We start from the raw sequence: 72,089 nt of genomic DNA on the forward strand, positions 1-72,089 counted from the left end.
AAGCACAGAGACCAAACACCAAAGTACAACACACTGTCAAGAAGCTAAAATAAAAATATAGGGGTTTTATTGAAAGAAAACTGTATCTTTTAATGCTAATTATTGTTGATGTCTAATACCTGCTAATTCTGAAGAATATTTTTGATATATTAACTGGAAGATAGAATCTAGACTATGCACTAATGCACACACCTACAAGAATATATGACATCAGATTGATTTTATTAATTTTAGATTTCTATATCAAATATACTTTTAAAAAATAACATTTAAGCACAGAAGTACATTAGTTTTATTTACCTATGTTCCACCAAAATTGTGCTAACAATTTTATGGACAAGTCAAAATATATATTTCCTGATCTTTAGAATCTGTAATGTTTGGAATCTAAATTGTTTATGACAAGCAGTCTGATTTGTATCTGATGAGCAAACCTGGAATGGACTATGGTGAGCAAAACTGTAATGTACAAAAGTTGAGCAAAGTGATGATGTACCTTTTAAAATTGATTTACTGCTTTACGCATTTCTTATGTAAAAGTTATGTGATGGAAAGTACTCAAAGCTCTTCCATAAAGATGGAGTAGCACTTTCTGGATGAATGCATGAACACATGTAATTATAGTGGCTTGAACTCAATTGACCTAACGGTTTACAGTTGGCTTGCTGGATAAAATGAATCTGAAACACAGAAGCCAGATCATACTGGTGAGGAGCTGATGCTCCTCTTATAGCCCTTTGCAGCCAAGAAAAAGCAATTGCAGGGATTACTGTATATCTATTTAAAAAAAATAAAAATAAAAGCAATTAAGGTAGAATTGGAATCCTCAGCTTTGGTCTAAATGACTCTAGTGAACTGTATATCTGGAAGGGTCCGGGTCTTTTTAGGCTCAGGCAGCTGGGGGTACAGAAGGGTCTATGTTCAAAAGTGAAGATACCTATCATTGTTATAAGCATGCACATGAAATTTCAAGCCCCATGTAATTTTATGCAATTGTTCTGCTAAAGTGGACCAGACATAAAGTCATTCTTCTTCTCACTACTTCATATCCATAAAAGGCCATTTTCTCCAAAGATAGATCTTCTATCTCTTTAAAAATATTAATACCAAATAATTTAAACATATTTTTTAAAATTATTATTCTGTTTCTCATTAAATGCTTTATAATCTGAGCAGCGTTTAGTCCTTGTTTTCAGTATTCTCATGTAGTACACTTCTGGCAGTAGGACTGTGAGTGCACATGGAGGAAAGGCTCAGAATTTCCCAACAGAAAGTTTTTCCCAAACCGAGCATATAAGAGAGTAAGATGACCATCAGCCAGAGTAAACAGTAAATGAGGATTAACAAAGAGGATTTAGCTTGCAAAGAAGTATGAAAGAACAGGAAAACTTGTTCCAACAGAGGCAAAATTCTTGTAGCTGCACTTGGTGTAATGCTTCCAGGGTGGATGGGGTAGTTGTGGTAGGGAGAGGTGGATTTGAGCAGGGAGAGAGCCCCCTTGATCAATTAGTATGTGAACACATATGTGCAATTAGACTGTTTTAGAATTAGTTACAAAGATGTGCAGAAATTTTTACCTTTTGTCACAGTCTAGTATTGTATAATACCTGCTGTACTATTGATAGTGATCCTGAATGCACAGTTTAGTGATTGCCACTTAATTGCATGTCGTTAATGAATCAATACCTGGTTCAAACTACATGTACTGAGCAGTTTTTCCCTGTGATAGCTGTAGGAGATAGGAAACTGGACTAAAGAGCGCTGTCTTAAAATAACAATGGCTGAATGTCCACCTAGCCAAAATAGCCAAAGCTCAATCACAATAGGAAAAAAAAGTTTAAAAATTCAGGTTTTAAATTAGCTTCCTGTGTATAATAACAACTATGTATTCCCAGTCCTTTCTTAAGGTTTATGATTCCCAGGTCTTTCTTCAAGTATGACTGGAACAAAACTCCTCTTTTTTTTCTCCCTGCATCGGTGTAAGAGCTGTGCCTTGATTAAATGAGCCTTGCCACCAGATCTTAAGAACACTCAGGGATTTTGCTTATGTTCCCTTGTGGTGGTTTGAAAAATCTTTTCTCTGAAGTAGTAATGGTTTGCCCACTGATAATACTGGACCAATCAAGAGTCCATGTGCGCCCTATGAAAATTACATACCCACAGAAACAGAAGTGAAGGTAGGGAAGGTAGTTTTAGAAGGTAGGTAGCAGTGATCTGAGCCAGGAGGAAGCAGGGGGCCAAGTGAGTTCCACTGGGGGTCAAGGGCCCCCAGCCCCCAGCTGAGGCTACAGGAGACCCGGTATAATGTAAAAGCTGGACCAGGTCCCCTAATCAAGAGCTGGAAAAGTTTCCTTACTGTCAACAGCAGCAGAAGACACTGAAAGCGGCAGCGGAGCAGTCCTGAGCAGAGACAACAATGGCTAAAAGCCAAAAGACAGCCAGTAGCAGCAAGATAACGTGAAGCCGGCTGAAAGATGCAGAGATGTTCCTGCTGGAGGGAGAGCTGGCAACAAAACAGAGGAAAACTCTGTTTTGGGGTAAGACTGTATTACTTTCTCAAAACTCGGAGACTCCTTGAAGAGGAAGGGTGGACTTCCAAACCCTTAGGAAGTCTCGAAATGCAGCAACAGCTAGAGAGAGAGAGGAAGGAGCTGAAAACCCAAAGTCATCCTGAGAGCTGAGCCAGGACGGAATGCAGAGGAGGTGGCCGTGCCCTCTGCTGCTGCTGCTGCTGCTGCTGCTGCTGTTTCTATCACGCTGACGAGCTGAGACAGAGCAGAAGAGCTTTGGTAAGACTGAACTGAAAGCTACCTTCAATGTTCTAAACCAAGAGGAGTGAAGATCTACAAGGAAATCCCCTGAAGGCTTGGGCTTGGGGTTGAAATTTCCACAAAGTAAGAACAAAAATCCTGACTGCCACCCTCAAATCTGCTGCCTTGGGAAAAATGAAGGACACTAACCAGTGCCACAAGAAAACTCAAATGAAGGAACTGTGGCCTGAGGAGTGACAGAAAGACTTTTCTCTTTTCTTCTTGGACTTTTATTGAAGAAAAGGAGAAATTTAATTTAATGTAAATATATATGTGGGTGTAAATAAACCTTTGTAAATATTTTCCCCTTCCCCCCAATAATGAATGGTTGTGTTTTGTCTGAAAACTCTCCACATGAGGTGAAAAAGATATCAAGTCCATACCATCACTAAACCCTCTCACAGAGGCAAACTGTGGGAGGGGGGGCTTGAACTTAAAAATTAGATTCTTGGGAGTTTCAAGCCACCACATTTCCTCTAAGAGGAAATTAATTTTATTTGCTTGTCCAACTAGCCAAGGCAAACTAACCTCTTTTTCTGTAAGTCACACCAGTTGGATAATGTAGATAACATCAAGGGAATTTGATAGAAAAAAGTGTTTCTTTGACCCCACCTGATTAAGAAGCAGATGTGATTGTGGCAGTAATCAGGCAGAAATTACAAGAAACAAACAAGCAAACACAAAAAGTCAAAAGGAAAGAACTGATTTCTGCAATGATTCTGATGAGTTAATCTCAGAAACCATCACGAGGAGAAAACCTCACTGCCCTCCACTTTTCCAGTTGTTATGACTACTACTGAAAGTGCTGCTTCCAATAACTTTCACTTTATGTTTATTTACATGTACATTTTGGAAGTATAAAAATTAGTTAGATGTAATGCCTCCAGCTGTGATTGTGAAAGCTAATATTATTGTTCTTTCACAGCTTCTCATGTGCTAAAGCAAATGACATTTTAGAATGCTTAGTATTTGAAATGAATTTTAGACAAAAAGAATTCCACAGCTAACAACAAACATTTAAGATAAACACATTTTCCATTCTTTGTTACCCTGGAAATTGCCTCAGCACCCTGACTCTCACCACTTTCTCTTACAAGCGTTTGCATGCAAATTACTTTTCTTCAGTTTCTGAGATATCTTTTTTATGTATCTTTACCAAAATTTCTTTTTTAATAACAGAGTTATAAAGGTGACAGAATGTAATCCTTAACTTACAAATGCATTTAACAATGCATCATTCCATTTAAGGGTCACCGAGCAGAAAATGCCAAATATATTTATGGAAAAAAAAATCTTATTATGCTACTTTTACTTCTTCATTATCTGCTTATTTGCATGCTAGTGATGCAATTTTAAAAGTGTGATTAAAAATATCTTCCAAGGTATTTCGCATTAAATTGTTATGCTGTTTAATTTTTTTATCAATGTAGATAGAAAGTGTTCACATTGTTGATTTAACAGGTAATTAGAGGATATGTCATATGGTAATGTACAATATTAAAAAGAAAATCTTTTTTTAATGTAAATACATTGACATCTTCACATAGCTCAAAAAAACTTGATTGCAATTAGCATATAATAATAGCATGGCGGATGAGACCCATTGCTGTATAATAGCTAGTGAAGAAAAGCAAAGTAAGAAACAGAAAACATTTTGTGGGCAAAGCAATTGTGTTTTATCACGATGAGTTTAAATAGAACTTCACAGTCTAACCATATGTCCTATACCGAATTTCTTACATACATTTAAATAACATGAACTATTAACCCTGACACAGTTAATCAGCTCTTTGAAGATTAATTTTCCAATTCAGGAAGAAACAAAAGTAATTGCTTTATTTTAAGTGGATTAGTAATGCCACAATTTTTAGTGGAGTTGTTCACAGGTTTACATCATGGCTGGTACATGAGAATAGGTTTATGGAAAAGTGGTGCAGCTTGTGTGAATACTTTTCTGAAAAAGGTATGCAGTGCTCTGTGACATAAAAGTAATCTACAGTTTCTATACAGTTTAAATAGAAAAATTAGGCCAACATTTATTTGGCTTCTGAGTTAAATTAATGTATGTTAAAGGGGGAAAATCTCAAGCTTTGAGTAATCCCTAGGCCTCTTAAATTCTACGTTTTTTTACCCTGAGTTCCTACATCTTCTGTTCTGAACTGTCACAAATAATTTCAGAAAAAAACTAGTTAAAAATAATATTTTATACATGCTAAATATATTGCTGATTATTTTATAAAACAATATCTAGTTACATTTTATATTTCAAATATAGGGGGAATAACTACACTGCACAGTTACACTGAAAAGGAAAAAAAACCAAACAGCCTAAAACCAGAAGGGAACCACACATAAAGAAATCGATTGACTCTTTAGAAAGATATGTTTTACAGCTTGGCATCAGCATCAACAAATCTTGCTTATGGTTTATTTAAAAAAAAAAAAAAGATATTACACCATAGAAAATGGAGTTATAGGTTAGAAATCCAAGTGGGGGAATTTTTTCTTCCCCCTGCCCCCTACTGTAAGGGCATTCCAGTCTCTTCAAACTGAGACAAGGAGAATATTATCTAAAGAGATTTTTTATTCTTTAACTGAGTCATTAGAAGGAAAAGTCAGTGATAAGCTATTAATTAAAAAGAATGACATTCCATCTCCCCCTCAAAATCAATGGCAAAACCCTTTGGTGTTTTCAGTAAACTCAATTCAACCTAACCTCTGGGCTTAAATGGGTTGCCTCTTTATTCAGGACCAATTCCATAGCACAGAAAGATTTTCAATAGACTTAAAGAGGGTAAAAATCAATTAATCAGATGTGGATGGAACACCAACTGCTGTAGTTTAACCCTGGTAGGCAGCTAAGGCCCACAAAGCCACTTGCTTGCTTTCTCCAAGAGGAATGGGTGAGAGGCCCAGAAGCATATAAGTGAGAAAATTTGTGGGTTAAGACAAAAATTTAATAAGTAAACCAAAAACTGTGTGTGCAAGCAAACAAAACAAGACATTTTTTCACTCCTCTGATCAGCAGGCAGGTGTTCAATCATCTCCATAAAAGCAGGGCTCCATGACAAATCAGGGAATCACATATTGGGTAAAGTTGGAAGGAACCACAGTGGGGTCATCTGATCCAGCCTCCCTGCTCAAGCAAGGTCATGCTAGAGCATATGGCACAGGATTTCATCCGTACAATTCTTGAATAGTGAGAGACTCCACCGAGGGAGACTACACATCCTCTCTGGGCAATCTGTTCCAGTGCAGAGTCAGCTGCACAGTGAAGTTCATCCTCATATTCAGGTGAGACTTCCTGTGCATCTGTTTCTGCCATTGCCTCTTGTCCTATTGCTTGGCACCACCAAGCAGCACCTGGTCCATTCTCTTGACACCCTCCCTTCATATACTCACATACATTTATGAGATGCCTTCTCAGTCATCCCTTCTTGAGACTTTACAGGCCCAACTCCCTCAGGCTTTCCTCACAAGAGAGATGCTCTAGTTCCTTAATCATCTTCATGGCCAGAAGGGCACTGCTGGCTCAGGGGCAGCTTGTTGTTCAACAGGTCCCCCAGGTCCTCCTCCACAGATCTGCTTTCCAGCAGGTTGGCCCCCAGCCTGTCCTGCTGCCCCAGGGTTATTCCTTCCCAGGTGCAGGCCCCCGCACTTGCTCATGTTGAAGTTTAAAGAGTTCTTTGCCTATCTCTCCAACCTGTCAAGGTCCTTCTGAAGGACTGCACCGCATTCTGGGGTATTGGCCACTCCTCTCAGCTGTATGTCATCCGCAAACTTGATAAGGAGACATCCGTCCCTTCATTCAAGTTATTCATCGGTAAGTTAAACAATACTGGGCCCACTATTCACCATTGGGGGACATCACTAGTAACAGGCCTGCAACTAGACCTTGTGCCTCTTATTACAACTCTCTGGGATCTGCCACTCAGCCAGTTCTCAATCCACTTCACTGTCCACTTTCCCAGTTCACACTTCCTGAGCTTGCCTATGAGAATGTTTGCGGCGAAAAATTCCTCACTCTGCACCATTTGCAGCGAATGAATTCAAGCAGGACAGACTTTTGTCCAGGAAGAACTCTCTTTTAACTTTATTACTCTATATCTTTATACAGACTCTCTACCAACCCTGGGTCTGAGCTCTCCAGCCAGGCAGATGTTTCTTTATCTCCCCACATATGACACACACCCCTGTGTCTGCTTCCAGCCACAGAGAACAACCACGCTTCAAGAGGCTTTCCAGCTTGACCCTGTGATTCTTTTCACACACACACACTAATCATAGCTCTGGATCACCCAGGACCACAGTATTTTTGCTTTAGTATTTTCTTCTTCTTTTATCATCCAGGTGGTTGGTGTGGTCAGTCCAGCCTACAGATGTTGTGACAGTGTTGAAAGCCATGCTGCAGTCGAAGCAGACAACATCCACTGCTCTTCCCTCATCCATCCAGGTTGTCTCATCGTATAAGGTAATCAGGTTGATCAAGCATGATTTACTTTTAGTGAATCCATGCCGACTACTTCTGATCACCTTCTTGTCATCCACACGGATAGAGATGGCCTGCAGAATGAGGTGCTCCATCACCTTTCCAGGGATTGAGATGAGGTTGACTGGCTGGTCCTCCTTCTTGCCCTTTTTGAAGAAAGGGGTGATAGTTGCTTTCTTCCCATCCTCAGGTACCTCTCCTGATGGCCATGGCCTTTCAAAGACCATCGTGAGCAGCCTCACTATGGTACCACCAACTCATTCAGCACTTTTAGGTGCTGAGAGTCAGGGCCCATGGACTTGTGGATGTCAAGTTCGCTTAGGTGTTCTCTAACCCAGTCCTCCTTGACCAAGGGAAAATCTTCCTTCCACGATTCCTTTTCCCTGGTTAGAAATTCCTGAGGGCTGGTCTTGTCAGTGAAGACCAATGCAAAGAAGGCATTCAGTAAACCTATGGTCTCTGAATCCTCTGTTACCAAGGTGCCCCCTCCATTTAGTAATGGGGCCACATTGTCCTTTGTTTTCTTTTCATGACTGATGTATTTAAAGAAGGCCTTCTTCTTATCCTTCACATCCTTGATCAGGTTTAATTCCAGGTGGGTCTTGGCCTTTCTTATCTCATTTCTACTTATTTTAGGACAACCAGCCTAACTGTGAATTTTCATGTTCCTCACTCTTTCCTTCAGCTTTTATAACTGATCCTGATGCCATATGGTACGGGATATGTCTTTGGACACCTGGGGTCATTCATCCGAGTTGTCTTGGGTTTTTTTGATTGGCTGTTTTTTGGTTTGTTTTGTTTCTCCCCCACCCCACCTACCCAGTTATTATTCTGCTCTTTTAGGTAATTTCAGCTCAATTTCTTTGCTTCCATGTAATCAAGGACTTTAGAGTGTACTTCAGCTGATCTTTTTCTTGCTTGCCATGTGAATATCTTCTGAATTGGATTTCTTCATATCTCACTATTTTCATCCATTTTCTCTCTTTTTACTGCATAGACTAACTCTCACTTTGCAACATCCTTCTAGACTGTCGTCACCTGACTGGTCTGATATCCTGACAGTAGTGCACTGACTTGACTTTGATATGAAAAGCGTATGTTCTATTTTTGGGATAGTTAAAATCAGATGTTTCATAGATTCTCCCTTTAAATGATTTTTATCTACATTGGCTCCAAAGCCTCCTGCATGTCTTTTATGATATAATTTAGAATGAAAAAGAAACATGATTTATACCTATATCTGGAGGATAACATCATTAGTAGAAAGATTATGGGTTAATGTCCAAATTACTTTAAAAAGTAATTTGTTTATGCTGTCCTTATAGATGGTTCTATTTGTTTATTCACATTAACAGTAGTATTTTTCACTTTATTCCTATGTATTCCCCTTAGATGAGGGGATTGAGTCCATCATCAGCAAATTTGCAGATGACACCAAGTTGGGAGGGAGTGTCAACCTGGTGGAAGGCAGGAGGGCTCTGCAGAGGGATCTGGATAGACTGGAGAGATGGGCTGACTCCAATGGAATGAAGTTCAACAAGGCCAAGTGCCGGGTCCTGCACTTTGGCCACAACAGCCCCCTGCAGTGCTACAGGCTGGGGACAGAGTGGCTGGAGAGCAGCCAGGCGGAAAGGGACATGGGAGTTTGGATTGACAAGAAGCTGAACATGAGCCAGCAGTGTGCCCAGGTGGCCAAGAAGGCCAATGGCATCCTGGCCTGCATCAGGAACAGTGTGGCCAGCAGGAGCAGGGAAGTGATCCTTCCCCTGTACTCTGCGTTGGTGAGGCCACACCTTGAGTATTGTGTTCAGCTCTGGGCCCCTCAGTTCAGGAAGGATATTGAGGTGCTGGAGCAGGTCCAGAGAAGAGCAACGAGGCTGGTGAAGGGACTTGAGCACAGGTCCTATGAGGAGAGGCTGAGGGAGCTGGGGTTGTTTAGTCTGGAGAAGAGAAGGCTTAGAGGCGACCTCATCACTCTCTTCAACTACCTGAAGGGAGGTTATAGCCAGGCGGGGGTTGGTCTCTTCTCCCAGGCAACCAACAATAGGACAAGGGGACATGGGCTCAAGCTCTGCCAGGGGAGGTTTAGGTTAGATGTTAGGAAGAAATTCTTTACAGAGAGGGTTATCAGGCATTGGAATGGGCTGCCCAGAGAGGTGGTGGATTCACCATCCCTGGAGGTTTTTAAAAAGAGATTGGACATGGCCCTTAGTGCCATGATATAGTAATTGGAGTTGGATCAGGGGTTGGACTTGATGATCTTGGAGGTCTTTTTCAACCCAATCTATTCTATGATTCTATGATTCATTTAAAGGAATGCGTAGTTCATTTAGTTCATATAAGTTGTGGAATGCTAGAAAATTCTATTACTTATGCTGTGCCTCTTAAGAGAATAATGCTGCACTTGCAAAATAATTGAAGTAGTTTATTATTAAGATAAAATTAATAGAGCAGGTTTTTTCTCTTGAGTATTTTTTTAATCCATACTTTAAAAAAAATTGTTGAGAAATATATATACTGGAGGTCAAGACTCAGATTCCATCAAGATTCAGCATTTAACCTGTGTTAAATCCATCCTTGATGGTTACAGCAATTATACAAACTTACAGTTTCAGTTGCAGGGGAAAATCTCTGCCAAATCACTACAGACAATCTCTTATTCTAATCCCATTTCTAACTAATAAAAGGTGCAGCTATTTTTTATGCAAGAACGAATCCAAAAAAGGGCGGTTTTTACTAAAAAATTGTAAACTGCAAATGATTTTGAGATAATTTTTTTCTGAAAATAGAGGACAGCAGACCACATTTGACCTTTCACATGAGTTTCCAATGCTATTTATCCAATAGGATAAATTTTAGAGCACAAATCAATCAGTGTTCAAAACACATACTTTAAGTGTAGTCTTTATAAACTACTTCTTCTCTTCTTAGAATTTGGTTTGCTATGAGTTTTGGTGGTGGTCATTTTAAGTTATTTTGATGCTTGTTATGCTGCTTGTTACAGTAAAATAAACCAGCTCTGATATGGGGTATCAAAGTATTATGTCCGTGAAGCTATACAGAGCATTAAGAGCCATGAAAAGCATTCTGAGCAGAGATCTTTAGAAATTACAAAAGTCTGTGACAATAAACTCTGTTGCTAGGAAACCAGAGCCACAGAAATTGTGTCTCCATTTAAAAAAAGAATGCTGATTAAAAAGCATTCTCAACAGATAATGAATAAAGGTGTCAGAGGTATCTGTTGTGCCAAAGATCAGAGAGAACATTTAATTTGTAAGCCAGAGCAACATACCCAATTCTTTAGCAGCAGGCAATTCGCCATAAGAATTTCAGGACAAGGAGGGAAGGTAATAAAACTTTAGACCCTACTTAAATCAAGAGTTGTAGTACATCATATTGCAGCTACAGGAATTCTATATCCGTATATTTATTTTATATCTCTAAATTAAATTGAGAATGTTGTGAAGTAAGAGCTGTGAGGTTTCCTAGTTACGTGGTTTAAAGAGCAAAGACACGCTCTGAAGAACAGAGATAGCCTCCACTGTAAAAATATTGCTATGAAAGTTAAAAATGCAGGCAACATATTCAATTGTTTTAGTGCTGAAGAGAATGATGTAAGTGGTTCTTTTTCATCATATTTTTTTTTGGTGTAACATAGTAGAGTCTGTCAACATAAAATTTTCTTTGAGTTAATAATAATATGAATCCTAGACTAGCCTAAATTGAAAGCATGTGAGGCTATTTATTTATCAAAATAGAATCTTGTCAGAATATTTCAGTCTTTGTCATTAATGTTGTGAAGTCCCATTCTGTCACCAAATACTTCAGAAACTCTTGTTTATCTTTTTTTTCATTTTACCATAATTTTTATATGCTAAGGTGATTCCAAGAGTTTATTGTAAATCTGCAGAGTACTTCAGATAATTGAATTGGTACCTTAGAAATTAATATATAGACCATATTCTTAATTGTTTTCCTACTCTATCCCCTGTCATTAATTTTTTCTTTGGACTGGTTTCAGAATTAGGAGACATGAAAAAAAATTTCTTCATCTGACTGTCTCAAAAGGTATAAAGTATTTCACCTTTTCTTTATTTTTTTTCTTTTTTTTTTCCTATGAAGAAAAATCATTTATAAAGTCTGTAAGAAATATAGAAATATTTAAAATTTCATTTAAAATTTCCCTAATTAAAAATTTTCATTTTGCATACAGAAATCTTTCAGAGTTAATATACTATTTTAAAACTTGTTTATAACTTAAGTGTGGTTTGCAGACTTGCATATTAATTGAAGACGTTGATCTCTTGTTTAATACAATTCAGTAGGAAACTTAGTTTGGTAAAAAAATGTTAATATAAACATTTTTCTTGCAAGGATGAATTTGACCCTTAGAATAATGGTATTTTTTTTGTACCTAAGAATGGAGTTTTCATTTAAACTTTGTTCCGGTTGCCTTTATAAAAAAAGAAGGAAAAACAAGCACCTCAAAGTCAAAGCACAGACTTTGAGTTAATAATATATCTTGGCTTACATGGCAAACTTTTTGTAGTGTGGGGTCTGCAGGAATGGCTTCTGTGAGAAAACATCAGAAACTGTTTTCATGTCAGACAGAGCCAGTTTCAGTGAGCTCCAAAATGGACCTGCCACTACCCCAAGCTAAGCCAGTGAGCCATGTTGGTGGCATCTCTGGAATGATGTATTTAATAAAGGATAAAAAAAGAGTGCGCACCAGCAGAGAGAAGGATGAGGAAAATCTGAAGGAAACAACATTAAGGTTGGTGAATTATGGGAGGAGGGAGTTTCTCCAGTCTGCAAAGCATAAATTTCCCTGCAGTTCATGGAGGACCATGTTGAAGCAGATATCCACAGTGCAGTCCATGGAGAGTTAATCCCAGAGCAGGCTCCTGGCAGGAATTGTAGCTGATGGGAGTCCCACAGTGTAGAAGTCTTTTTCTGAAGGACTGTAGACCATGGAAAGGACCCACACTAGAGCAGTTCTTGAGGGATTTTGCCCCGTGGAGGGACCTCACACTGGAGCATTCTGGAGCATGTGCAGAGCAAGAAGTGGCAGAGAGGACCTGCTATGGACTGACCACAACTCCTATTCCCCATCCTCCTCCACTTTCAGGGTGTGGAGGAGGTAAAAGTGTCAAGAATGAAGTTGAGCATGGGAAGAAGAAATGTTGAAGTAAAGAAGTTTTCAGGTTTTTTTTTTATTTCCTACTACTCTCCTCTTTCTATCCTACTCTATTATTAATTGGCAATAAATTCTATTAAACTTTCCCAGTACGAGTTGGTTTTTTTTGCTCATGTTGGTAATTGGCGAGTCATTTTCCTATCCTTATCTTACCCATGATCTTTCTACCATATTTTTCCTCCTGTCTTGCTGAGAAGGGGGTGTGAGAGACTATCTTGGTTCATGTCTCTTGGTCAGCAAAGGTCAACCAAAAGCACCAAACCATATTGCTGCAAGTCAGTAAAGAGTGGGAAATAGGTTTGATGTTCTCTTAGGACACTTATGTCTGGGGTCTGAACCACACATGTATCTCCATAAAAAAGTTTAAATGACAAACTATTAAGAACATCAACTTTAAAACACAGCAACACCACTTTATAAACCAGCTGCATAAATGTCTCTGTACAGCACTTATGAAACAGTTACAAAGTATATTTACTTAGTTGCAGCATCTGAAATACAAATAAACAAGGTTATTGCTTGTATTATAAACACCTAATCCTACAGGCAGTTGTGAATAAACAGTACTCCAATGTCATGTAAAATTATAAACTAGGACAAGAATGTTTAGTAATAACCTACTTAAAAAGAGTGAGAACCAAAAGTAATTAACTGCCAGCAGGCTTAGCACAGAGAGAAAAATAGGAAAAATCTTAAACCATTTCTTGAGGACTTTCAAAAGTAACAGAGGAAACTGCAAATCAAATTTTTTCACAAAGCAAACATTCTCTATTTGGGAGAAAAATATATTCCAGTGTCATAGGTTTACTAGCCCTTCCCTAGAACTGAAGATGTTTAGTTCTAGATGGATTTCCCGGTGCTGAGCCAATGAGAAGCTGTAGTACCACCTCTGCGAATGACATATTTAAGTAGCCAGAAGAGAAGGCTTGTGGTGCAGAAGAAATTAGAGATATGAAGGTGGTAGAGGGGCCACCAGGCCCCACGGGGGCCAGGCCCACCCCCCCATCCCCGCCCTGGCCCAGGGGCAGACGCAACACCGGAGCTGAGCCAGGCCCCTGGATGAGGTGTGCAGCAGAGCTCAGAAGAAATTCCAGACAGTGAGAGAGAAACTGCCCTGGAGTTCTCCGGCTGGCCTCGCTGCCTCCCCCCACCGCAGGGGAGGGGTGGTAGCAGGATGGAGTGGCAGCAACGCACGACCCGGAGTGGAGCGGGCCCGGAGCAGGCCTGGAGTGGCAACAGCAGATGGCATGAAGCGTGCCAGGAGCAGAGTAGAGCGAAGAAGAGAAACACAGCCAGGACAGCTACCACTGCCTCTCGAATTTGCAACAGAGAGAGAGAGAAGGCACGCTGAAGCAGGTCGATTCTGGGTGGGAATCTGGTGAAAATTATCAGGGTATAAAGAGGCTGACCTGAACCCCAGAACCTGCGTCCAGGGGGGAGGGGTAGACCCGACTTGGAGGGGTCCCTTCAGAGCTTGCTCCCCTGGGAGGGACACCAAGGAACAAGGAAAAGACTCAGAGCTTTAACTCCCTGAAACCCATGGTGAAAGTCATGACATAGCGAGTTGTCCCCTCGCAGCCCATGAAAGGACATCGGGGGGTGCAGATACCCCCTCTCGCCCCGATTGGAAGGAAGACTTGAGCTATTGCCCTGAGAGTTTCTCCTCCTGCATTGGCCAGGGGGCTGAGGGGTGGTAAAAGTGTGTTTAATACTGTGTATTTTATTACTTTTTAGTTTCTATTCTGTTAGCAATAAATTTTAATATTATTCCTCACATCGAGTCTGTCTTGCCTGTTGTGAAACCTCTCTCAATTTGTAACAATTTTGTGGAAGTTTGAAAATACAGCCAGAGTAAACCCATGACATCCAGCACTGTTTAACTGACACTTTCAACAGAATGTAGTCAAGTTCATTTGTTTCTTTTGCTACTGGATAAGACTGTACACCCCAAAAGTTTCTAAGGTGAGTGGAGGTATATAAATTTTACAATTTCAGCCTCTCTCGATATACTAATATTTTAACATTTGCAAGGAAAAATATTTAAAATATTCCTCTTGGCTTAATGAACTATTCTGAAATACTTAATTTAAAACCCGTGCAATATTCAGCTAACATTTCTCCATAACTAGGAGTTGACTCATTCACTTAACGGGAAAGGACGTCCTTCTTATGGGATTGTTCTTGTTCTCTATGTCTCTTTCAATGGTGAGGGTTCTGGGAGCTGCAGTTCTTAAATATCCCAGCCAATGTAAGGAAAATGAGACAAAATACAATTCCTACAAAAAATGTAATACAAGGAAAATTGAATAACTCCTTGGGTTGATAACTTATGAAATTAAACATTGCAAATCTGTTGGAGCTGTATTTTTTAGATTTTTAGAAATTGAGTTCTATATCTGTTGAATTGTGATAGAAAGCAGAAGATAGATCAGAAAATGGTTTCTAAAGAGCAAAGAATTAATATTATAACATTGGAATCTTTCCTAACCATTAAAACTAGCTAACAATCTAATCTGTGCAATTGTTAAAATGAATAAAAAAAATGACTGTTCTCTGTCCTGCATATTTCTTATGAGACTGTGCATTCATGAGGTAAAATATTACCAGAGGAATACCAGAAATATTAAAAGACCATTAACTGAAATATTATCAAAAGAGCAGGTCACTGAGATGACCAGACAGGGAAAAAATTATACAAAGTGTGAGGTTTGGTTTGCTTTTTTATTTTTTTTTTAATTTTGACAAGCTTTTCCTCAAGAAAGATAATAAGAAAAAAAAAGAACAATTATCTGAACTGAGTAACAAAGAACTATCTGAACAATGTAACAACATGTCACTTCCATCCCTCACTTTGATAGCATTTCCCACAAATTATTCTGTTCATCTCTGTAAGCAAACAGATAACTAAAAACAGAACACTAAACAGAAGTGTGTGACAGCATCAGGGAGAAGCAATCTCCCAGTTCAGTACAGTTTATTCAGTCTTTTGTTCAAGATAGTCTGTAAAACAGGGAATGATTTTTTAATTCGTCTTTCTTTTAGTTTCCTTCCTCCCCTTGTCCCCCTTGAATATAGAAATATTATTTTGATTTAAACCTATCTTTCTAAAACTGAAATATTTAGCCTAATAAAAGGAAATGGGCAAGTAGTACCTTGGTTAGCAGACAAAAACTATCAAACTTCATTGTATATAAAGTTCTTAATATTAATTATATTTCTGATCTCCAGTCCCTCAGCAATTTTGGAGTGGCTTTTCTTGCCTAACAAGTGAAAACACACTAGGCTAAAAGGCTTTTGTTGAGCTTAGTCATAATTGCCACTTACACTGTAAACAAAAGATTACAAAATAATCTTTAAATAATCAAAAAATAATTTAATTTGAGAAATAAGATCAACAATAAAATAAGACTTTCTGATGCTTCAAGAAATATGTTTAGTATAAGAGCTAGTGAGCTTTCCACTGAAAGACGTGTAGAATAAATTGGAAATGAAGTAATTATAAGATTGATGGTGGCTAGGGTTTATTTCATATTTTTCTATATTAAAAGGAATACAATTAATGATTACATTTGTAAGGATTGCTCTCAATGCTGGTGTCCTTTAAACCACAATTAATAGCCCCAAATAACTACAGAAGAAAGAGTCAATTCACCAAAATGACATTAAGATATCAGTAAGAAGTCAGAGCATCCAATTCCTTCAAGCTGCTTATCTATCACTTAAATGCATGTTTAAAACAGCAGTGTCCCATTCTGATGCTGTTATCATATTATTCATTTGACTGTTGAATGACAGTAATTCAAATCAGCGGAAAAATGCCAAAAAAATACCTTTATTTTAAGTAACAAATGTAACAGGAAAACAACCTTTCATTGGTATCTCCTAAACCAAAGGAAAAAAAATTAAGAAAAATTATTAAAGTGACAGAAAATTCCTAATAAAATAGGCACAGAAAAAAGTAAGAACTAACAGTACTCTAAATAGAACTCTTATTGATTATTCATAGCAGCTCTTATACCACTCTTATTTTCACCTACTTACCACAATAAGTGATGGAAACATCCTAGATAAAAAGTATATTAATCTTAATTTGTGTTAAAATGTTCTAAATGGTTTCAATATTATTCCTGTAAGTGTATACTCAATTTACGTTATTCTGAAAAAATAACACCAACTGCAATCAAATTGAGTTTTCTGAATGAAAATTTGAAGCATAGTGAAGAATCAAATACTGGTAGCATAAGAATAGATTTTCATCATTTTTATAAACTGTATGTGGACGATAAAAGTTGAAACTAAGACTGACCAGTGGAATTAATTAAAGCTTCAAGGCACCCTATCAAAAAGGAATGAGGAGTATTATTGAGTAATAGAAGCTATACCCTGTGGCCCTTCAAGGATCAATGTATCTATTCTGGATAAAGATAAGCTTGAAAAAGGCAAAACGAACAAACAGAACAAACAAATCCTAAATCAGCAATAGACAGCGTATCTTTAGCTATATCAAAATCACTCCTGAGATTCAAGACCAGTGATAGAAACACTGTCACTAAGAAGAATAGGAAGTAAGTTTCCTCATCTGTAACCTCACTATTAATAGTTTATACTTTCGATGTTGGACATAGACAATACTGAGCCAAATGTGGTGGGCGGGGGGGGGAAGAAGAAATACAATATTTGAAACTAGTTGAGGAAATATTTCTTTGATCTATATCTGAATTACTAAAAAAGCCTTTGGTTTCTACTGGCTTTCTAAGTCAAAATCGAGAAGAATTAAGAATTTCTAGGAAAAAATTCTTCATAGATCAAAATTGATTTTAATGTGAATGATACTTTGCTCAATATTAGAAATAAATAATTGTTAATTGTTTAGTATTTTAGAAATAAGTAATTTCAGAAAGGAAAAGAAAGATTTGTAGATGAGCTCTGCTTTTGTTCAATATCAGAGTTCTGCAGAAGGCAAAGACACTGATAATTTGAAATTTCAAGATCAAAACTGTTTTCCAGGATAATATGTGCAGGGTGAATAGGATTAGAAGTGATAGGGAGCATAGCAATTCTGACAAAAATAATCAGATTCCAGAACTAGAAAGATTTTTCATTATTTTATTTTATAGTTTTATAGGGTTTTTTTCATTTTTGTGTTTTTCTCTTCTGCCCCACTATTTGCTCTTTACCAAGATTAACAGCAAAATAATGCCACTTACTGAGCCAGATGAATGGATTATAAAGTAAGTAAAGAAGAATCGCTAATTTATTTCATGAGTAACTTTTAGGGCACCATAACTTTGGGGTGAAATACTGGTGGTAACAACCTCAAAAATTCAGTTTTTTCCTGTGGTTTTTCATATAGTAGAGCATTTGAAACTGTCTTCAGTGACAACATAAAAGAACCTTAGCTTCAAAGTTGGTATTTTGCCTGATTGCTTCAATTTGGTTTTTCAGCCTTTTCAGGATTTCTCTGTTCTCTTATTTTACTAACCTAGATGAAACCTGATTTCCTAGCTTTTTTTGAGGAACAAATGTAGAAATAACAACGTGTTCAGATAGAAATCCCATATTTGTAATATAAATGTACTGCTATGTGCTTACATCAACACCTCCATTCCTTCCCTCTTTTTAGCAGATAATAGTGCTCAGGCATCAGCATCTTTCTGAGAGGAATGTGCTGTTTAGCATAGTGTTAAGAGTCTGATAAATGTTAACACAACATGAGATTCTCTTTATTCTAAATTCAGGTTAAAATGTGCAAATAATTTCAAGTGTTATTCTACTATTAGTGTATCTAAGAAAATATATTTTGCATTTATATGAGATAATTAAAGATGTTTGTGTACAAAAAAATACAGGGGCTTTTTCTTTTTTAGTTTAAGATCTAACACTATTCAAAATTTAATGTTTAACTTAACATTTTAATTGAAAATTAATAAAAAGAAGAAGGATAAATAAATATTTTAGTATGAATTTACCTGTTTTCTCCCAGCTTAGCAGATGAAAACTCCGTCTGAGTGAAGATATGAAGGAGTTTTTTATGTTCTTCAGTTTCATATATAATGCAAAGAAGAAACAGTGCTTGATTCTTCTGTTTTCCAGGACTTACCTGATGGGTCTTTTGTAAGGCTTAACGAGGTATAAAAGTTTTTGGGCAACTAAAAGAGGCAAGCCTTTTACATCTCTAAGTCATTATGTGATAGAGAATAATCAAAGAACGGTGAACATTCTCGGCGTACTGTAGTGCTCTTCTGACACTGAGAATTGTTACATCTATTTGAAGAGCACATCCCTGTTGCCCTGAATTTTACAGGAAAATGTCTTTAGGTTTTTTTGTTTGTTTGTTTACTTTTATTGGTGTTTTGTTTGGTTGATTTGTTTTAATATGGATCTCCATATAATTTTTCCTGACCTCACTATATTGTATTTTCTTTTATTTATGATGTCACTTAAGTAGTGGTTTTAATACCTTACCTGGATTCCTTCATTTTCTTTTCTTTCTTACTTTGGGGATGATTTTAATGTATGCCTTAAGCATATCGCACTAGACAAAGTTAACGTGAATCTCTCAAAGCTCACAAAGCCCCAAGGTAAATATGCCTTTTTGCGATCAGAAGATGAATGTTTTACAAAGGACAGAAGATCAGAACTAAACTGCTGTAAAGTAGTTTGCTGAAGCAATGTGATGGTTATTTTTTTTTGTGGGAAAATATGCAAATTTTCAAAAAAGTGGGTGGACATATGCGCAGGCAAAGATTTCACATATATATCAAAACTCTAGCAAACACTGAGAGTCAATTTTAACAAAAGTAATTGAATTACTAAGGAACTTTTCACCTGCACATTTTTGAAAAACAATTGTTATGATGGTGTCTGACATGAATAGGCTTATCTTTTAGATCAAAGTCACAAGGAAAGAACCCACAGGACTTTTCAGACTGACGTCTGTCCTAATTATTTGAGATATGGAAAAACTAGTCCCTGCACTGTCTCAGGCAGAGCATTGGATGCGTCTCTCTCATGAGGAAGAAGGGAGTTCCAGCTAGGGAGGAGTCACATCATCCTGCCACATTCGTTATTCCACTGCACACAACTTGCAAACAAACTAAAATAATGGTGTTGGTTTTGTTTTTCTACTCTATTTAAAAAAAAAAACAAACCAAACCAAAGTGTAAAATCACAACACTATCCCAAAAAAAAAAAAAAAAAAAAAAAGGAAAAATAAAAGACCAAAGAAGTAGGTATTCTGGTTAGTCCTAACAAACAGACAGCTTCATTTAAATGCACCCAAAGTGTGTTTTAATTTTACTTTGTTATTATAGCTTGTGATGTGATTTGATAAGCGCAGTTTCCTCCACTGTTCACTTCTTTCAATGCAGGACTCGATTAAGTGATTCTTATCAGGTACTGTAGGCACATCAACCAACAGGGGTCACATTTACATGCTCTACTGGAACAGAACTTTTAGTTGTTAAGTGCTCTAATAGTTCAGAACCTGCTGTGAAACATATGTGAAGAAACATTAGCCACCTACATGTGCTAGGAATGTAAGGAAGACTGAAAGGCTGTTGTACAAACTGGCAAAATAATTGAAACTTAATGAGGAATTTCTCCAGGCAGAAAATGACCTCTTCTTGCAATGTCACTGAATTTCCAGTCTTCATCAGATGGCTTGAAAAATGAAAGTAAAAAGTAAAAAGTAAAAGCACAAAGAGCAACTCAATTCTACTGAGCAGTATTTTTTACTGAGTATCGATTATCTTTAGATGTGGGTTATTACGCTGTTTCAGTGTAAAATAATCAAAGCAGCTTTCACTGAGCTGACTTGGAATTTTGTTTTTCCAATAAGGCAGAGACAGAAAATTCTATTTTTGCATAGAAAAATGTGCTTTTTATGAGAAGTGAGACAAGTTAAAAGAAATCCCACAGCTTTTTTTGTAAAACAAACCATTGAATTCAAGCTCATTTGGAGAGGCATGCATACATTGTAACCTCTGGTGCTCCCACTGGATGAATTTATCTTGACCATTGACTGGCAGCAAGACCTAACTTGGCTGAAGTGTATACTGTATTGGTTAAAATTTTATTACCAAAAGTGAAGTTATTGGAATGCACTGCATCAGTTTTAAGTTGCATGATTTTTTCTCAAAGTCTGGTTAACAAGTTTTATGCTGCAATCTACACGACCACATTCCTTTTTAAGACACGTCACTCATTTAAATCTATGTCACACCAATAAAGCAGGCTTAAAAAGAACTTATGGACCTTATTATTGAGTCATTTAAAATGTAAGATGAAGTATGCATTAAAGTAAGCATAATCTTGGAGCTGTCAACTTGTTTAGTTTTTCTGTATATTATAATGCATTTTATACAAGAAAACTGCAATTGATCATGCATTACATATGTACTAGGCAATTATTAGCTCAGCTAAAATTTGTGTAAGGAAGTCAGAATTTTCATTGTGTCAATATATTTCTAAGCCCATTTTTCCTTGAAATTTCACCAGTTCAGTTATTTTTTCAAAAATCCTGAAAATAAAATTTCATTTGATAGCTGGTATAGAATGTTTTATTTCTGCTAGCATGGAGTAAAAATATATGTAAACATCAGAAGTTTGATATCAGGCCTAACATGAGAATGCATGCTTTGGGCAAACAGCAATATTTCCTTCTGTCACACAACATCTGCTGAAGAAGACCAAATCCAACTCTTGTCTGGCTTTCAGCAAAACATCAAAGAGAAGAATGGAATGTTGCTCTTAGGGAGTAGGTAGAGGGTGAAAAGCATTTCCAGAAAATGGTACATGATGTATATTTTTGGGGTATTACAGAATTTATCTCAATGACTAGGACACAATGTTAACTGCCTTCCATTATTGTACTGGCCTTCCTTGTCTCATAGTAAGTGAAGGGAGAAAGAGAGAGGCAGGAAGAGTCAAAGCTGAAGGAACCCATATTCAGTTTCCTTTCTTAATCTGCCTCATCTCTGTCTTTTGCCATGTTATGAATAAGAATATTATCCATCACATGGAAACATATTGTTATAGCGTATAAAACAACAGTGTTTTTTGCACCCATTGAGTCTGCATAATCTTCGGAAACCTTCATTTGATTTTACAGTTGATATAGAAATATGTGTGAAAAACTCTGGTAAAAGAGAAGTCTTAAATAGTCTACAAGACTTCTGCAGTTTCACCCTCTGGGCTTGGGGAATTCAAACATTATTTCAGTGGGTAATCTGAACTAAATGTGCTTTTTGTACTTCATTTGTCTTTAAAAGCATAATTGGTTAAAGATTTCAAAGAGGTTATTGCTCCAGAGTGGTGAATAACTCTCCTGTCTGGTCTTAATAAGTAATTATCAGGGAAAGTACTGTTGTTGATTTGCATATTTATGTAAAGTGGTCTATGGAAAGGTTTTGCTCAGGATTGCCATAGCAGGAGAAGAAGAGTTGTACCCAGTTCTAGAGTAAAAGATTTGTTAAGATGACAGATATGAGCAGATAAACTGTCTATACATAATCGAAGATGACAGGCCTGAAACTGAAATAAACTAAATATCAACAATCTCAGAAACAAAATGAGGTTGGGAAGATTAGAATCTAAATGAAACCTGGAATAAATCACAAACAAGGCTGTGAGTATAAAGAAATACATTCTTTCCCAGCCAGATGCTCTCTTTAGTGATAACAGACTTGGTATTGAAGAGGTACAAAAAACTTACTCCAGTTATTTATCTACAGATCCTCATCTGGATAAAACAAGAGGCGAGAGGTTGTTTCGTATTTGACATTGGGGTAAACAGAGAAAATTATTTTCTCCTCTTTTATGTCATCTGTATATTTAAAAATCTTTGTAACTGGATATGGCAAGTAGTTTTAATTTGCTTTTACCTTAACCTGTCTTCTTAGAAGTAATTATAAAGTAATTGGTTAACATTAAAGCAATATATCTCTTTTAGATATCCTTCGACAGAAAGCCAGAATACAGGAGCATGCTGGAACATCATACAGCTCCAAAAAATTGTCTCAGGTAAGCTTAAGGGCAGTGGAATATACCTGCAGCTATTGTGTGGTTTGGAAGAAAGGAAGACAGTCTTCATTCTTGAAGAACTTCTGATGACTGCTGCTAACCGCCATGACACTCATTCTCTGACTGATGGCAGACAATGATGAGCATTCGACACCTGAGTTTTCCTGGGGAGCTTGTGAAGCACTGCTTTAGTAGGAGACCTCATAAAGTCTCAATTTGCTCCTTCACGGGAACATTCATGAAGCAGGAATAAAAAGTGGACCACATCTGTGAGCAGCAAGTTAAATTTTGAAACAGAGAATTATACTTCCTTTGGCAGGAATTAAGTATTCAGGATTCAGACATTTAGTGTTTCATACTAAAAAGCAATTAAAAGCATAGTATAATAAAATAAACTATTAATATTAAAAACAAATAAATTACTATCCACCAAATTACTGTTCAGAAATATATGCTTTGTGTGGCCATAATCTATCATCCTCCGTTTTTCAGGCTGTTGACTCCTGATAACTTTAATTTACTTTTAACTGGAAAAACAAAGATTGCTTCTGAACAGTTTATTAAACTAGGGAGGAAAATACAAAAAGAACACTAAATAATAGCAACTTTTATTTATGGACAACTGTCCCAGTGGGCGCAAAGTCTTGACATTCTAGCTTGGTTTCCTTCTGGCTTCATGAAACTTCAGAGACAGAAGTGCTCAGCACAGAGAGCAGTTAGTTTTACCAGAAAGAACCTCAGATAAATTCGTTGCACCTTCCTTCAAGTTGCTGTTGGAAATATATTGAGTTCAGGAAAACAGTAGGTTTTTTAAAACTTTATAGAAAATCCATATGTGTTAAAGTCACAAAGATCACATTTGCTTTCTGTGAGGACATAGCCAAAAAAGCCAAATGACAAAAAAACAATCAAACAAAAATCCCCTTAAAGAAAAGACTTGATTACAGACTTTGGTACATGTCTAGAATATTGTCATTGTACTGAATAGCTTCTTTCATAAGTCTACTAACAGTTACACTCTTAAGTCATTCATATGGGAAATGCACATCTTTTCCTTTCAAAATTACTCTGCTATTGATGTCAGTTGTAAACTGAACTAAAACAGCTGCATATCTCAGTTTCAGTATATTACAGCAGTAATATTAATAAAAATTAAGATCTATTCTCCTTTCCCAAGATTTGCTTCAGCTAATGATTTTTGCTTTCAATATTTTCTAAGGTGAAAAGCAGAATCTGATGATTGTAAGTAGAAAAGACCTTAGACACATGTCAAGGATTGCTTTCATTTCTTTCTTGTTAGTCCCATTCCATAAGCTATTGCCAATGTATATTTTTCACTTTTCATTTCAGTCTTCATCTCCACAGCATTTAACATTTATGTGGCCTCCTAGACAGACACGGGAGTATTGTACATGTATTATGCTTTTGAGTAATGTCACTGATACATTATGGAAAAGCAAAGGATAGATTTCTTATGTTATTTATCTAAGCTTACTATGCTTTTGGTATCTAAATAAGAATCGTTCAGAGGTCAACAGGTTAGTAAAACTTGTGAAGAGAAATCGTCCGCTTTTTATATGCATGCATGTATACATAGGCATACATATATTCACACATATACATATATCAATTATATTTAGGAAGGATATATAGTCACAAGTCAAGGATCCTTGGGTTTTTTGTGAAACCTTGGAAGGCAGAGACTTTCCTAGTATCCTAGTTTCAGTTAAATGCAGAGTGAAAGCCACAGAAGAAAAATGGTCTGATGCTCCTCTGCTGTGCAAAATCCCTTCCTGTCCAGAGAGCAAGGCTTTAGCCTTTCATAAAGCTAATTGACTCCCTCCCCCCACTCACTCCATTTTTTTTCCTTACAGTGGAGCAGAGGAAGAAAAATTCCCCTATGGTATTTTATAACCTATAACAATTAATAAGCTCAGCCTCTTGATCACCATGGCCAAGACTGCCAACCTACTCACACATATCCCATGAATCCTTCTCTATTCACAAATGAGTCTTGCAGTCTTCCAATGTCTCCTCCCATTAGTGGGAAGAATGAGGAAAACACTACTTGTGTTCCCTAATCATTTATTCCATTTATCTCTTTTGATTGACCTTAGATTTCTTATTGCAACATAATCTGTACCCATGTGAAAGAGCAGGAGTTTATGAGTTGTCTGGTGACACCCCTGATTCAGGCCCCAGGGAGTCTGCAAACTTCCCTGGAAGGGTGATCCAATCTGCAGGTGGAGGCCATCATTCTGTTGAAATGTCATAACTTGACATTTCTTCTCAGTGTTAGTCTTAATGCAGCTCTTAACTCAAGAGATTGATTGATCTGGCCTCAGTGAGAATGCACAGATTTCTCCTTTTCTATTTTGTCATGTCCTTCATCTACCATTCACAGAACCTGATACCTATTCTGTAAAGGTATCTGAGAGGGTAAGCAGATGTTCCTCTTACAGCTCCAGTATTAATTTGCTTCTGTCCTTATCCCTTGTAATACCATCTTAATCTTGACACAAAACAGACACTGGACTTACCCTAACCATATAGAATTGATTTGTGTGTAACAGAAATGTTAGACCATTGGTTCACCTCCTTCTCAGACTCTGAAAGGCTCATCAGTCTGCTCTCCTCTTCCCAAAGCTCAATCATCAAGCAGAACAGTTCATTTGCCTGATTACACGTCCCAGAGGTGTGCTTCATGTCATCCTTTATCTTCAGGCGTATCCTGTGCAGCCTGAAATATAAGTGGTTGCATGTCCTGACAGTGCTTTGTCTGTGTGTCTGCATTGGTTCTACTGGGTGCTAGAAGCTCTGGAGAAGCAAAGGACATGACTTTTTGCTGATGGTCACCATGCTGCCACAGTCCTGCCTACTGGCAGATACACAATATATGCATCTACCGAAGCTGACTGTGCTGATTTTTTAATCCTGTTTACATCACCTGCACTGATGGGTGCAGGCTGGGTCCCTTGCTGACTCGTACAATAAATGAGTCTGGTCTGAGCTGAGATGAAGCCTCTCCATGTCCTTATGTATCCCTCGTGTCCCTTACTGCTTCCTTCTGTCACTGACGCCACTTATGCTGCTCACACTGCTCCAGTGTCCCTTGCAATTTGGTGAAGCATTGCGTGAAAAGAACTTTAAAGTATGTGTTTTGGTCGGTAAAAAAGGCAAATGTTAAGATTGAAATGTCTGTGATAGAAGGCACTATATAAAATTTCAAAGGTGTTGATATTAATCAACATGTAACATAATGACATTAAACATATAGCCATTACTTACTGCTGAGTAACAACTTAAAATGAGCTTTATTTTCCAGAATACGGGATAAATCCTTCTCACACAAGAATTGATTCTCAGATCTCTTTTATTTTAAAAAATTTATTTTTAAAAGAGAATGAACACAAAGATATGTGAAATTTTGGCTGCCACACAGCGTGACAAAACCATTCACTATCAGAAAAGCAGAATAAACCATTAGTGGTTTTCTTGAATGGGCCTTGTCGCAAATTGTGAAGAGATGATTTGTGGACAAAATATCAGAAATACACTTTTAGGAAAAAGGCATAATAATTTTGTAAATAATTAAATTCTCTTAATTGTAATAGTTATTTTTTCATCTTTAGTGTAGAGTCTTTTTTAAATGTAGAACTAAAGAAGCTTTTCTGTTAAAAGAAAGCAACATTATCTATAGGCCAGGAAAGTCCTTCTTGACTCCTGTGGACTTTAAACAGTTTTGGTCAAAGGTCAGGGCACAACTATTCATTTTTTATTTAACACTTTGTATTGCAGTTTTTTGTTTTAAATAACTGAGTTGAATTTACAGCATGATTTGAAGACATGAAGGGGCATTTCTGACTGCTGCATAAGATAAAAGAAGTTATTGTTGGAATTTAGTAATTATACTATTGTCTTTCTTCTTCCAGACACATGTGAAACACAGTGTGTAGAAGTCTGTGAGGATGGGTACTATAATGGCAAATTAGGACATGTTTTTATTATCACTGCTGACAACTAGTATTGTTACTGCCCATGAAATAAAGGAGACAGCTTATCACAGAATGGTGAATGTTATGCAACAATTAACATGAGGCAGGACTGAAATGAGACAACATGACATACACTTTTGTATAATACAGTCAGCAAGAAAATAGAACAAGAAAATTACCCCATAATATGTCATAGCTTCCACCTTTCATAACATGTGAGTTTGCATATCTCTCTGTCATCTCCTTTTGCATCACACACTCTTTTGATCAATTATACAGGCAAAGAGATCAATTAGATATGCAAACTTGAGCTGGAAAAAAAATGCAAGCACAGGAATGAAATATTGACCTATATCTACTTGCCAGTAGACTAACAACATGTTATAACTAAATGATTTTTTTTAATTCTAAAAAGAGACTGTCGGCAAGCTTCCAAGGCCCATAGGCAGTGCAGCTTATGGCAAGATTTTTGCCAGTCAGGATGTTGCTCTTGCTGCCCATCAATCCCTGAGACACTTTCTGTTCTGTTTTATTCTCAGATTGACCAAAATTGCATTAGACAGAAGAACAGATTGCTGTGTATATAGTTTACAAATATAGCTGTAAGATAATCTCCAAAGGCATGTTAGATTGAATAAGTAATTTTTTGTGCCAATATTTTCATTATTACAGGTTATTCTAATTTCATCTTTCAGGAAGATTGAAACTGAACTCTTGAAAAAAACCCAACTATATGGAAATCCATCAAGAAGCCAATGTATAATGATAAATTCAATTTTCTTTCTGAAGGGATAAACTCTATGCTATATCAGCTGTACTTTACACACTTTATATTTCCATCAATTTACAAAGTTTTACAACTGTGAGCTGACAAAAAAAAGGAAAAAACTAAAACAACAAACCAAAAGATATGAGTGTAACTAGCAAATTACAATAATTAATATGGGGTAGATGTGATCTTACTTTTCTCTGTATTTTATCCCCGAATCTTCAGAATTTTGTGTAAAAGTAAAAAGATCCAAAAGACTGCACAGACTGTGTACTGAGGGCTCACAAATTATATTTGTGGTGCCTTCCAAACTAAACTCTCACATCATGACTCTTCATAGTTGAGGGGGTGATAATTTAGTCATAGTGAATCAAGAAAAGTTAATTGCTTTGTTCATTGTACTTGTCCTGTCCCCTAGCAATGGATGTGATCTAACCCACAATTTTCTTGGAAAAATAAAGGAATACAAGTAGATAACATTTATTATGGGAAGTCCAGCTAAAACATAGTTAGCCCTGATAATTGTTTTGTGGGAATGAAGTATCATCAGTTAACATAAGAAGAACAAGACATTTCACAAAACTGATAGTGCAGTGAACTTGCTGAAGGAATAAAAGAAGCAATCATGCTTTATCATAACTTTGTAGCATCATGACTTATATACTGATTAGTACTATATAGATCATATTCAATAAATAATGAATTTGGCTTTCTAATTGCTAAATACTTAACAACTAGCCCAATTTCATGTAGATCTATTTGTTCATGAAATAAATAATGGAAAAAAAAAAAAAAAACAGAAAAAGAAAAAAAAAGGAAAAAAAAAAAGAAAATACCAGTCTGAGTTTGTCTCAAAATTCATGGTGGTAACTGCTGGACTTGAATAATTTACCCTAAGAGTAATGAAATGACGGTTTTGGTCTTTTTGTTGGTTGGTTTTGGTGTCCCACTCTGCACTTTCCTCTTTCAGTGACTACTTATCATTCATTATTGAATACATTATTTTAATATAAATATTTCACAAGAAATTTGTATATTTGACTGAAACATGCAAACCAGTTAAAAAGACATAACTTTAAAATTGCTATTCCATTTACATATAATCAAATGAAAACAGTCTAAAAATGTCCTAACTTTTCTAAATTTGTTCTCAACTCTCATTCCTGTATAATCCCCTATGAAAAAATGTTAATACCAACCTAACCTCCTGAGATATTTCATATCTAAATGTCCAGAGGTTACTATAAGCTCATGAAGAAACATGTATTAGGAAGATTGTTGACTTTCGTTTCTCTTTTTCCTTAGGAAATGCAGTTCAAGAGGAAATACAATTCTAAATAAATTATTTTAACAAGTTTATTTGTTTATAGATGTAAAAACACTTTTACTTTATTTTACATATAATAGAATGTCACTCAAACATTCTGGGGAAATGTCACTGCTTAAAGTCCTTTTGGTGTTATCAGAAAAATGCGAAACAGGTCACATAAATCAGAAAAGAAAGGAAGGTTCTTTGGCTATATATATGAGCTCCCAGATTCTGATTTCTCTCATCTTTTCTTAACAATGTCTCTTAAATAATTTACTTTAAAGTATACTAGCTGAAAATAAATGTGTAATTTTTTTTAAAAATTGAAAGCAAATAATAAATAATCATTGTTTACCATTATCTCTGGTTCAAATATCAAACCTGCTGACTATATCACTACAACAAGAGAAGGTTGTTGAGAAAGAAAGGAGAAAGAGTAGGAAAAATATACATCGATAAAAGTCTTTGGAATAAGGATTGAACTCAGGAAACTAAAGCAGATGAACAATATGTATAATTTTATGGATCCTACTACTCATCCACCCACAAATCGCAAGAACATAAGAACAGCAGTCGTATTATTTTAAATCAAAGGAAAAGGAAATGTTCATAAGAGATATGACAGAAGGCTTCTTCTAAAGAAAGGGACAATGTTTCTCTTTAACTGTCAAGAGTATATTTGTAGAGAATGAGCCACAGAAGAAAAGCTTTGGAAAAAAAAATAGTGTATGGGAGAATTTCAGGGGAAATTTTCATACATTATTTCCTATCAGCTGACGTCCATCACCAAATGTTTTGTTTTATGTCATTCCACAAACTTTTCTCTTTAAGCCAGCAAAGACTTGGTGAAATTTTATTGCATTATGGAAGACAATTCATCTGGGAAATCTGGCCCAAAGAGAAGCTTGAGCATACAAAGTTTTTACACAATAAATCCCAGGTCTTGGACTTGGGAACTTCTACTGGAAAATATTTCTGTATTGTCATGTTTGGAAGGCTGTTTTTTAGGGAAAAAATGATGAGATTTTCCACAGGAAGCAGACATTTTTCACACAAACAAGAATTACTCTGCTGAAAACCAGTTTTCTGTCAAAACAATTTTAGCTGAAAACTTTGAGCCATCTGTTTTACATCATCACAGTGAGCAGAATTTGGAGGTAGCTTGGTACAGTGTACAGGCAATTTCAAGTGAATTTATCTCAACCAGCTGGTACAGACCAGCTAACAAATCTGAAGAGTATGATGTTCTGTAGAACTCAGTGAAATTATTAGAAGTAATTCCGTACTTTAAATAAGTTGACTCCATTATACCTACAGTAGATTACATTTTCTTAGGTTCTATCTCTTCTAGAAAGCAAATAAGGTGTCTGTTATTCATCTGGCCACTTGACAGTATTAATGGAAGAGGGAAAATGGGGGTTAGGTTATGTACAGTGGGCACATCTGTTCCAGTAACTAAATTACAGCCCACACAGTAAACAAGGTGATCTGAACAAGACATGCCATCTGTGTTTCTAACAGCTTGTTTCCTTATTATTTTATTGCACTCAAATGTGTGCCCTAATAAGTAGGGCTTTTTCTCTTTATGGAATACCTTGCTTACATATATTGTCAACATAGCAATGTTCAGTAAAAGTGGTATCAATTACATCTGTCTTCATAGTGCAAGAAAAAATGTATATGATCCATTTTGAAGAATTTAAAGGGAAATATAATTTTTTGAAAAAATTTCTTGGTAATGAAATAGAATAAAGCTACTTTTCTGTATCAGACATTAGATCTTCTACTTATAAGCATGGAATTAGAGGCCTGATAATATTTTGATTTTTTTTTAAAGTAAGATAAGTATGAATGAATAAACATTTAAAATACTTGAAGAATTTTCAGTTAGACCAGTTCCATGGACTCCATCTCTAGCCTGTTTTTTTTGTCTAACTCTTTATCAGAAAGACGTATCTAAATCTTAATGAAAACATTTATCAAATAAGTTGGCTGATACATGGACAAAGGTCTATCCTGACTACATATCTACGCTAATAAGACAAATCCTTCCTGAACTCAAAAAGAAGGTAATGCCCATTCAGATGACTAACTCTGATTTAAAACTACGAGGAATGGTCACACCTTGTAGATAAGGGAAATTAAAATAAATAAACAAACCAAACCAAAAAAAACCTCCAAAAGTGGCTTTTTAAAACAGCCATAATGTAAATTCCTAAATTTGTATATAATAACAGTGAAATTGGGACAGTGGTATAAAAGTAGTAAAAAGAAAGAATCTAAGAGAGGAAAGAAAGTGGAAAAGGACATATATAGTGACACAAATTATCTAATCAGAGCTCCCTGTTCAGCGGTCATGCACCTTAGCAACATGTTTTCAAGGACAATGTACTCTTTTTCTCTATTGTGCTCACATGAGACTTTCTTCTTGAGAACCAGGAGCATGGGATGTCTTCCTGACATAGGTGAGAGAAGCTCTTTTCATAATATACCATAGTATAGCACAACAACACTGAAGCTAAAATTCCATTTCTTCCCTGTACTGTCTAACATTTACTATAAGTGCATATACCTTTAGTGGACAGAAGGAGCAATTACTATTTACATCCTTCATGTAAAAACTTCTACGAAGTAGAAATCCTATATATTAGATAAGACTCTGCCATCCTTTACAGGCTTTCTTGTGTTCTGATTTTTTTTTGCCATCCTTTACAGGCTTTCTTGTGTTCTGATTTTTTTTTCACCTTGCTCAGTGTTTCCTCAGAGTTAATTTACAATCTTATTATACTTCTCTCATTTCTTTAGACTTTTCTGAGTGTCACTAAAATATGGTGTCCCAATGCAGTTCTGTAACTCCTGCCCTTCTATATAGAATAAGATAAACAAAAAAAGAAGTGGAAAAAAAGAAAGAAAAAGTGTCAAGGTTTTGCTTACATCCCTTTAAAAGGATAAAATGTTCTGTAAATATTGTGTCTTTTGTAATTATTGCTGTCAGTGGAGCTGATAAAACTGGTGTGCAGACAGAGCTCAACCTCCTTAAGTTATTGCCTGTCAGACTCCTCTCAACATACGTTTTCTTTGTTGTCGTGTCTGCCCTGACAATAATCACAATTTGTATGATACATCTGTTAATGAAACTTGTTTATTCTGCAACATAACTACAGTCTTTGATCTTTTATGGTTCTTGTTCCCGGCTCCTTAAACACACCTCTTCTTTAGTGCTTTTGCTACTTAGCTATTCTACTTCTTGATTTGTGAATTTGATTTCTCTTCTGAGATGGGTTTTGCCTTAAATTAACTTCACTTTTGATCTCAGTTCACTTCTTGAATGGAAAGAAAAGTGCATACTGTTGGAGTCCTTCTTTGTACCCAGCCTTTGAAAATTACTCACTGACTACATTTTTCATTAATTCCATAATTTCATCATGCTCTTTCCCTAGTCTGTATAGGCAAAAAGTGTTCTAGGTGTCTTGCTGTTTCAAGATATAACAGATCTACACTTTTTTATGTTCATAGTTCAGACGTTAAAGAAGTTAAGGGGTTTATTACAAAACTTTATGATACATGGAAAGGAATGTTTCTTCTCTGGAAAGTATGCAAAACCATCTATAAAAAGATGTTTTTCATCTTCTGAGCATATTGAATCCAGCTTGGGGCTTTTTAGTCCTTTTATTCTATTGAGATGATTATTAAAACAGTCAGGATGGATCAGTTAGAGCAAAGCTGATCCCCTAGTTAAAAAGGGGTAAAATTGCAGAAGAAGTGGTGGTTAGGATATGTCAACAGGGAGAAAGCAGAGTGTTTAGGCTAACTGTTTATCCATCAGTGTGCAGTTCATTCTACAGTTGTGCAGCCCCAAGACTAATGTATGAGGAATTGGTGATCCATATGCTTAGTTTCTTCTCACATTTACAGGAGCATCTTGAATATCCTGTGACAATTTTCCCTACTGGGGTAGCATGTCTCTAATTACTCAGGTGAATGAATATGAGGGGCAGCATGTGACTGCTCTACACAGTGGTATAAGCACTGCATAGTTGATCAATATACATTCATTTGTTGTGTACTTGACCCTAAACATATGGATGGTGTTTTTTTGTAGTTGACATGCAATGTTAAATACACTTGCTGCAGAACTGTGACTTTGTCCAAGGGTCTCCCTAAAAACCAGATGTGTCTGCTATCAGTGACTAGTGCATCTGTATTGTGAGTAAGATCCCATAAAATTACCAGAAAACTTGGAGCTGGTGAATCTAATCCTGAATGGGAACTCTGTGTAGCACATCAGGGTCTGTGAGGAGGAAATCACCTGATGTTGCAACTGTCAGTGTTCCCAGCAGTAGAAGGCATGTGAGATTGCTATTGCCTTTCCTGCAGTTTCTATCCTTTACTCAATAAACTTTGAGAATCTGTGCCTTTCTTTCTGAGAAACCAAGAGAACTGACACCTCCACAGTGAAAAACTGTCTCTGAGACTTCTGAAGGAATGTTCACTCTTCACAGATTGCTTTCCTTAAGTAAACTGCAGTAAAAACCATACGCTACAGTAGACTTTCTTAAAATCCTATTACCAAGTTGAGTTTTAAAAAAAAAATTAAATATTTTCCATACTAATAAGAAAAATAACGCAAGTATGGTCCAAATTTCAAGTCAGTTGAACAATGGATTTGTGTTATATCATGCCGATTAAAGCAGTGATTTTTCACATCAAGTTTCCAGTTCCTCGTGATCAAAGAATTCTTATGTTTCTAGGAATTTGTGACAGCACTTCCACAAAGCAGCTTGTTGCAGCTTGAGAGATATAAATAGAAGCATAGAATAAGAGCACAAGTGAGGTTTTTGTCTTAGGCATCAAAGGCTAGAACATGGAAAGTTCAGCTAAATAAAGGCAAGAATGTTGCAAATTTTATTTACAGTCAAGATTGTGGTGAAATATTTTATACAACTGAGCATTGTATGTTGGCACCTTAACTACAGCTGGTTCTTAATATGCCAACAAAAAGTACCATTATGGAGTCTAATGCTATTAGATAAAAGCTGTCAGAAGATATTCCACTCTTCCCACTCAAAAGTGTGTTTTCCTCTGTGTATTTTTTGATTAAGAAGTTACAGGTGGGAGAAAACATAACATTACAGCTAAATTCATCCCCAAAATTCTGTTTATAATAGATTTAAACACAGTCTGCAACAAATTTCCTACAACTCTTCAAAAAATAATTTTAGTCTGAACTAAGGAACATAAAAGAAACTCCAGGATTGCTTAAGCACAGTTTATGAGAAGAAAACTGTGTTTCCTGTTACAGTTTAAAGTACTTTACTTTTCCTGAGAAACTGTGTGCAAGTACAAGCTCAGGGAGGGAAGACCAGCATAATACCAGGCCTTGTGAAACAAATAGATAATAACTTGTGCACGAGAAATGAATGTCAAGCTTTCAAGGACCACATCTAAAGTGTGCTCTATGGTGTCAGTGAACATCCGAAGATTACCACAGGGATAATGTCTTTTGGTTAAACTAGGCTAGCATAATCTCTTAAGGAGTTTGAAAATATGAGAGAAATATTAATATTCACATTAATGAAATAAATACCTCCCTAAATTTTAGTTGGAGGTGGTTTTTCTGCATGTTTGATGGATTGTTTATTCACAGATGTACTAGTAGAAAGCCTCAATGAATTGTTCTTTTTCTGATAGTATTTGCCAACAAAGCTGCACACAGAACTGCAAAGCTTCTAAGCCAATGACCATCTGTCTGCTGCTGACTTGAACACTTGGGAAATCTACTGTAATTGATCTTTTTCCTTTTCCATTTCCAGGGCCCATCCCCACTCAGGCTGGTATTGTGACCTTTCCAGAACTATCTCTTTGCCCATAATTAGCCCTGTCGTGCTCCATTTGCCTCTGTTCACCACACTTTTGCAGTGCTTCATAGTCTGATCACTGCAGAATGAGTTATTTTCTTTCTTTCTTTCTTTCTTTCTTTTTCTTTCTTTCTTTCTTTCTTTCTTTCTTTCTTTCTTTCTTTCTTTCTTTCTTTCTTTCTTTCTTTCTTTCTTTCTTTCTTTCTTTCTTTTCTTTCTTTCTTTCTTTCTTTCTTTCTTTCTTTCTTTCTTTCTTTCTTTCTTTCTTTCTTTCTTTCTTTCTTTCTTTCTTTCTTTCTTTCTTTCTTTCTTTCTTTCTTTCTTTCTTTCTTTCTTTCTTTCTTTCTTTCTTTCTTTCTTTCTTTCTTTCTTTCTTTCTTTCTTTCTTTCTTTCTTTCTTTCTTTCTTTCTTTCTTTCTTTCTTTCTTTCTTTCTTTCTTTCTTTCTTTCTTTCTTTCTTTCTTTCTTTCTTTCTTTCTTTCTTTCTTTCTTTCTTTCTTTCTTTCTTTCTTTCTTTCTTTCTTTCTTTCTTTCTTTCTTTCTTTCTTTCTTTCTTTCTTTCCTTTCTTTCTTTCTTTTTCTTTTTTTCTTTCTTTCTTTACTCCCTTCCTTCCTTCTTTCTTTCTTTCTTTCTTTCTTTTCTAAAAACTCTTTCTAAAAAGAAGGAGATCCAAGGAGAATTTGGGCTAAAAATGCTGATAAGTCAATCAACAGAAAGGAACTGCAAGGCGTTGAGAGCTGCCAAAGGTGAAATGTTTTTTTCAAAATATATTTAAACTTGAGACTAGGTAGCTATTGAGAATATCTATATCAAATAAATGTTATAAGTTGGCTAGTTTTTGCTCACGCCATTTAGTAAGTTCTGAAAATAAAATAATAAAAATTATACACTCTTTCTTCTGTTCTCATTGTTCTGAAGGGTTTGGAATAGCAAACTAAACATCAAACATGGAACTGACATTGCCCCTCCTGCTAAACCCAAATACAGCTTTCAGCTTCAGCTTTTTTGCTGCAGCTGGCAGACTTTCTGGGGATTGAGATGTGCATATGGGTGACATATCAGGAGCTGTGTGACATAGCTGTAATGGCCATTAATAAAACAAAACCACCAAACATTCTCAGAGTAATCTTTAGGGTTGCTTCAATTTGCAGTGCCTCTTCTAATCCCAGTTTATCTGCCTTTAAATCAAACTTTCAGAAAATCCCATAAAATTGCAAGATGTTGAAATTATTCTGAAACACATCTTTCCTATTCTCATACAGAACTTAGAGACAGGGGATCACATAAAATTAACAATTAATGAAATTATATTGACATTTAAAACATTTCCAGCGCAAAGTAAAACAGTTTCCCATAATCTCTGATTTTCTCTTTCTTACTATTGTTTATGTCACTTTCTTGGATCTAAGATACTTATAACTAATGAAAAGAATTTTTTCTAATTTTCAGCTACATTGGCGTACTAATTTTATGGAATTTTACATAGTCTTTCAAATTTCAAGTCTTCACATTGCTTCACTTGTACATAAATCATTTCATTTTAGAGCCATTAAGAATAAGTCAAAAATGTTTCATTTTTATTAAGTAGATGAACTGAAATTTAGTTTCATGAAAAGTAGTGGACTGAGAGAATATTAAATTTTGCTAATTGGGTCAAGTCAATTCAGTCTTCCTTTTACAAGATGATACATATTATTGGAAATGTTTTAGAATGGTACAATTTTGCTAGCACAAAGTAGAGAAGTCAAAAGGATGACTTTAACATTGAGACTGAAAAATTATTACCACAATTCAGAAATTGAAAATATAAATAATTTCAGAAAAATGGTCCTTAATCTGGAGATATTTACAAAACGCTCATTTACAAAATGTGTAATACAAGCTAACTAAGCCTGGTACAGACTTTTAAAAATAGGTCTTCCTGACTTCAGTAGGCTTTAGATCTCAATAAGGTATCGTTTCAGTGGTTCTGTATCATACATTAAATGTTTCAATCATAAAATTAAATGTGCAGGTAGTTTTCATCTAGTAATCCTGGACAGCCTTTTGAAACTAGATTAAAATAATAGCAGTCTAGTGTTACAGTATACTGGGTCAGTCCTTAAGAAAATCTTATAAGAACCACCTCATTTAAATAGTAACTTGACACTATATGGCTTAATTTCTGTGGAGCCCAAATTCACATGCAGTTTTCTGGGGCAACACAAAGGTGTTGAAAAGGAAGGCACTGGTTCACCTCGTGAAGTGATGGTACCTAGAAAAATAACCGCTGATTGAAAATATTTCTTTAAGTTCAATGACTGCATAGGAGTGTATTTCACATGCCATAGATCTCAGGCAGTTCAAACACGTTGCCATAGTTAGCATGTATATTTTCAGTGGTTTTAAATGGATCTCCAACTACACTTATAATGGAAGCTTTTCATTTGTATAAATGTGTTAAATACAGAACAAAGAAATAAACAAACAGAGAAACAAGCAAGAAAGTAAAAAGTGATTGTAAATAACTTTTTTTTTTTCTCTGAACCATCTGAAGCTTTTAAACTGAGAGGTGGAACAATTAGGAAAGCAAGAGTCCAGACCAACATTTAAAGCTAAGGGACTCAGCAACAAAAATTAATCTTTAACTGTGTTCTTCCTGCTGACAGTGATGTGAAAATTCAGAGTTGACTTCTCATGAACTACTTGGAAGACCTGTATTTATTCATTTTAGTCGAGGCATTTTGAAGCTTTATCTATGAGACTATTGTAGCCTGAGTCTAAAAGCATCTTAGGATCAGAGTGCTGAAGATAAACAACTATAAAATGGTAACTTATTATTTGGAAAAAAAAAAAGAGACTAAATGAAAGGTATATTTAAATCCCTGTACCATGACTTCTTCTTCTTTTCCTTAAAATAAAGAACATATTTATAGCTGTTGTAATAAGAAACAATATCACAAAAATAAAGTTTCTCTTCTTCTAACATGTCTCTTTTTTAATTATAGTACTATGTTAGTACAGAACCTTGTTATGATTCTGGTTGTGTTAAGGACCTCATGCTACAGTCACATATAACAATCTATCAAAGCTACATGTGAAATGACTTTTAAGTCAGGCAGGTACTTGTATTAGAGAAGTGTATACATACAATGCAGAGATATGTTGGAGCTCCATTGGTTAGTGCACTGCGGCACAGCCCTTATGCTCAAGTAATACTCTTCTCTCTACTTCCTATTTCTGCAGAATTGATTTAAGAGATGAACTCTGCAGTAGTCCCTTTAATGCACTTGGACCCCTATATAGAAATTGGTAGACAGAATTTCCCATCATCTGCACGGAGATATTAAAAATGTATGTCCGATCATCATTTTGCTGAAGCAAAGTCTGATCAGGTTTGAATCCTTGAATGACAAATGACTGTATTGATTCAGTCACACTATTTAAAAACAATGTCCCTGAAAGGAAGTGCCATTATGTATTTATTTTAAAAGAATGGACATTTGTGGCTAGTTTATTCCATGAATTAATTTTGTACATAATACAAGTCAGTATTGTTTTTTTTTAAAATTTCTTTCACCCCAAACCATGTTGGATATAATAACCATACTTGGCTATTAAATCCCCTTAAATGTCACTGTAAAAAGTGGTTTGTAATATATTTAATTGCAGACATTATTTTTTAAATACTGCTGTTCAGTAAGTTACATTTTTAATATATTTTTTGAAATGTCATAATTCGTAAACTTGTAGGAAAAATGCAGGGAACTCACTTGTTGTATTTCTAGTTCAGGCAGTCCTGTGACTAATCTGAAGGTTTCGTTAGAACACATAATAGGAGCCGTAAAGAAAAAGATATTAAAACCTTCTTTCTCTAGGCCAAATAATCCCCAGTGAAACAAAAAAATCATAACTCTCTGATATCTCACATTTTGACACTGAAAAGAGTAGGGAAATACTATTCTGTATTAATTTTAGTCTTTTATTGGAGAGAGAAAGAGTGATTTTTTGTGCTCCTCGTTGTGAGCCTTTTTTCTGGGCCTAGAATCAGGAGAACAATCAACATGTGTGAGGTCTTAAGAATGCTCTCTTACCTTAAGCTGAACAAATTTTAAACAGCAACCATATTGTGCAATAGATGCTGAAGTCTGGATTTTTTTATATATTTTTTTCCAGAGATGAGATGTGCAAGCCTGAAGACTGTAATCTGCCATGGAAAATGATGTATCTTTTCCAAAAAGTGTGTTTTATTAAGTTGTTGAATTTTTAAATCAAAATACTCATGCTTTGATTAACCTATTTTTGTTGCCCTTCCCTTGCCCCTTTCCTTTCTCTTCACTTGTAGGAGAGGGAAAATAAATCCACCACTGTTTTTATGCTTACTTAGAGTAATAGTAAAGCACATGTCAAATCAGCCATTTAGATAGTCAAAAAAATCTAATTGTGTTGAACCTGCTAAAACAAGACTCCTCCTCTACCAGCTATTTTTGAACTTCAGGTTCCAAATAACTTTTCCTTTTGTATCACTCAGAGATGACCACCGATCTTTAGCATACATTTATGGACTTTTATTTTCCTGTTTAAGGTTACCGTCTAAGGTTTCCTATTTAAGGTTGTAGAATTACTTTTGTGCATTGTTAGGAATTGTATGAGTGGCAAACATTACTATCAAGAATACTTGAAAGATAGTGCTCAATCTTATTAGTATTACAACTTTTATAACACTCTGTAGAGCTCAGTAGGCATTCCTTCACACATATAGATTTGTCGTGTGGTCAGAAGTGGGTTTGTGTTTCAGGCAGTTTCATATTTAATAGAATACTCAACTTCAAGAGGAATTAATCAAATTACTTCTGAAACTGATATTTTCTTTAATATTCTAACACTGATACTGCATCCTCTTCGGCCTTCATTGGAATATGTAATTTTTTGTATCTCATATTTTTGCATGCTTCTCCTTTGCCATTTCCTTGCTATTAAATTACTACTTCCCTCTGATCATCAGTTACACTCTTCTGAGAGAGATAAAATGAAATCATAGGTCCAAGATATCAAATTCTTCTTTGCTAGTCTAGCTTGAGACAAGTTGATTAGGCAATTTTTCTTCTTTGCTTCAATTCTGAAATTCTATTGCAGAATTAACTTTCAAGAAAATGAAATCTTTTATCTAGATGTTATTTTTATGTTTTTGTCTTAAACTTCTCTAGCTTGATTAACTTAAATTTGAGAGGCTAAATAAAGTTTAAACATTTGAAATAAACTTTCCTGTCAATGTCTCTCTCAATGTACCTAATTCTGATAGGGAAAATAGTAACTACTCATAATAAGCATGGTAAAGGAAAGAACTAGAAGTTTTAACCAGTCACATGAAAGGAGGAATCAAGAGGTTTTATGAATATTCAACACCCCTTATATCAAGGCGTCTATTAGTTTGCGTATATTTTGCCAATGCTTCTTAGAAAAATTAGCTGGGGACATGAGTTATCCATTTTACATGAAAAATTTTAAAGGAAAAATAATCACTTTAGTTCAGGTGGACATAAAATTGTGAGAAATGCAGAAAAATGCTTGTTGCATGCTACATTATGCCATTCTTGGTTCACACTAATGTTTCATAATGAATGTCAGAAAAAAATTTCATTCAAAGGAATTAATTGGCCTAAGCAGGAGTGAGAGTGGAATTAAAAGTAAGCAAATGAAGCTTGAATAGAGACAGAAAAATCACTCACACTCAGCAAGGATTTTTACAGAGAAATTTTTTGAATACAAAATATCTTTTTGAATAGTAAATGTAATGTAATCACTTCATGCTTTCTATCAGGAAAAAAATCCTAATTTAAATTCTTTCTACCTTCTAGAGGAACAAAGGAAAGTTTTACATTGAATTAAGTCAGGTACACCCTGCCAATCCAGAATGGCATTTGATATATAATGATGTATTTTTTGACAGAATACTACAATTGTTCAACATGTTGTTCTCTGCTACTTGGTATACTCTTATAACTTACCAATTTGAACCAAGTTGTCTGCTCTTTCATTTAACCTCATCTCTATATATGAGTTTAATTATTAATCTGAATTTATGTGAAAAAAATAATAATTTTTTTTTTATTTTTCTCATCAGTCCGAGTATGGTTATACTTCCAATTCTTAAATTTCTCTTTTCTTTTAGCCTGATTTCAGTTGTTCTCAGAGTTTGTGATTAACAACCTTTATTTTAATATACTCATTTTTTTCTCCATATTGTAACACAAAATTAGTATTTTGAATTCATACTAGTTGTTTCCACAGAGAATCTTTCTTTCTATTTTCTTTATGAACAGATACAAAAGTCTTATTATCTTTTCTACGACTGTCTAAAGTCTAATAGGTCTCTGTGATTACGGAAAATTGCCACAGCCCGGAGGAGAGAGGAATAGGGACGCGACACTGCACAGAGGGTTCTGACAAGGTGGAAGGTCAGGGTGCAATGGCCACTTTATTGAGGGGAACAAGGACTTATATAGGGTTTGGATGAGGGGAGGTCTGATAACTGGGGCGGAGCATGGGATTAATATCTCAGGGTATCACAGGGTTGGTGAGTGAAAGAAAGGTGGGAGGGACTTGGGAGGAGTTAAGCAACGGGGACCAATGGGAGCTCACTCCACACTGCAGCACTCATAGGCCAATCAGTGTGGGATGAGCGGGAAAGCAGGGGAGAACAAGGTGGTAAACAACTTCTGGCGGGAAAACCTGAGGGCTAGTCCAGACAAGCCCTAAACAATACAAACCAGGGGGATTAATAGAGATGCATATATATTAGGGCACATAGAACATGGGTTGAACTGGGGAATAACAAAAGAGTCCATAATTTGTTGTCTTCTCTAAGCTCCATATAAGTCTCTCCAAGCTTGGAATCATTCCCACTCGCTCTGGTGTTCCTCCACATCAAATAATATTTTATTTATCACTGGCTGATCAGTTAAGAATACAGATATTTTTACCTTAAGGACTATTTCTTCTGAAAAGGTGTAGAGAAAGATGGTATTTTTTAAAAGCTCAGATTGCATATCTAGATATGCAGGATTTTTTTTTTAATTAGAATTATTTATTTTTGAACTGTAGAAAGTGGGTCACTTCAATTTCTTGTCTATGGAGAGTCAATAATTTGGAATTTTGTATGGTTTTGTCAGTAGTCTTTTCAGAACCTCTCCATTTCTTTATTCAGTATTTTTCAATATTAAACTATAGTAGTTTCTCTGGGGAAAAAAAAAAAAGAGGAGAGGGAACAGGAGGGAAGAAGGCTTGCCTTAATGTTTCAGCACCCTTAATGTCAAGTCTGAACCTCACCTGAACCTTGCCTTCATCTATTCCCCTACATCCTATTACTGGAAACCAGGGAGAAGAGATCATCACCTCATCTGGACTGTCATATACATGATGATCTTCTTTTGGGGTGTTTCAGGTTTTCCAGTAGCATACATTTAGCCATAATGAACTTCTATCATGTTTCTCATATATACGTAGGGATTTTTTGATGGGTCTTTCAGAGATGATTCAAAGGTGTAAGAAGATGAAACATGGACAAGTATTAATTTACAAAATTATTAATAAAAGTGACAAAACTGTACCAGGTAGGAAAACAGTTATTTAGATCTGTTTTGGAATTGCTGTAGTTGATTGCTTTATCAATCTATTCCTTGTTTTTGTTACTGAATGCTTGTGGTCATTTACAAAATAATGTATCACAATAGCTGACATATTATCGATTTCCTAGAAAGGATTTGTTGTATGGAATGCAGATTTTTTTCCTGGTTTCAGCAATCAAGAATAAATTGCAGTTAGGTACACAGTAACTGTATGAAGAACCTAGACAACTCTGCTGCTAAAAACAACCCCCCTGTTTTTTTATTGGAGAAGACTATATTATTTTTACGTATAATACATATATGTACATATATTTTGTAATGTATATTTGAACATATGTGCACATAATACATATAATACAAATAATCTGATAAAATATTGACATTTTGGTTTTCTGTGGAGACAAATATCCACTGTGAAAATCTACAGGCTGTCAGTTTTTCAGATATTCTAGTAGTTGTAAAATAAAACTCCTGAACTTTCAGTGCAGAAGAGTGAAAATGGCTATTTCTTGGTTAAAATAAAATTTTTAACTTTAGAATAAAACTGTAGCTTTTGTGTTAACTACTCTTAAATAAAAAATTTACATGAACATTTTGAATGCTCAGGAGTGTTTTGCTGTGTTCCTTCAGAGCTTCATTTGTCTATTCCCCAAGAAACAACAACATAAAGGTGAAAAATAATTACTATTTCTTCATGTTTGGTATTAAAAGAACACAGTATATACATAGTTTACACTGAGGTGTATAGACACTTCGAAAAGGAGAGAAAAGACAAATAATAGGTATTAAGCAAAATCACATTTCCTGTAAAAGAATGAGCAATGTAAGATACATAGACTGAAGACTGAATCAGAAATTGTTTGGGTCTTATTTAAATAACAGATTTAAAGGTTAACCACTGGCAACAAAAAGTCTGACTGTACTGCCAAAGTGTAGAGTAAAACAATGATGTGATTGTGCACCTTTGCTGAAATTAGTCAAAAGAGCAGACATATGAAAAATAAATCAAACAAACAACAACTCTAAAACTGGAACAAAGGAATGAGATTCAGAAACTATTTTTGAGTATAATAATGCTTAAAACAAAAAGTGTCTGTTCAGACCTAAATTGATCATGTATTTATTTTGTCCACATTTTCCTGTTGTAACGTTCATTAAGGTGTTGTCCTTTGTATATAACTGTACACAGAATTACAAGAAGGAAAGCATCTGTCATTTCAAAACATTAAAAGGCTTTACTCCATTTGTTCAAAAACTATATGGACAAAGCCCCTACATGATAAAGCCCCTAGTGTTGAGGTATAAGGAAATGTTATCTTCTTCAAGACAGTATACTTTCTATTGGATTTCAAAAAGAATGCTAGTTGATTTCTTTTTAGCTGGAAGCTGAGGACAGTTGTGAAACTGAATAGATTTCAGCAAACTTCAAGTAACCCTCAAAAGTGTTTTCAGCCATGCTTTTTCATTTTGAAATCAAGTTGGAAAATTTGACTTATGTTTAATATAATTTCATATTTCTTGCATTGTATGATTTTATGTTTTTCCTACTGACTCAGCATAGTGATTTAAAGATAATCCAGACTTGTGATGGAGGTTAATTTGTGGTTTTAATGCTGAGCAGGTCTTCAGCCATGAAGTAAAATGAAACAATCTTAAGAAAAGGAATAATTTATGCCCTATATCAGTAGCAAATCGTAAGATATACTTTTCCTAATCATTAAACGCAGAGTTGAAGCGAAGAAACTTTATCTCTTTGCAGAATATAAAGTTAGGTGTAGCAGAAGTTAAAATCACACTTAGAAAAATATCTTCCCCTTCCCACTTGGGATATAATACATTCCTCGTATCTGTGAGGTGGAGAGAAAAAAAAGAAGCTGTTTTTAATCAGTTTATTATTAGACAAACTAATATGTTTAAATCAACACAGCACAGGGATGTTCTCCAGAAATTGCCAGTTCATTTAAGCTATAGTGATAGTTGTGATTCGCATAAGAAAGGTCACTTTCTCCTCCTCTTGTGAGCATCAATTGGCTAGTCAAATATGAGAGGGGAACAAAGAATAGGCACTGCTTTCCCATTGTGTTTCACTTAGCTATAGCTGCAATCAGCTGCAGCTCCTGAACTTTTCTCTGCCAAATGAAATAAGGCAGGATTTTGAATTCTGAATAATTTCCAACTTGATGATGATCAGTGGAATATACCCAGGTTAAAAATGGGTACTTCTCAAAGTATCTATTGCTGAAAAAGAATATTTGGCCAGCCTTATCCAAATTTCTGCTATTTATCTGCTCTAGTCATTTCTAAGCGTATATTCAGCAAAATCTCTAGACACCTCTTGTTTCAGTTTGTCTTTGTATCTCAAATGACAAAAAAAGTAGCATGCACAAAGCTATGAGGAGGCACCCATATAAGGATCATCTTCCATCTTTTTCTTTCTTTGCTACACATAACATTTTCTGGTTTTGCTATTGCAAATTTCTAAGAGTGAACATCAAGGTTTGAAGACTTGCACAGAATCAAACTCTTCTTTCAGCAATAGCAGATATTAAAACTCTGAAGAACTTTCTCACAGTCCATTTTAAATTTTATAATAATTCATAACCGCAAATGAGACTTGAAAATGTGTTTGAATTATCAGACGCTGAATAAACACCTTGTACTTCCAATGTTATCAAGCATAAAGCAAGGAGGAAGACTTTCATCCTTAAATAAACTTTGAAAACTACAGTCAAATTATTTTATACTAGCTCTGAGACAAAGCTTACAATAAGACCTAATATTTTAAAAGACTGAATGTGTATTGAAAAAGAGAGGAAATATAGTAAATCTCAATAATCTTCACATGCCTTTTTCCTAATGGAAGGATAATTCTCATTTACAAACTCTGCTGAGAAAGGAGAAAAAATACCCAGCCAAGCAGATTCTTAAATAGCTCCCAAAAGATTTCACTGTCTCTTATGAGAATTACTCAGAAAGAACAGTAAATTTTCAAAGAGTTTTCATGCTATTTTTGATATCTTAATACAGTCTCTTAATCTTCAGAATGCTCTTTGTTCACAAATTATTTTATAGTAAACTGAAATAGAAGTCACAATAAATTGATTTCTCCCCAAGACACAGTTTATGTCTTCACAAATTATCCAATGAAAGGATTTTTCCCAAATTCTTGGATTATCTTTTACAGGAGTTATACAAATTTAATGTCAGGGGCAATAAATCCCACCTTATGCATTCTATACCTATTAACTTTTTTTTGATGTCATAGGTCTGGAGCAAAGCCCCAACACCAAGCCCAGACTGAAATTCTTCACTTCACTGAGGGATCAAAACATCACATCTATCTCTAAAGGGCTGATTTACTGACATAATGAGTGCAATGGAGATTAAGCATGCATGGTGTGGGTGCTCTAAAACCGCGTGAAAAATCTAATTCAGTAATAACACAGTCCCTGCTGACAACGTCTTATGAGAAACCTGTTAAAAATATTTTAGATTTAAAATGTCCATGTCTAGACATCTACATTCTTATGAAATTTGCCTTGCATGTATCTGCATATAATTAAAATTTGGACTTAAATGAAATTACATAAAAGTAACCAGCAGCTTTTAAATTATAAATGCATGGTCAGTAATTTTGAATGTTAGCTCACTGTCTGTGGCGACAGGGATAGTAGGAGTTAATGTTTCCTTACTCTGCATCATCCTCTTATTACACCTACATCATTTAGCCTCCTCTTATAAACAGATTCAAAGAATTCCTGGATCACATTTTTCTCCCTTGGTTGCAACATATACAGTCTAGAAATATGCTTAATTTGGAGTACATATGCATCACACGATGTGATGAGTTTTGTTAAATGTTTAACTAAAAATGAATTGCTAGATTGATGTTTTCATGAGTTAGAGATGGGATATATAGACAATATTCAATTCTGCTAATCTATATTTCAGATGTGTTTTCAATAAAATAAATTCATTCCATCATTATAGAGCATGGTTAGTCATATGGATTATATGCTCAACCTTTTAGAATGGCAGTTGCCTTTCATGATCTCTGGGAAAGCAGCACTTGTGTTGGGTGCACTATTTTCACAAAATGTTCTTTAAGCACAACCTTGAAACCTAAAGAGAAAGGAGACTCTTTAATGACTCTTATCTATTCTGTATCCATAAAAGTAAATATTTAAATGTAGCATTTCGTTTCTAAGAAATGGATGAGACTTACAGCATTTGAGTGTCTAAAACATTTCTTTAGAATATAGATTATATATGGTCCATGAAATTATTTGCAGTATGACAAGAATAAGGAATAACACTTTTCTTGATGAGAAAAAAAGAGATAATGTTTTCGCTTTTTTCTATCAAAGATAAATTCAGATAAGCAATTTTAGAAATAGCCTCAAGGAGTTTCTGATTAAGGATTAAATAAGTAAATCTTATCTACTGCTATTTTCTTCCTTCTCTGTTTCACTCCATTTGCAGGTATTGACAATCAGAAACAGTGAATCGAAATGGGAAACACTAAATTCTTCGACTGTCTTCTGAAATGACCAGTTGTTGTCTTGGTGGATTCTTGTTGCTGACTTGTCCTCTATAAATTGGGTAAAGGCCTTCAAACTGCTTCAAATTTGTGCCAAGCAGTTAAAATGGTAACAAAGATGCTATTGAGATGGTAGTGAATTGCTATCAGTCCATCATGTATCATACTCAAGTCTATGCTTGGCTGTTTCTAGTCTTGAGCTGCACAGCCACTCGATGATCAAAGCAAAATGTTTCCTTTCTTTTATTTATGCCTTTATTAAATAATTCAATGAAAATGACACTTTGTATTTGTTTTGTCTAGCCAATAAATCCATGCTTTACAAAAAAGGAGAAGCAATCTGTGTTTATTCTTAAATAGAGAGGAATCTGTGAAGTATTTTACATTTTTACAGTCCCAGAAGTGAATGATAAATTAAAAGAAATAAATTATTCATAATTGTAGTAGACTTAAAAATGAAGGCTTATAACCAGAAGGTCCTGTTCCAACAAGGACGTAACTACTGCATAAGTAGTTTCACTGAAGTCAGGAAAATAAGCCCATGTTTAAGTGTGTTTCTGGATAAAAGCCAAAATTAAGAAGAGAGCAAAATTAGAGAATTACAAACTACTTAATGCAAAGTGTGAAAGAAAGCACTGACTATATAATCGGGGAAAATAACTGATTGATGTGATGGTAATAAATGTATTCATGAGACATTATGATTTCTTAAGGAGCAAAAAGTACCATGATAAAAGCATGGAAAACCAGGGCTTTAATCCAAGCATGGGAAATATTGAGATGGACAAAATCCTTTCCCCCTTTTTAATAAACTAAATGTTCTAATGCCTGCTTACAGATAGCAGGTTATAAAGTTAAAAATTATCAGTACTGAAATAAATGCTCAAAACTGTCCAGGAATGACGTGGTAATGTGCCAGAGAAATATAAATGAAACTAAACTAACTGTCATTTCTGTGAATCTGAAAAATTACAAGTAATAGGTACCAGGATAAGCCAAGATAAGATCCTTACAAAGGTTTGGTCCCCTGACAACATTTAGGCACACAGGTAATACCAGTTCTTGCTTTGAAAGCAAAATCTGTGCTCCAGCATAGGCAGAGATTTGAGACAAATTTTCAGTCCTTTTGTACTAGTTAACTGCTATAATCCTCCTGGGACCGGGATGATATAACTAGAAGGAAAAGCCTGATTCTGTGGGCATGCAGTCATTTCACAACCAACAATGAATTGTCTGCTTTTGTCTTCTACTCTTGCAAGGGTGTCAAGAAACCTTTTATTCAGTTGAAAACATCTCCAGGGACCTTTTGTAGATCTTTCTTGTGGAACTGTTGGATTTTTTTTTTTACTACACTATATAAGCAAATTGTGGATTTCAGCAGCATCCTGATAAGCCAGGTGACATCAGATCCTACAATTCATGTACAGAATGCATTTAGTCAATGAAACTACTTGTGAGAGTTATGTCACATACACTTTTTCAAAATTGTACACATGTTCATCATCAAGAAAGTGGTTCTTAGTGATGTTTACAAACTAAAGTTGTAAGAAATTGAAAATATATGCCATGCAAATTGTTGCCAAGATATATATCAAAATCCTGTGAATTTCTTAGAATGATGCTTGAAGTTATCATGGAAAAGTACACATAAGTAAAAATATATAGATGTATTCCACACCAGGTTGTCTCCCATATTTCACCTATATTTATACTTGCAGAGATGAAATATGTCTTTTTACATTACTGCATGCAGCTCTGGGGCCTCTAGTAGGACATGGACCTGCCAGAGCTAATACAGAGGAAGGCCAAGAAGATGATTAGGAGGGGCTGGAGCACTTCTGCTATGAAGACAGATAGAGAGACAGGCTTTTCAGCCTGGAGAAGACTCTGTGGAGAGCTTAGAGGCAGCCTTCCACTACCTGAAGGGGGCCTAAAAGAGGCCTGGAGAGAGAATTTTTACAGGGGCATGTAGTAATAGGACAAGGGGCAATGGCTTTAAACTGAAAGAGGGTAGGTTTGAGATCAGATATTAAGAAGAAATTCTTTATTGTTAAAGTGGTGAGGCACTGCAATAGATTGCCCAGAGATGCTGTGGCTGCCCTATCCCTGGAATTGTTCAGGACCAGGATAGATGGGTGGTGTCATCAGCTGTGGTCCCACTCTTTTTGAACCACTGAAATGGTAGAAAAAGAAAGTAACTTTTTGTAACTACCAGTTGCTAGTGGAGAGGTGTAACACCTATAAATCTGTTGTGGTAAAATGTCCCTCCATCGTCACCTATCCAGCACTCAGGCACGTGGCAAGAGGCAAGGCAAAATCAGCAAGGCAATAGACAAAAATGCATAGCTCTTCAAAGACAATTTTTGTATGTTGTACAGGCAGTTGTCATCAGGTAAAGAAGCCACAAGGCTAATATAGAAGTGGTTTGGGAAGTAGGCAGCCAGCAGTGGATCCCGTCTGACCACTGTTTCCCACCTCTTGCAGAGAATGTCCTAGCGCTGGTAGACATCAACCTATTTTTCCTAACAAGCATTTCTCTTGCAGTTGCTACATAATACAAATTGAGGTACTGAAAAAACATGATTTTTATATTTATGAAATGTATTTGAAACTGAAAGGTAAATAAGGCAAAATTAGAAAATACTTGAACAGGAACAGAATACTTGGAATTCTTATATTTCCTCATAGTCAAAGGAATCTGGTGTGTGTGTAAAAACACTTAATGTGGAGCTAGCTAGTGTCTACATAAATATTGTTGTGTAATAACTGTGTCCTATACATTTCATTGCTTACATTTTGTTGTGTTTGCTTTAGTTTTTTGTTTGCTTATTTTTCTTTTCATGATCTCCAGTTCATACTGAACAGGGATGTGTTCTGGAAGGACTGTACTGAGAGTATGTCTGCACCATATGCTTTAATGATACCTCAATCCAAGGTATTGCCAATGAAACTGTAATGGTGAGGAGCTTAGAATACCTGAATACTATTCCAAGTCCCACAGACAACCAGGCAGTTTGGAATCACTTCTGCACTGTGGGAGTAGTAACAGTGTGTTTTAGATGTAGCTAGGTATGCTGAGAAAAGCTACAATCTCACTTCTGCCAGCAGTATGAGCTTAACTCTGAAAGACATTGAGTGGGAATTAAAAATCAGAACAAAACAAAAAATAAAAGAACCAAAACACACATCAAGGAGAAAAAAACCAAACAACAGATCTGAAAAAGAACACGTAAACAAACAACATTGAGAAACCAGCCATCATGGAAAAAACCTTTCTGTCCTTAGGTGTATAGGCAGGATTTTTTTCTGGTGAAAACTTATTCTCATTTCTGACGAAAACTGATGAAAACACTCACAGTACTTTTTAAAATCCCTTCAAAAATGTGCAGCTTAGAAAGTGAAAACAGAGGCATAGAATTTATAAACCTGTTCTATTTTAATGTGTTATTTTATATTGATTAGATACGCATCAGTTTGGCTTTTGATATTAAATTTTATTCTTCCATGGAATAGTAATGGTAACAAACTCAGCTTCCATATTTTGATTTTGACTCCATGTTGAGGTGAAAATGCCTGGAGTTTCATTTTTCTGAATTCAATAAGCTGATTTACCACTAGCATAGTTATTACTAGCAAACATATTACTTGCATATCTACCATGATTATCTATTTGTAGTGGTTTATGAGGGGCATATGGCAGTGTGTATGTTTGGAGAGGAATGGGATGGGGTTTCAGAACAGAGCATGAAGAGATAAATTATCAATGCATACATTTAAAAAAACTGAAATCTTTCAACAGTCAACATCAAGACTATGAAATAAATTGATTTTGAATACTTTTGTAGCAGATATCAGCCACCTTATCTATCACTGAACAAGCCACATTTGAACTAAACAGCTCAGTATCACATTGAGGGATGTGGTTGCTGATTGAACACAGGTGTAATGGTTGATATACTGTCACATGATCTGATGTTAACCTAAGATCTTTGTTGAAATACTTATTACCGATGGCACAAAATGTAATTGCTAATTTTCTGCCTGAATGGTTACATATTTTCTCCAAATCTTAAGAGTTATTCATCCCTTTTCTACTGTCCATTTCTCAGAGTTTAAGGCAGATGTGTCACTGGTCCACAGACCAGTAATTGAACCTGTCACTTCCAATCTACTGACTTCATTCCTCAGAAATGTATCCACTGCTTCATTCACCTTCCTGCTTATTTTTCTCTAGATATCAAATGTCCAGCTTAAACCTACGTTAACATATAGTCACTGTTTACCTTGCAAATCTCTGGTCACAGAGCAAAGCATTCAGGAGCAATCTGGGCTGATTATTACTTTGAATTCATTGTAGAACTCTTGTGCAAAATAAGCTGTCCACTACTAGGGTAATTTTAATAAATGAATCAATTAAGTTCTAGGAGCTAGAGTAAAACTAGGTGGAAGTTATTCAAGTAAATGGCTACACAAAATTCAGACTCACTGAATATTTTTTTTTAAATCCTCATGAAAACTGGATGACATGAGGCATTTTTACCTAAATGGGTAGCTACAATTATACAGTTTTGGTGGCCAATGCTTTGAAAGACAGTACAAAGAATAGATGTGTCTGCAGAAACTTATAACAGGAGAGATGTAAAGTAATCAGCACCACACAATAAAACAATCTTGAAGTGAGGTTTTACCTACACAATAATAATTGGGGAAGTGGTTTTAGGCCCCAATGTGTAGACTTATGTACAGATGAGTATCTTAGTAAATGCACATGTGATAGTATTCATGCAATCAAGGCCAGAAAACTGAAAGAGCAGAAATCACTGGTAATATATTATTCAAGCAGAGTTCATGCTGTTTTTTTCAAGTGGAAAATTTCTGAAAAGCTCATGAATGTTCAACTCAAGTTATTTGTCTGTCTATCTATCTATTTATCTATCTATCTATTTATTTATACAACAATATATTAGAGAAATTGACTCAGAAAATACCGTCGCAGTACAGACAGTCTGAAATCCAGAACAGTACTGCATGCAGTGTCTAAAAAATTCTTTTTGAAGTATCACATTTGGAAGCTGTTTCATTGCCTCATCACAAATAATTATTCATGGTCTTGTCAATGGCATCCAAGCTCTTGACTCTGAAGGTTATTTGGTAGTAGAGGCAGGATATGAAACAAGTTATCTTCCATGCAGAGCATCAAGTACAGCTGCTGCTATTCACATAATTATTTTCTCATTCAGACAGATAAATACTGGAAGGTAACACTATACTAGCTTACACAGTTATGCCTTATTCAGTTTTGTTTAATTTTTTTTAATATTGCGCTACAACTTTGTTTATCCAGAACTGAAAACAACATTCAATTTGTTCTCAGTGGGTTCCCTTGCTCCTACCACTCTCTAATATGTTACCAGTTAGAAAAGTGTTAGGTCACATATACATTTTTTTGGGTAAACAAATCAACTATTATATACTGAATGTTGCAGATGAGTGATTTAAGATATTCAAAAAATTCACCCTCAAAGGTAATAGCAAAATTGGTTTTAATATGATGTTGTAAAACTATGACTTAACAGAATTTGACAGTAAGGTTCACTTGATTACTTACAATGTGGAAGAAACACACAAATGAATCAAATCAGAATTTAGCTAGAATTATTTACACAGAGACCAGAGACACAAAAGGGTAAGGGAAGCTCTCCCATCAGGTCACAAGGTTCAGGATGGACCCCCTTGATTTCTAAATTCTAGATGAAGCTTAGATGTAGAAAATCTTATCTTGGTCTCAGACTTGGACAATGGTTTACACCTAATAGGTTATCTATACAAAGTTTATAACAGCTAATATTGAGTATGGACTTCTTAGCATGAATTTAGCATGCTGTCAGTCACTTGCCAAGGATCTGTTGTGAGTAAGGGTTCTCTCTGTCTTGTTAAGGAGGAATCTCTTAATCTCAAGTAAGGAATCTGCTACCTTGAGAGGCATCACTGCTCAAGGGCAGAATCACCTGGCAGGTATTACAGTTGTAATTTAGAGAGAACTCAGACTGGACTCATACAAAAATCTGTCATTGTCAGAAAGTCTCTCCACTTTGAAGAGCAACCTTGAGAAGCATTTTGGCTCCAGGGGAGATCACCACTATGCAGCCATGCTGTCTTACACGGGGAACTCGAAGAAGACTCACTTAGTCTCTAGTATTTGTGGAATGAAGTGGTTGGCTCATAATCAAGTTGCATACAGTGGGAAAAGTATGCATGAGACTCCTTGTGCCCGTAACTTTCTTTGTTCCTTGACAAATGAGTCTTGGAAAAGCCACCAACTATTCATGTGTTAATCGCATGTACAGCGTTTCAAGCTCATGGGCATTGATGCTCACTGTGCCACTCTGCTACTTTGTGGTTTTTCTAGAGGAGTATTTCATGCAGCTGTGGCTCAGGACTTCACCCCCTTTGGAACCTGTACCAAACTGCTCCTCATTTGGTTAAGGGGTCAAATGCACCTGTCACACTTCATAATACTAGAGAATGTCTAAATGAAAAATGGAAGAAATTTACTAATAAAATTATATTGCAGGGATTATGACTTAAAAAAGACAGTTAAATATTTCCTCAATGTCACCTGTATGTTGCTTCCAGACTATTTTTGAGAGTATTCTACAGCAGTAATACCATCCATAAATGTAATTTTTTAAAGTGAAGGACATTAAGGGGGCTGCTAATTGTAAGGCTACTTAGAGAAGAACTCCTCAGTCTTCTCATGTCCTTCTGCTACTCTCTCCGAATTGTCACATAACCAATTGTTGGACTCTTACCTTGGAAATTTTGCCCTATATGGGAAACTTCCTCAAAATACTTTTACATTGCTTTGAAATATGCTGCCAATGATTCTGAGGGGTGAGAAAAGTATCCTGGGATAGCACTTTAATGCTAACAAAGGTTTATTGTAGGGTAAGATATTTTACCACTTTCTAATTCAAACTTTTATGCTTAATTGCACTGAATAGAAAGGGATTGGGTTGGGTGGGGTTGACTGATGCACTGTAAAAAGGAAAGATCACTCACAGTGGAGCCAGTGTACCGTTTTTCATATAATTTATGATCTTTTTTTCATTAAATTTAGCAATTTTTCCCACTAATTTTAGGTATATAGAGGAAAAAGGAATATGAGATGGAATCTAAGACATCATGGCATCAATCTAAGACACCATGGCTTCTTGAGAAGCTTCAATGCAAACAGTCACTTCAGACCAGCTCAAAAAATATGATACCTAGGTGTGATGGTTTCACTCTAGGCCTTCCTGGAGACCAGCTTGTAACCAGGAAGGAACTAGGAAAGTGATCACGGAAGTATTCCATGCTATTCCTTTACGTAAGTTGAGGTATAAATAAAGCCAGCAGGAGGGACCTCGCTCTCTCCCTTTCCGGCGAGGTTCGAGAACGGTGGGTCCCTGTCTCGGTCTGGCTTATCTGGAGCCGAGGCCTACAGTGACTGCTGTTATCTGCATGCGTGAGGGGAGGGCGCTGGGCCGTGTCTGGCCATCCTGCCTGTTCGAAGGGAAGTGGTGAGATTTTTGCTGGTTTGCCTTCGGTTGGCTGGTTGACTTGCTTGGTCTTTGTCCCTTTTTGTCCTTCTCCCTTCTCCCTCCCCCTCTTCCCTTTTTGGGGAGCTTGGGATTTCTAGAGTTGTGGTGTGTGGTGTTCTCGTTTTGTGTATCTGTCTCATATGTGAAATATATATATATATATATTTTTGCTATAGCTTTGGCTGTTTGAGTTCTTTCTTTTCTCTTCCCTCTCTGGGAGGCGGGTCCTTGTTGTCAGGTTTCGGGGGCTTGGTGGGAGGCCAGCTCGAAACTTGCACACTAGGTTATCTTTTTATTTAGTTGAAATGTTTTTAATTATAACAAAGAATCAATAGTCCAGGGTTTGAAATATAATGGCCAGTCTTCGCAAGCGAAGATTTTGGGAAAGGTCATAAACCCTTCGAGCCTGCGCAGTGGATTTTTTAGGTGAGACACAGCGTGCGCTGAACTGAGCCCACCCTTTAATCCTGAGGTTCATCTGCCGGGGCCGAGCAAAGCTTGGACAGTGGCAGTGAGGTCCCCAGGACGTAGCTGGATTGCCATACAAGGCTGACGAGCTCCAACTGCCCGGGGGGCCGGGAATTGAACCCAGGTCGCAGCGGTGCGAGTCCTGCACTCTAACCACTAGACCACCAGAGGCCCCCTAGGGTTTGAAATAAAAGAAGATAGATTGCATCAATATTAATTTTGACAAATTCTAATTTTGACAAATTCCAATTTTGAAAAATTTCCATCATTTAAATTTGAATCTCCAATACACAAGAAATTGGTGATGCAGAATTGCTTCTATTTCTTCTGCCAGTTAACTGTGTCCTACCACAAACATGGTATCCCTGGTTTATGTTGAGTTTTACTAGAGCACTGCACATTCCTTTGCCATTTGTGATGAATGATGCTGTAGCAAAGTAAGATGATTCTTTCTGTCATCCTTGCTTTAGGTAAACAAATCTTTTCCAAAAGTTAGTAGCTGCTCCTGCTACTGAGGTATTTTTCAAAGTCAAATAAGCATTTTATTAAGAGCTATTTATCCTGAGATTCTTCAGCTTCTGTGAATCATGCACATAGCTCTTCAAAAATCATCAAATACTGGGCTCCTGATTTGTCAGACTCTTCTTTTGCGAAGAATATAGTGTATATTTGTCACACTGTCTGAGAAGTTTGAAGGGGAAGTTCTAATTGTACCAGCTTAGTAGTGGGAGTTTGTGACCTGACACAAATGAACTGGCACAACCAGTAAGAAGGCCATAATGCAAGAAGGGGTTAAACTGGCTAGAAACAGGAATGCCACAGACAGAGCAGATTCCTTGGAAGGGAGAGAGGTTTCTTGTGGCATTGAGATAAGAAAAATCTTCACCATTGTCTTGTAGTCATTCTGGAATAGGAGCACTCAGGAAACCAAGATCAAGGCCCACGTTTAGGCAGCAAAACAGGGCTGGGAAATGGACCCACAGCTGAGCTGAGATCACCCAGAAAACTGCTTTCAGGGTTGGTGCTGCCTGTATGACATTCTAACTCAGAACTGAGGAAACATGGATTTGACAGATGGATCACTCATTTGAGAGAGCAGCCCTTTGGAGAAGAACTTGGGAATTTTGATTGATGAGAAACTCCTAACTACTCAGCAGTGTAAGCTTGCAGCCCAGAAAGCCAGCCATGCCCTGGGCTGCATCAGAAGAAATGTGGGCAGCAGGTCAAAGGAGGTGATTCTTACCGTCTGGTCTGCTCTTGTCAAAACCTACTTGGAGTGCTGCACCCAGCTCTGGGGCCCCCAACATAATAAGAATATAGATCTGAGGAGCCAGTCTGGAGGAGGGCCAGGGAGATGACCAGGAGGGGCTGGAGCATGTCTGTCATGAACACAGGCTGAGAGAGCCTGTTCAGCCCAGGGAAGAGAAAGATCTGGTGAGTCCTTATAGCACCTTCCAGTATCTAAAGGGGGTTGAGCTGGAGAAGGACTTTTTACAAGGGCATGTAGTAATAGGACAAGAGGCAATGGCTTTAAGTTGAAAGAGGATATACTCAGATTCTAGGGAGAAATTCTTTACTATGAGGCTGGTAAAGCATTGGAACAAATTGCCCAGAGAAGTTGAGGCTGCCTGTATTGGGTCAGGTTGAGCTGGAGTTCATTTCCCCACAGTAGCCCTCACAGTGCTGTGCTTTGCATCGATAGCTAGAAGGGTGTCGAAAACACACTGGTGTTTTGGCTACTTGTAGCAGGGGGAATTTAGGCTGATACTTTTGGTCTGTGTTTGGCCACAACCACCTGTAGTAGTTTATATTCTCTCTGCCAAGTTCACTGATAAAACAGTGAATTCATCCTTGGAGGGAGAACTTCTGTATAAACTATTTTAATTGGTGTTCTACTATTGGTTCATTGTCTGCCAAGGGCATTTGAAGGAGAAGTCGAAGAGGAGGGGAGGAAGGCTCGACCCCTGACTTTATTAAGAAAGACCCCCAAAGCAGAGTGCATGTGCGTTAGGGGATTTCCGAAGTTCTCACGCATGCGCAGAAGAGATGCACTTACATAATAGGGAGTGGGACTGAGGGCCTCTGGCTGGGCGGTGATGGCCACACCTGTGGAGGCTGAGGTCACTCAATTAATTGTATAAAAGCAGATAGCGCTTTCTTGGAGTGGAGCTAGCTTCACATCAAGGACAACGTTGCCTTTGGCGGGGACGCCTGCCAGTTTGTGAATTTACTGACTCTCCAAGGATGCAGCTTTTGCTCTGGGTAATTATAGACATGCTAGGTCGGTAAGATAACTTTATGGGCAACAGTTGGGTAACTGGGGAGGTCATGCTGGGGGCTTATTTCTCTCCTCCTTCCTCCCTTTTCGGTTTGTTCATTTTGTTGGCCACCTCTTGGTAATACATATCAGTTTTGTTGAGCTTGCAATGGTGTCATGGTTTTCAAGATTCAGTATGGTCCAAACCCTCCCTAATACACTACTGCTGAGCACAGCATCAGCACTGCAACATTCCTTCCTCAATCAAGGGCAAGATCCTGGGCAGGGACCAAAGTAGGCCAGCTGACCCAAACTGACCGAAGGGATATTCCATACCATATGGTGTCAGCTCGGATATAAAACCTACGGCAAGGATCAGGAAGGCAGACATTCATTGTCTCCAATGCCTGCCTGCTGAGGAACCATTGCACGTGCTGAAGCCCTGCTTCTTGGAAGTGCTGCTCATGGGAAGTAGAGAATAAACTCTGCTATCTTTTGCTTTGCTTTTGCACTTGCAAGCTTCCGCTTTGCTTTCGCTTTAAATAAACTGCCTTATCCCAAGCCAAAAAACGAGTTGTTTTTCCATCTTACTCTCTCTCCACCTTACATGTCTGGCTGGGAAGGGGAGTGATAGAGCAGCTGGGTGGCCAGCCAAGGTCAATCCACCACACTGCCCCATCCCTGGAAGTGTTCAAGGACAGGTACCTGGTGTAGTGGAAGATGTCCCTGTCCATGACAGAGGTGTTGGAACAAGATGATATTTAAGGTCCCTTCCAACACAAGACATTCTATGTTTCTATGAAATGTTTATAAGGAAACTTCTTGTGACACATCTTTGCAGATTCCATGTCAAACCACATAATGTTAATTAAATTTTTCTTTTTATATTTAAGCATAAATGTGTGTTTAATTCACCTTGAGGTGTATCATAAAAATTCCCGAACTTGTTTCCCAAATTAGTTTTTGGTTCAAGTACACATCTCATGGCTAGATCACACTGTATGTGCTCTGCCTAAGTGTATTTAGAGCTTTTTATGATCATGAAAAACTGCCTAAGTACCAACCTCAAAGCTTTATGAGACAATCTAATTGTTTTATCTGAATACCATCTTCACAACTCATTTGCTGCTGGTAGGCTGGCATCTGATCATGAAGTAGATAGTGCTAATTAAGTAGTCATGTCTTAACATTAACATCCTTTATTTAACTAGTGATGATCAGATGTAACAGTAGGCTTCAGCTGTATCAAATGTCTAATAAAAGACACACATGCATTGTTGGCAACATGAAGCAGTATTCAACCTTAAAAACTATGTAATTTTTTTTTAGTTATTCTGGTTAATTAACATATTTTGCCCTAATGATTAAGAAATGTAACACATTTCATTAATTAATTTTCTGCCTTGAAAGACTTTAATTGAAATTCTGTTTTGTTTTCAAATGCAAAAATTTTGTGTTCTGATTTTAGTTCCTAACACATATTTATCCCCATTTGTCCCCAAAATTCAAATCTGAATGACTGAATTTACTAAAATGAAAAATTATGCATTTAGTATACCTTGAACTAAACTTTATAAACTAAACTTTATAAAAATAAAAGGTGTTATTGATGAGGACTAATGCCATAAGATAATCAGTTCTCTTTGTTAGCAGAATAATAATATTAAGAATAAGAATTCTGAAAGAATGATGTTGATAAAGCTTATTTAGGATATTTTAAATACATTGTAATATACTCAATTAAATAAGGATGATCTGAGAAAATAAGAATCATTCTTAAAACAAAAATTAACATATGAATTGTGGCCTGTACTAAAATCAGACAAATGAGTCATACCTGTGCTTTGCTGATGATATGTAGATAAGAGGAAGGAGAAAGCAGAATAACAAGAACTCCAAAGCTGAAAGATGTTTGCTTTGATAGACATCTCTAGAAAACTTTCCACAGCACAAAGATGACACTTTCAAAGGAGCCTTCCAATAAAAGTTGTATAAGAAAAAAAACCACACCCTACTTCAAATTATTTTAAAATAATATAATCTTTAAAAGATATGGTTGATACAGACAGTGGTGATTACTTTCATTCTTATTTTCTATTCTTATTTATTTTCACTTGTCTTCCTACTTTCTCTAGATATGTTTCTCCTACCCAAATCTATAGAGCTAGTAAAGATATAACAATGCAAATAAAAACAGATGAGTTCATCCACACAGATGTTAGGTAAATATTACATACACAGATGATATTTTGTATATTCATACCAAAATATATTTTTTCTGAAAGGTGTTTAGCTAAATTTCTACATAGGCAAAAGCAGAAAAAGATTTCTTGGTATCATTTGGAAATAAAGGTTTGAGGCTACAGCTCCTGATCTAAACAGAAGTATGTTTTCATCAACAATTCAAAATCTAGTTTCATTGGACTTTAATCACACAGCCTGGCATACTTGATTTTACTAGCCATCATCATTTATATTTTTTTAATCATTTTTAGTTTCCATCTGAAAGCAGATTTATATCATTAGGAGAGACAGTGAAACCATGGTTGAGAAAGATTGTGACAGCATAATTTATATAACAAGCATGATTTTTCTAGCTAGAACTTAATAAATGATTGCATATTTTTTCCAGGATCAGATGCTTTTTATTACTTGTCAATCTTGTATTGACTTAGAGAAAAACTATCTGCAAACTAAACTCTCAAAATGAAGTCACAAACTTTATAGAAGTAATGACTTTTGCTCTTTTGCAGAAATTTCCCTATGTGGCAGGTGTGGTTATAACATGAAGGGACGTAAGTCTGAGGTGGTGAATAAGGCACGAACCCCACTCAGACATGGATAAGTGGCAGAGCAGAATTAACTTTAATAAACAAGGCAGCAGTGTTCAAACGAGTCACATGATCTTCCAACCAATGACAATCAAGTATTGATTGAGAATTTGTGAGAACCCGGAAGACTACAACTCCCATGATTCCTAGTCACATTCTTCGTGCCACATCTCCCCTCTCTCTGTTTAATTAACAAGTTGTAAAACAATACATTTTTTTAAACATTCTTATCACAATCAATCTTCTCTTAATCATTTATAAAAAACAGGGCCTATCGTCAGAAGGCCTTTATTGAGCTGTTTATAACTTTATTGATTTGTGCAATATTCAAGCAACCTTAAATTACCCAGAGTTTGTAGATGTGTATAATCTTTTGTCTGAGGGTGATTTTATGTGATTGGGTAATGGCATCATCTTTATTTGAAAGGGAAATATGTTGAGTTGTAGATGTTGTGTTTGAGGTAGTGTTGTTTGAGGTAGTGTTTAAGATGTCTTGCCATAAAGTGTATTTCTGTTCACACACACATACATATCTCCATTCAACTTTCTCATTCATACTCCGGTGGCCACCGTTCCATTCTCTCCTCACACATGCGTACTTAGACCTTTTATTGTGTTTCTATTTAAATCATGGAGTTTTGGTTTTGTATTGGTTACTGTTTGTGTGTTTCTTTTGGTTCTGTTGTATCATTTATTGCTTCTTTGTTATTGTTCCTGTTTTGAAGAAGTGTTAATGTAGATTTACGCATATAGGGACCAGATCCATGTCTCTTTCCCCCCTTTTTTGTGTATTTTTATTACATGTTTTTCACTGTGTGGTGTGTTCCTTTTACTATTGTTGGTCATGTTTCTTCAAATCCAGTTTCTTCACTTATTTCTTCTGTTGATTGTTTCTGTTGTGCGGGAGGGCTAATATAAGGCCTGACACATCTAGAAGGGATCCATTGTAATTTGGTGCCCTTGGATACACAGGCATATCCCCTCCCCCATGTTATGAGATCTACTGGTCCTGACCATTGCCCAGATATTAGATCTGTGATCATAACTGGTGGTTTGGAAGATGAAAGTATTTGAGTTTTATGTTGGTGCTCATACCTACTATGGTCTATATCATCACAGTTTAAGAAATTTAGAACATATGATGCTTTCCATAAGCGTTCCTGGGTGCTATATAACGACTCCCCTCTTTTTTGTCTTTGAAGCATTTCTTTTAGTGTGCTATGTGCTCTTTCTACAATTGCTTGTCCTGTGGGTGAGTGCGGTATGCCTGTGGAATGGAATATGCCCCAATCTGTGAGAAATGTTTTGATTTTTTCAGAACAATGTGCAGGGCCATTGTCGGTTTTTATGGTTTTTGGAATTCCTAGGATTGCAAAACAAGTAAGCCAGTGTCTGATTATATCTTTGCCTTTTTCTCCTGTGTGTGCTGTGAATAAATGAGGATTAGTGACATCTCGAAGGAAGGAGGCTTTGAGACATGAGACCAACCCTGCTGCGTAGTGTGAATCTGTGACAACATTCATAGGTTGATCATGGAACAATTCAAATGCCATGCGGATAGCTGCTAGTTCTAAACAGAACCTTGGTCCAAGATTTGTACCTTATTGTCCAGTTGTCCTGTGGCAGGGTTCCTCCATGTCATGACAGCTTTTCTCGATCGTCTGGATGCATCAGTGAAGATGGTGACTCCATTTACTGGTCGTGATTTGCAGCGACACATGGCTGTCAGGGGTAGATTTCCTATTTCTGCCCAGAGTTTATGTTTTGGGAAGTGAATGGAAATATTACCGTGGAAATCTGCTAATGCAGTTTGAAACCCAGCATCCTCCACAAGAAGCCAGTCTAAGTCGTCTTTCGTGGCTGGAATGTAGATTGTCTCAGGGTCTCTTCCGCCCATCTCCTGCAGACGTCCTCTATCTTTCATGACAAACTTAGCAAACGTGTCATTAATAGTCCAAACAGTCTTAGGTGGAGAGTGGGGCAGAAATAACCATTCCAGAATCCTCAAGGGATCGGATTCTGTCGATATTGGAAAAGGATGGCAAAAGGTTGGAATTTGCCGGATATTATGACAAGGCGAATGTGCAGGTCAGGGTGTCGTCATCTGGTTTGCCTGTTTTTGACAGCTTGGGAGCATACTTCCAGAGCCTGTTTTGCTTCTGGGGTTAGGGATTGAAAAGATGTGAGAGTTGGGTCACCTTTCCGTAGCTCGAAGAGGGGATGCTATTCCTCTGTTGTGATCCCTAAAACAGGCCTCAGCCAGTTCATGGCTCCCAAAAGCCATTGCAAATCATTCAGGGTCATAGCGTCCATTACTTTGAAAGTCAGTGATTGTGGCATGATCTCCTGTTGAGTGATCTTCCATCTGAGGTAGGTCCATGGTTGGGTGCGTTGAATTTTTTCTGGGACAAGCTGCAGACCTGCTTTTTGGGTGGCGTCAGTTAAGGCAGTCAAGGTGGATTGTAGTTCAGTCTCATGTTTTGTGGCTATTAGGATGTCATGTATATAATGACAGATGATAGCTGAAGGGTGGAGTTTTTGAACAGGGTGTATGATGTTGGCTACCACTGTTTGTCAAATCACTGGGCTATTTTTCATGCCCTGAGGGAGTACTGTCCAGTGGTATCTTTGCATGGGTTCCACATGATTGTAGGCTGGAACTGAGAAGGCAAAGCGAGGAGCATCTTCTGGATGTAAAAAGATGGCAAAAAAACATTCTTTCGAGCTTATTACTACTAGTGGCCACCCTGCAGGAAGCATGGCAGGGGAGGGAAGTCCTGTTTGCAGCGTTCCCATTAGTTCAATGGCTGTATTAATCGCTCTGAGGTCTTGTAGTAAAAGCCATTTGCCACTCTTCTTGGTTATGCAAAACACTGGAGTGTTCCATGGGCTAGAAGTTGGTACTCATGCCCAGCATTCAGTTGTTCCTGTACCAGGTCTCACAGGTGACCTAGCCGTTCCCTCTTTAGGGGCCGTTGGTCCACCCATATTGGATTGTCTGTCTTCCATTCTAGTTTGGTAAGTCCATGGAATGGCTGACCAATGACCCTTACTGAAAAACCTGATTATTTGTTGTTGCTATCTGTACAGTGGTACCAAACAGACCAAAGACATCCCTCCCCCAAAACATATACGGAATGGGAGCTATGAAGGGTGCAATCCTGGCAGTCTATCCCTCAGGCCCCAATACCGTACGTAGATGTTTGTTTTGTTTAGGTCTTTGTATACCCCCCGCCCCTAAGACGGTCAAGGCGGGGAACACTGTGGGCCAGTCTGATGGCTACTCAGTGTCTGTATCCACTAAACCTTTAAATTTACGCCCGTCAATGTGACATGTCATCATGGGTTGGGAGGCGGAGATCGACCTGGCCCAGAGAATTTGTGCGGGATTCGTGCTTGCAAATGCCTCAGTACCGTTATTACCCTTTTGTGTGGGAGAAGTGCTATAGAAAGGAATTAATTGGATAAGTGCTGCCCCTTTGTAACATAACAAGGTGGCACAGGTGTCCAGACCATGATTTGGATTTCATTATGGGAATCTGAATCAATTACTCTGGACAAGATGAACATACCCATCATGGTAGCTGATGAGTGCCCAGTTAGTAAGGCATGCATTCCTGCCTCCGGAGGTCCCCAGACTCCAATGGGTATCAAAACCACCACAGTAGATGTTAAAACTATTGGTTCTCTGGAGGCCAGGTCCAGCCCAGTGCTGCCTGAGTTGACGGCAAGCAAATTGCTGGTGTGTTGTTTGAAGCCGTATTTGGTTGGTGAGGGCCTTCGGCTTCGCACCCCATTTCCTGTTTCCCTGTGGTGTAGTCCCCCCTTTTTCACCACCCTGGAACTTGCATTTGCTAGCCCAGTGTTTTCCCTTTTCACATCTGGGGTAGTATCCTGGGGGTTTTTTAGGGCAGTGTCTTTTAATGCGGTCAGTTTCTCTGCATTGGAAGCAGCTGCCTTTTCCCCTTCGGGTGCCCGCAGTTTGTCTGTTAATGCCGTGGCTAGTGAGTCAGTGTGGTGATTGACTGACCCGACATCCTGGCAAGCTCGGACCATTTCAGCTAATGTGCACTTGGGGTCGTGCTTGGGGATTGACTGCAGAGCCCGTCAACAGTCAGAGCTGGCATTTTCGTAGGTGAGCTGCCTGAAGAGGATCTCTCTCACCTCGTCGTTATCTATTTGCCTCTCTAAGGAAGCTTGCAGTTGATCTAGAAACTGGCGGTAAGGTTCAGTGGACCCTTGCAAAACTTTGGAAAAGGATAGGTTAGAGTCTTTGTCTGTGCATGGGAGTTTTTGCACTGTTCGCAATACAAGCTTTGCGATTACTTCGTGTATTTCTCAGGGGTAGTCTATGTGGGACTTGGACTTTGAATGTACCCCCTCGCCCGCTAATTGAGCATAGGTCATTCCCATTTGTGAGTTAGCTTGGTCATTAATATAAGCCTTACAGCTTTCTCTAAAGTCTGTGAGCCATACACTAAATTGTGTAGTGGTTAGTACCATTTTTAGTAGTGCCTTCCAGTCATGGGGTGCAAACACATGTGTACTACTTAGGGTTTCTAGGTAGGAAAACATGTGGGGTGGGGAGACACCACTCTCTTTAATTATCTGCCTTAAATCCTTAATTGGGGTGGTGAATATAAGTTCATGGAATGTGCTCTGTAGCAGACACACAGAACAGTAGCTGAAATTAACCAGTCAGTTTTGACCTTCACATCTTTACTATTCAAAATAAATATGATTCTTTCAAACTTCCCCTGGCTTGGCTTTCTTGCAAGATAGGATGCTTCTAAAATTTTTATGCTTTAGACACATTCTTATATGATCATTATATAGTTTTGGTGTGTAATATTCACAAGCAGTACATCACAACACAGAAAAATACAGTAAGAATTTTTTTCCTACAGCTCTGTTTTGGCTACTAGAAATGTCTTCAACTCTAGACATCTGATTATAAGAGAGGGATAATTAAACTCCAAGAAGATCAGCAAACAGCATAAAATTGTCATCAGGATAAAGAAAGTAGCATACAGGAAAAATTAAAGGAACATAAATATGTACAAATTAGCTATGAGAATAAGGGAGAGACAGTTACAAATCTTAATAGCAGTCAAGGTGTATTGTAAGCACCAAAGGGAGATTATTAGTTTTTGAGTAAATGGAAAATTAAAATATTTAAATGGAGTATTAGGAAACCCTTCTTTGATAGTTGAATATATTAATCCATTGAATATATTTCCAAGCAGAATGTAAGACATTACTAAAATTTGACTGGATAAAGCTTTAGAAAATTTATTACATTAAATTTTTCTTCTTTGTTGGCCATAATTGTCACATTTTAGAATTAGGAATTGTCAAAGTCAATCAATTTTTTCAACACATCCTAGAGTACCTCATTATTTCTTACTCATAAGTTTAATAGTGATCCCAACAAAGGGACAACTAGACAACAAACAATGAGAAGAAAATCGGAAGCTCCAAACCCAAACAGAAATAAAAAATGGAAGAAAAAAACAGAGAAGAACTTGGAGCCATGATTGGTAAGGCTGTCTGTTACCTGGCTTAAGGAATTATTCTCCCTGCATTCCAGGAGTATCCTGGATTGCCTGCAGCTCTCTGTGCTACTTTTCCTGCAGATATTGGTGTGGTTGAAGACTCCCAGCAGGACAAGAGCGTGTGAACATGGTGCCTCCTGCAGCTGGAGCAGGAAGGCATTGTCAACAGGCTCCCCTTGGTCAGGTGGCCCGTAGTAGACACCAACCAGGAAGCTCCTTTTTTGCCTCGGTCTCTGAGACAACCTATTGCTTTCAATCTTCTCGTGGCTCTTCTTCAGAGACAGGTCTTCACACTCTTTCTGTCGTGTTATTCAGAGGGCAACCCTACACCTGTATAGGTGACACTTAAGGACATGGTTTAGTGGTACATCTGTCTCTGCTGGGTTCATGGTTGGACTGGTGATTGTAATGGCCTTTTCCAACTTAAATGGCTTTACAATTCCATTACCTGTTGGATCTCTCCTTTGTGACTGATGGCTCTGCAGTAAACTAGAATCTTATGGCCTGTCTGTTTACTTACACTGATAGGATGTGTAACTCCTGGGTTTTGTATTAAATTTAGGGTTCCTGCGTCTGTAATTGATGTGACTTATGAATTTGCATTAACAGTTCTCTTGTTACTGTTTGATCATGCCATAGTTACAGCATTTTCATGCTCGCTGTAGCAGCATCAATCAAACTATGGTTTTGTCACCCTGTTTCTACTGCTATCCCAACCCAGTCAAATCAAAGTGAAAATGTCCCTGGCTTCCAGTATTGTCTTGTCTGAAACAAGTAATGGGGTGTCTTCTGCAGAAAACCTCCCAAAATCTTGAAGGAACATAAGAAAACACATGTATGCATAAAAAGTTTGTTTTCCCTAGAATTATCTGTCCCAGTTTAATATAAATAAGTAAAATAATTTATTAACTCCAAAAGAATCTCCAGAGATATGTCAAATCTATTTCAGCAGTTTAAAGTACAGTTATCTGGGGAAGAATTAATACACCTGTTTTATTGCTTCTTTGTGGTTTTCGTTTAGTTTTTGTTTGTTTGTTTTGTTTGTTTATTTGTTTTCACTTTCTAAGTGTCATTATATCTGTTCACAGCCTTAATTTATATTCATTTACTGTAGTCTATCTGCAGATATATTTATCCCCCCTCCCAAACTCTTTCACTCCGTTTTTCTTTGCCTATATGTCTTTTTTGTTATTTATTTTCTACATCTGCTATTTAACTATCCAAAGCAATCGAGAATAATTTTAAGAAGTTGTTAAACAAAATTAAAGTTTTATTATATCAGTGGACCCATTTACCTTAATGATTTCCAGTAACTTTATATCCATTGCAGAAACTTATTTCCTAAAGCAGGACAGCCTTCATTTTATCCATGTATTCCAACAGCTGAGTTACTGAGAATATATAAAAGATGGTCTTTGACTGAATGGATGAAAAACTCTCAGTAGATCATTTCTGTTATTGGCATATGTTGACCCGTTCTAAAAATTTAATTCCTCAACATGGTTTGAAGTATACACATTTTTTCCAGGAAAAATTCAAAACAGTGCATTTTTTAATATAACTAGTCACCTGTTTTTTTCCCCTATTTGTTCTACAATTTTTTTGTTTAAAAGTCCATCATATTATATTTTTTTATTATTACATTTGTAATTAGACATATATGAAATGAAAAGTTATCAATTATTAATTTTCACACACTTTCTAAAATGTGTAAATCCTAGCAACATTTGAAGGCATCAAAGATGTGCAAAGCTTTTACCTTTCTTTATGTCCACTAAGAGGAAACACAGACAGTCTTTAAATAAAAATACTTTCTTTCAGCTTGTTCAATGTATCCAAAAAATGCTGTATTCCAAAATGATCTGGCTTTATTTACTGTTCAGTGGAACTGCAGTGTTAAGTGTGATCTGTCTGTCATTTGGGTGCCACAAAACCACATTCTTCTTTATAACTGACACTCATCAGCCAGCTCATAAATTCTGGGATACAGTAATGCCCTGCAGTAGTTCAGGGTGCTGAAGTCTGTATCACAGTAGCTGTACAGCAGCTGCAGGATGACTAGATCTCAGGAGAGAAGAAAAGTGTGACACAAATAAAACACTGGTTCCATTAAGCATTTTGTCAGCAGAGAGAAATATAGATGGAGTATGACAAACCCAAAAGCAAACATAGTAGCTTGGCTTGAGTATATGGAATATTCCAATTTAGATCAGCTTGAAGTGGGTACTTAACTTTGTCTGTTTCTTTCTTTTTTCCTTTTTGTCTTTTTCCTTTTTTAATTAAAAGAGATTACATTTTGATATGGAGAGATTTTAGTGTCTATTGAAAAGCATATAATTATTTTTCCAATCAATTGTAAAAAATCTTTAGGCAAGCCTCTTCAGAAGGATACAAACCAGCACTGAACAGTACAAATTCCTTCCTGGGCTCTAAATTCATTATTCTCTTCCATACTACTCAGGACAGAAACAGAGAAACTAGCTATTTTGTTGTATTGGAGGTTAAACATTTTCCAGATCCTTTTACCTTTTTTTACTTATTATCAAGAAAGAAAAGATTTCTCTTTATTGTCATGACTTTTCAAATGTGTGGTTTGTCAACTATGTCCGACAACTTCCTCAAGACTCTGGGATGGACTTATACATGTTCAGGAGACTCATGTGGTCTCAATCTGATCTTACTTCATTGCCCCATCCCTACCTTGATGTTAAGGAACTTGAGATGCAGGAAGATGTATAACCAATAAAAACTGAGGAAAAAATATTGTGGAGTATTTCAGCCTTCTCCATGCCAATTGTCATAAGTTCTCCTATCTCAATCATCAGCTATATTTTCTTTAATCTTCATTTTCCGACCAAAGTCCTTGTTATTCTTTGCATTCCTGGCCAGCTTGCAACTTCAGCTGTGCCTTATCTTTCCTATTCCCATCCCTACAGACTTGGGCAGCGTCCCTATACTCTTCCCAGGACACATGTCCCTGTTGCCTCTGCCTATGTGTTTTATTCTTACATTCTTATATTTTAGTTTAACCAGGAGGTCCTTACTGAGGACAGGTTGGCCTCCTACCATCCTTGCTTGATTTCTTACATATGGGAATCGAGAGCTCTTGTGCTTTAAGAATAAAGTTCTTAAAGAGCTGACTGCTCTTTTCAGCTCTTTTTTCCTTGAGAGCAATTCCCAAGGGATTCCCATTCCTTAAACAACTGATAATTTGCCATTTGAAAATTCAGTGTCCTGACTAGTTTTGGCCTGTCCCATATACCTCAAATGTGTCAATTCCACTAGGTCATGATCACTTAAGCCAAGGTTGCAACTAATCTTGACCTCTCTACTTAGTTCATCTGTGTTGGTAAGAAACAAGTGTAGTAATTTTCTCTTCTGATCAGGTGGTCTATCATCTGGATTAGGAAATTATCCTCAGCACACTCCAGAATTCCCCTGGACTCCTTACAGCTTGCTGTACCTCTTTTCCAGCAGATGTCAGGCTGATTGAAGACTTTCAGCAGGCTCAGACTATGAAATCATGATACTTCCTATTAACAGCCTTCCTTATTCAGGTAGCCTGTAGTAAACATCAACCACGAAATTTCCTTTGCTGTCTTGGCCCCTAAATTTTACCCAGAAACTGTCCAGCCATTCATCACTCTTCTTCAAAGACAGTTCTGTGCAGTCAAATCTTTTTTTCACAGAGAGGGCAATCCCTCTAACCCTTCTTCCTGATCTGTCCTTGAAGGCAAATTCGTTAATGAGACCAATATTAATTTTTTTTGTCCTTGTTAAGCTGAAAGTCTTCTTCAAAGACTTAGTAAAAAATCATTTCTGAACTTAAAATTTTGGGGTACTATCCTTGTTAGCCAACAACCTCAAACTACTTTTACATTTGGTAATATTTAATAGTGTTAGAAAGAGAAGGAATGTGTAATATGTGGTTTGGCTTTTGATGTTAATAGTTACTGAGTAACAATTCTATTGTATACACCAACCCAGATAAGATCTTGGAGTTCAAATTTTTAAACCTGAAAATCCCTACTGTGTTTATGCTAATGGTGAGGAGTGACCCAATGGATAACTAGGATGTGATTCACTGTGCATGGTGATGTACTATTCTCCGGTTAACTCTGGACTTACTACTGAAAGAAACTCAGGCATAAAAAGAGGAGGAGCAGTATTCTCCTATAACACCCTTTACCTACAGCACTGAAATTTTCTTTAGATAAAAAGTACTTCTTTCTTTCCTTCCTTCCTCCCTCCCTCCCTGCCTCTCTGCCTTCCTGCCTGCCTGCCTTCCTCCTTCCCTCCCTCCCTCCCTCCTTCCTCCTTCCTTTTCTTGCTCTTTTTCTGTCCTCTTTTCCTTTCTTTCTTTCTCCATTTATCTCTTTCTTTCTTATTTCTTAGAGTTATAGCTCTGCCTCGATGTGTGCTGCTGTAGGTGTGACTGAATAATCCAGCAACTATTTTAGCTAGATCTGACTGAAACTAAAAGCTAGGCATTGCACTTGACTCAGAGCTAATCTAATATATCTAAGTAAGACAAAACAGTTTAGGAAATATATTGATGACTATATATTATTATATATTCTATTTATTTATTTATTTATTTATTTATTAATTAAAGAATAAAATGTGTTAGAGGACTGCATAGTAGAAAGTTTTAATTCAGGTTCTAATTTTGCCTAAGAAGTCTCAAGTCTACTCCGCAAAATGATTTAACCACCAGTCCTCTTGGGCAGTTGTGTGCTTCATCATACTGGATGATTATTTCCAGCTGTTAGGAAGGAATTCAGCATTCATAAGGCAGGGAGAATGAAAGAGGGAGATAATGTGATGAGATAGCATTGACTTGATGTCTTATAGATAAAACATTCCTGAGAAATTTTGGCCTGATCAAACTGAGGGTTGAATTTAGGCTAATGTTCCCATCTCCTTGGAGAATATTTTCATATAAATTGCAAATGATACTATTAAAAAATACAGTAAGAAGTTTATATTCCATTAGAGTAAGTTAAGAAATGGTTTCCTGATCCCTACCGGATATACGTATAAACTCTTCCCTCTATTCCCTCTCCATGGGTGTTTCAGGTCTGCATAAGTCCTGATATAGATATCTTAATCTGTTCATGAACCTAGTCTAATAAAATCCTTTTTTTTTTTCCACAGCACCTCCTATTTGTCAGAGTAGGAAAATGGAGATAAACCACTCAAGGTATTGTCTCAATTTAACAAGTTTAAGCTTATTTGTTCCCAACTTCTGTGTTATTTCTCTCCTATGAGGCTTTGATGCTTGCTGACAAGGAAGCTTTTTAATATCCCCAGACAAGTAGCCCACTTCTGAAATCTAACTGATGAATTACTAGAAGCATCAGCAGAATTGTAAGTACTTAGAGAAAGGTAACCTCATGCTTGCAAATTAGTTTTAGGAATTCATCTGTATTTAATGCTGCCTACAACATCAGCAGTTGTTTATTTACCTCTAAAACCGTGTGCTTAGAGAGAGCTATCTCTGGCATAGATCTAATTGTTTATGAATTTATGAAAAGGAGTGGGAAGGAATAATAATTTTTTCTTAGGGCATTGATTTTGCTAATCACCACTAGAGCAAACATATAGCAGAAATTGATATTATGGTAATCAAGAATATGGGGTTAATTTTTGGAGATGCTTTTAAATTGTATGATAGCTTGACCTGTGGCCCATCATCTAAGCAAGAGGGAGAGACAACAAAACTTATTCAATTACTTAGTTTCTTGATATGCTCTCTGGGACTGACATATAACAAAGGTTATATAAAGAGAAAGAGTAGCAGAATTTATTTCTTTGTTAAGCAAAATTAGTTTGATGTGATTATCATTTCAGGGTCTTTTTCTTCACAACTTGTCTAAATATAGTTAGAGATTAAATTGCTAAGTAAAACAATGGCATAATTTCATTTAAATTTTAATCTAGAAAAAAGCTGGGTGAGTATATTCTATGCATAACAAGTAGTGTTACTTCCAAATAACTGGAGGTCCACTGCTTTCCATTGTGGGACCCACCTTCATTTGTTTCAAATGTTGTTAAGCAAAAGAAGGATGGAGATTTTCCAACAGAAAATTTAGTGAATGAAAGAAAAAGTCTTGATTAGTGTATACTGTTTTATCTTATCAACAGTTATGCTGAACTTACCTTCTAAAAGTACTCATGGCTCTGTATCTCGAAGGAAAATCTGAAACTAACAAAGAAATACAGTGGTGCAATTCTTTATCCTCTTGATAAGTTCACCTCTATGTGCTTGGTTCAGAAAAAATGCCCAACAAAACAACAAGCAAACAAAAAAACCCCAATCAAATCATCTTACTTATATTAAACTTTTCTGTAGCAGCTCAAACCTCTTTAGATAACTTCTTTCATGATATTTTATATTTTGACTGAGCGTGTTCAATCCAAAAGCAACATTAAACCAAGCAACACAGAGATGATGACTCCTAATAGAAGTGCTCCTGGCGCTTGGAACATGGTGTACACTATGAACTCACAAATGGACCCTTTATTTTTGCCCATCCATCTCCTTTTTTTGTCCTGTTGTTAACCAAAACATGAATTAAAAAAAAATTCTATTAGGAAAATAATTTTTTTAGGGAGGAAAATATAGCAAATAGAGTTCTAAAAGCAAAGAGTTCAAGACATTACTTCTGCTGCAGATATGCCATGCATCAACATGTTTGAATTCTGCACACCTGCAATACAGTTAAAAAAAAATAGAATTTACATTACTTTCCTCTAGTCTGAAAACATTAGAATAGAATATAGGATAATATAAA

The 72,089-nt window shown here is 36.6% G+C and overlaps 1 long non-coding RNA gene across 1 annotated transcript; it reads left to right on the top strand.

Moving 5' to 3' along the window:
- The first annotated feature begins 13,235 nt into the window (after window positions 1–13,235).
- LOC135406942 (uncharacterized) lies at window positions 13,236–45,679 on the top strand. The gene is made up of 3 exons (XR_010426591.1): window positions 13,236–14,458; window positions 22,449–22,519; window positions 45,324–45,679. It is a non-coding gene; the product is annotated as an uncharacterized LOC135406942 (long non-coding RNA).
- Window positions 45,680–72,089: the final 26,410 nt, after the last annotated feature.

The sequence above is a fragment of the Pseudopipra pipra genome, chromosome Z (assembly GCF_036250125.1).
Source record: "Pseudopipra pipra isolate bDixPip1 chromosome Z, bDixPip1.hap1, whole genome shotgun sequence".
In the NCBI taxonomy this organism is placed as follows: Eukaryota; Metazoa; Chordata; class Aves; order Passeriformes; family Pipridae; genus Pseudopipra; species Pseudopipra pipra.